We start from the raw sequence: 72089 nt of genomic DNA, 5'->3' as shown, positions 1-72089 counted from the left end.
TGATCCCATGTCTTCTTTCTCTACAGATTTCTCATGAGGTACCAGCTGCTGCAGAACATAATAAATTATATTCTCATATAACTACTGGACAGTAGTGGAAATTCTTTCAAATGCTACCAGTATTTATTGTGGCTTCCATGGCTATTTTGGGTGTCAGCACAGTAATGGCAGTTTTCACTAACTCACTTATCATTGCTGTGAACATCATAGACAAAATTCAAGGGAAGAGCCTTAGTCCTTCTGATCTAATCATGGTAACTCTATGTATATTTAACATATTATTTCAGTTAATCATGCTGGTTAATGACTACATAAGTTTTCTGGAGACAGATCTCTATTTCACTGATGAAGTCTATGTCATATTTACAGTCATGCTTATTCTTCCTGTTTATTCTAGCTTCTGGTTCACACTTTGCCTTTCCGTTAATTACTACTTGCAGATTATTATTTTCTCTCATCCATTGTTGATCCGACTTAAAATTGGGGTTTCTCAGCTTGTTCCTCAACTACTCATAGCTTCAGTATTTATTGCAATGGCAACTGGTGTACCTGCAGTCTGGAACTTCTACAGAGATCCTCCAGGATTAAACATGTCAAGTAATATGACCATTGAAATCTCTGTCCCAAAACTAAATATAATTTATCTACTGCCCAGTAATCTTATAAGTTGTTCTCTGCCACTTGTTGTGGTTGGAATTACTAATGGATTAATCATCAAGTCACTTGTGACCCACACTCATAAGTCAAAGAGCAACGCAAAGGGAGATTTCAGTGCCCGTGCTGACGCTCGAGTGCGGGCAGCGCGGACAATCAGTTGTCTGCTGATTTTATATTTGTCTTTCTATATATCTGAAATCTTAATGTTCATTGATGCTTTCCCTCCAAATAGTCCTGGATTCTGCACCTGCCTAATGGTCATATATAGTTATTCTCCTGCACAATCAATTGTTCTTATATTTGGTAGTCCTAAGCTGAAACAAGTGTCTCTTAGCTTACTGCATTGTTCAAATACTGCCAATAAAGAAAAGTCCAAGACACCAAAAGTTCTGTTTATAAAACTCAGGATCAAGAAGACAGTACCAGAAACATGAACGTGAGGTTGAAAATTAACCAAAGACCTGCAAATGATAGAAAATTCATATAAAAAAAAAATATAGCGCAAATGTGTAAAAGGTATCTTTGTGCTGACGTATTATTGATTTCAAATATGGTATAAAATTTACTGTGTTTTATAAAATCTAAATTCTTCTAAATTCACAAGATTGCATGTGTGTATTCTGTACTTTGTAGTTACTGAAGAAGCCTAAAGGCTGTTAATTCCAGATAATGAGAATGCTGTGAGAATGGGAGTCCTTTTTATCTCATCCTGAATAAAACCGCATAATTTTACTGAAGAAAATGAGGAGAAAATAATGTTTGTCTCCTTCGACTTCCCTTCCCTTTTTTTTTTCTTCTCGTTATTTTTTAATGTTCCTTTTTGGAAAATAGATTTAGAGCAGGGGTCATGACCTTGTTGGCCGAGAGAGCCATGAATGCCACATATTTTAAAATGTTACTCCGTAAGAGCCCTACAATATGCACATATCTCCCAGTAGATAGGTAGCCCCAGCACATACCCCCAGTAGATAGGTAGCCACAGCACATGCCTCCCAGTAGATAGCTAGCCACAGCACATGCCTCACAGTAGATAGGTAGCCCCAGCACATACCCACAGTAGAAAGGTAGCCAAAGTACATGCCTCCCAGTAGATAGGTAGTCCCAGCACATACCCCCTGTAGATAGCTAGCCACAGCACATGCCCCCAAGTAGATTGTTGGCCACAGCACATGCTCCCACGTAGATAGCTAGCCACAGCACATGCCCCCCCTAGTACATAGGTAGTTACAGCACATGCCCCCCAGTATATAGGAAGCCACAGCACATGCTTCCCAGTATATAGGAAGCCACAGCACATGCTTCCCAGAAGATAGGTAGTCACAGCAAAAAACAAATGAATAGTCACCTACCTGCGCTCCCTGCACGCAGCTTCTTATACGATGGCGGCGATGGCGCCTGTGTCCAGTGATCATTCTAAGACACCCACAGCAGCCATTAGAAATTGCTCTAAAGCATATATATTGTAGCAGGGTCAGTTTTAATGTGATAAAGTCCAGAGACACAGACAAGTTTGACAGCAGAAATGCAGTTTCCTTGCGGCTTTTATTGGCAGCCAAAACAAAGCAGCTTTACAGGCAAGTAAAACAAAACAAAGCGGAAAACAAAAACAGGCTTGTCTGAGCACTACCTGTACATCAGCAGGTCCCTCTCTAGCAAAGCAGCGTACTCACAGCGGCTAGTGACACACGGCTGGCAAGCCTTCCAGAGCAATGTCTCTCACACAGAGCTCCAGCCCAGTATGAAGCTCTGGGTTAAAACCCCTCTTCCCACCTGCCCTTGGTAATTAGGGCTGTGCAGCCTCTGGTCAGTGCATTAACCCTTTACCACAGGTAAGGAAGTAACCTTAAAGGAATATATACACCATCTATTACCTTTCCAGCCGCTGTCCTACAATATATATATATATATATATATATATATATGTGTGTGTGTGTATATATGTGTATATATATATGTATATATATATAATATAAACGATTTGCTAATATCTATCACTCTACTTATCCACTATTTATATACAACCTTTTTTGTAATCGTCACAGTATGTTGTCATGTCTTGTGCTGACAGTATGAGGCTGTGAGGCAAGTAGGGGTTAAAATCCATACTTCTGTAAGATACCTGTACTTTCTGAGTAAATAAATTCACCTTGTGACCTGACCCAGATGCTGGTTAATTTCCCATTGCATGGTTCCCTGGCTGTTAAGCTATCTGTGCACTGTTGTCAGGTGGTATAGGATAGGATAGTGGATATGGCCTAACTTTTGTTTGTGGGAAAACCCCTTTAAGTTTGTTGCTGTTTGGATTTATCTGTATTTGGATCATTGACTACTCTTGAGAATTCTCAGACTTCTGATTTAGACATTGGACAAGGCTTTTCCTCATCCACCTAACTTAGTATAGGCAACGTTACCTAATAAGGTGTTGAAATTTAGGATGGACGTCATGTAGGCAGGGATAGTTGGTTGGTGGTTTTAGTGCTAGGGCTCACTATCCCCTTCTCATCCTATCCTGGAATATGAAACATTTTTAGTTCTATAATTCAAAGTACAATATATATAGAAATGCGGTTGTTTTTTCTACCAATATATATGTTTATGCAACATCCTCCACCGGGGCCTAGCCTTTTCTTGGGGCCTGGAGGCAGCTGGGGCCCAGAATACCGGAGTGGCTGGCGGTTGTGGCTTAGGCACGCTGATGTCACGGTGCTTGGTATGGGGACCGGAGGGCTGTCCTGCAGCCTGGCAGGTCTCCAGCAGGTGGTGTGTGCAAGAAAATGTAGAGGGAGAGGCAGATGTACTGAATCTCCCTGGGGCAACCCCTTGGTGTCCGTAGTGTATGTCCCTGGGTACTCGATGGGGGAGCCCTTGATGGTACAGCCGTATTCAGGGACCAGATGGAGGCAACTTTGTGCAAAAGTAACTCACGGTTCTTTATTGGAACAACTGCAGGCAACAGGCTAAACGATTTCAGAACAGATGCTGGATTATTGGAGAATTCCAGATTACTGGAGTAGTCATGGAGTGTGATCCTCAGGAGTAGATTCACCAGCTTGGTTGTAGGTGCAGGCTGGGAGGTAGCTGTGTCCAATACTGGAAGCTGAAGCCTTGTCATGGGTGTCCTGTGTCTGTGCTAGTGGAAAACTGACACTCTGTCTCTGGTCACTCAGTGTGTGTTCTGAAAGATGAGCTGAGGCCTAGGAGGCCTGTAGCAAGGGTATGAGCTCTAAGATCTTTCTGAAACTCAAGAGCTGGATTCCAAAAGCTGCTCCTCAGTCGTGAGCTGGGCCTAAAGAGGACTTACCCCTCCCTGTCCGGGGGTTTTGTTGCTCCCTGGTCAGGTGGTGCTCACTCTCCATTCACACTCCAGTTTACAGATTGGAACATCATTGGATAACAATATTAAATAGTCTTAACCCTTGCCTGTCCAAGCAGAATCCACCGCTGCTAATTACCTCTAGATAGCTGTATAATCCCTGAAGTGAGTTGTGCAGGCTCAACTACTGGGGAGACACAAACAAGGGGGCTTATTCTCAAACACTTCACTGCCTGCACATTGGCAGGGATGTTGCATATCCCCGGGGCATTTGAAAGAGCCGCCCACGGCTTGGCTATGGACCGATGGGAGAGGGATAACCAACGCTGACCAGCAGCAGATGGCCTCCAGAGGATCCATGTACATTACAGCCAGTAGGGGTGTAGATGGTAAAGATTTCCCTTTCTATGAAGTGCTGGCTATATGCAGTGTAGGGCACAAATCGCCCATGGTCCTAGCTACAGGCACCTGGGTTGGTGTCGGACTGGGTACACAAAACACAATGAAGATTTGTGACAGTTGGTATCTAACGCCCTTAACCAACTGTTGTGAGGGAAAGGTGTGGTGTCATGTCCTGTAATCCATTCCTTGCACCAAGGCCTGACTATTTGTTCGAAAACTCTTCATCCCTGGCGACAAATATAATTTAGGTACATTTAGGTACATGCAATACATACAGTACAGTGTTACCTGCCATCTGATGGTCTTTCCCTGAGTGTATGGCGTCTAGGTGCTACTGGATGAACAACCCCGGTCCCCTAAGGACTCACAGTTTACAGATACCATACTGTACGGAGCATCAATTCTAGGTGTAAGCCTGCGGTCAGGATTTACATACAGAGACTATCCGACAGAGCCATTCTACAGACCTGCAAAGCCTATAAAATGGTTCAGTGCAAATTGACTGACAATAAATGACAGTTGTGCAAACATCATGTCAAACGCACATTGGCTTTAGCCAATGGGTAAGTTAATTAAACTTTTAACGTTACAATCGTTACATGGGAATGGCTACTCAGGATAGCAAAATAAATAATGTCTCTTTTCCTGTATAGAAAAAGACATAGGATATGCAAACAAAATGTCCATCCCTGAAAATGAAAGGCATTCAGTGCAAAACATTGGAATAGCAATTTTTCCTCTATGGCAGTTGGCTAAAAGTCTCACAGAAGGCTTTGAGGAAAAGTCCATCTTCTGGGCACAGCCCTTGATTCGGGGCAAAAGTGCAGGCAAAGGGTCTCCTCTTGATGTGGAGGGACAGAGTCCTTTATGAATTGTGGCTCTGCAGAGGTTGATGCTAACATAGCATATATAAATGGATGATAGTTCAAGGAAAGTCTCTTGTCATGTAATAAATAGGGGAAGAGTCTCAGGATAGTCTCTGGCTCTTTGAGGGATATGTGAGTGCAACCCAACTGGGAGTGAGCAAATAGCAGAAAAATATTTACAATAAGCAAATTACCTTTTAAGGGGTACAGTCCGTCAGGGGTTACTCTGTATTATCTTCAATTCCAGCAGGAGCAGGATCTGGGATCAAAGCAGGATCCCATGCAGAAGTAGAAACAGCCGGCTGGAGACACCTGCTGGCAGCATCAGGAACTGCATGCTCCTCAGCATCCGACTGGCAATCAGGGGGAGGGATGCTGTTCTCCAGGGTGTTGGCTGTTCCAGCCAGTGGCTCGATGGAGCTGGGGACCATAGAGGGGTCCGGAAACAAATAAATGGGAGCCTGCAGGACCGCCGCAGCCCCCTCCACCTCCATACCTTCTGGGGCCTGGCCATCACCCCACTGGTAGGCCGCAGCCCGGTGAAGGTCTTTCGATGGAGCCCCCAGATGGAACTCATCAGCCCGGCCTTCATCCACCACTGAGGACCCAGGATCTGGCTGCACTTGTGGCAGGAGAGGCGGTCGGGGTATTCCCTGGACCAGGCCTGGCCCATGGATGGCAATGGAACCTCTGCTGGCAATTACTGTTGAAGGGGCACTCACATGGGTCACTGCCTGGGGACTCACAGCCCGGGAAGGAGCAGAGGATTCTGGCCACACATCGTCCTCAAAGAGCTCTGCATAGGACTGAAAGTCCTCCTCCTCCGGATCCGGGATGCGGATGACTCCAGCCGTCCAAGGTCCACGGGGAGAACTCATCTTTATTCATATAGCACCAATATATTCAGTGACATTTAATTTTGTAGATGGTACAGGTACTGAAAAAAACTGAAAAGAAAAAAGACAATCCAAAAATTAATGCCTTTGCAACATAAGTATTTTTACTGTATAGTACCTTACAATTAAAAAGAATGGGTTGATACTTTACTTGATACTTTGAGTTGATAGTTTAACAGTACAATTAACACCTATGAAACCTGGAACCTCAGACTAATTTGCATAATTTTAAAAAGCCTTTTTTCCAAAAACCAGGGCATAAGAAGATAAATGAAGAGCAAATCCTGGCAGTGGAGGGGGGCACCCACCAGTATGTCAGTGTGCTTGGTTTACAAGCCTTGGTTAGATGTCCTTTACAGAGGAGATCACATCCCAGCAATCCATTAAACTAAATAGGGCACATGTACTATATAAAAAAATAATCGCTTAACTAGTTTCTATTTGCAATACCTCTAGTTAACGGAAATCTACTTATCTTGCTAGAACCACAGGGGTAGATCCCCAACGTCTGCCTCCAGCACACGCGCATAACCTCCTGGTCCTCTGCTGGCTTTACTGAGTTGCAATGTGCTTGTAAGAACTGTGCCTGCACAGACTGTGCCACCTAGCTTACAAGATGCATGGATGCTGAAGGAGACGGATCTGCAGGGCTCATCGGATTACCCTGGGAGCTCCCATGCCCTGATGCCCACAAATGGTGGCAACTGCACATGTCCAGTGCACTCTTCACCCACCAATGGCCAAATGACTTTAAAATTCTGCACTGGTTTGGGGTTAAAGGGGTATTCCCATCTGGGCATTTGCATTTAATTAAATTAATTTGCCTTATGTAAACATTTCTTCAATTGGATGTTAATTAAAAAAATGTTCCTGTGTGAAGATAATTTCTCATAAATGTAGTAATGTAGTAAAGCATAAAGAAGAGCAGACATATCCTACCATAGGGGGTACACACTAGTATGTCAGTGTGCTTGGTTTACAATCCTTTATCCTGGTGGTTGATATCCTTTAAGTACAGGCGGTCCCCTACTTAAGGACACCCGACTTACAGACAACTCATAGTTACAGACAGACCCCTCTGACCTCTGGTGAAGCTCTCTGGATGCTTTACTATAGTCCCAGATTGCAATAAACAGCTGTAAGGTGTCTGTAATGAAGCTTTATTGATAATACTTGGTCCCATTACAGCAAAAAATGTTTAAATTGCAATTGTCACTGGGGCCAAAATTTTTTTTGTCTGAATCTACAATTATAAAATATACAGTTTCGACTTACATACAAATTCAACTTAAGAACAAACCTCCAGACCCTATCTTGTACGTAACCCGGGGACTGCCTGTATTCTCTTCTCCATCATACCAGGCACCGGAGTGATAAAGCAAATTATGACACTTAACTTAGATACATTGTCCAGACAAATTTGAATCTGGTCATTTAAAAAAAATAAAATTGTAAAAGGGTAATGACCTATTACATCTTTATTCAGTTATAAGCTTTTGAATACATAAATTGCTTATGAAATTGGAATTTAAATCCCCCAATTATTAAGGGGATACAGTCATCTATCCAGATAAGAAAAGATCATATACCACTATCTAAGTCACTTGCAATTTGAATCTGCTAATCCTTCCACTGTACATAGCACTGTTACAATTTGCTTTATATTTAATTAAGTATAAAATAAAAGTGATGTTTTAGGCCACTCATGACTCTTTTCTGTTCAAAACCTAATTATAAAGTAGTATAACAGACCGACATAGGACAAAATAGACACAAAACAAATCCCAAAAACGTTCTTTAAATAACCTGTTTTTAACCACCATGGACTTTGTTGCTACAGGATCATTAGACTGCTACATGTCAGAGTAGTTACCAAGCCAGTGTCAACTGGTAGCCCAAGAGACATTGATGAAAGGCACTAGAGGGTCAAAAAAACCTCATAAACAGGTCAAGGTCTTGGAAGGTAAAAGTCAGTGGCAGAGTCCAAGTTGCAAGCTAGAGGTCAGGACAGGCAGGTATGGTATAGAGGCAGTTGAGTAGCCTTTAAGAATCAGAATACTTAATCATATGTTTGAGAGAGGGCTGTATAACAATGTTGAGGTCAAGAACATAGAATTAAAAGGCTGTCAACACCTTTCTGGGTAACATGTGCAACATCCCCCACCGGGGCCTATGCTTTTCTTGTGGCCTACCGGAGTGGCTAGCTGGTGTGGCTTTGAGCACGCTATAGTCATGGTGCTTGGTATGGGGAACGGAGGGCTGACCTACAGCCTGTCAAGTCTCCACCAGGTGCTGTGTGTAAGAAATATGGTGGGAGAGGCTGATGCAATGGTTTCTCCCTGGGGCACTACCTGAGGTGTCTGTAGGATGAATCCCTGTGGGGAAGCCTGTGGTGGTAAGCAGCCTGGATCCAGGGATTAGACGGAGGCAATGTTGTACAAATCAACTTGCAGTTCTTTATTCAACAGCAGGCAACGGACAAACGACAACAGCAGGTTTACAACCTGGAAAAGTCATGGAGAGCTGGTCCACAGGAAGGTTACACGCAGCCTGGAAGTAACTTGAAATGGAGCCGAGTCAGGGTGGTGGATCTCAGCTCTGGGGCTTAAGTCTCCAGACTTGCCCTGGGTGCTAGGCAGGGGCCTGAAGCACCAGTGGTTCCTGGTATTAGGACACTGGCTGATGCAGTACTGACATGATGCAGTGCTGGAGCTGACATGTGCTCCAAGATGGAGTCTCGCACTCAGACTAGACTGACTCAGACCATGTGTTCCCACCCACCATTGGTTTATATACACCCTTGGTCAGGTGGTAGCACCCTCCACCCAGCTTCCAGCTAGCTTTCCAAGAATATCATTGGAAAATGACATTTGGTATTGTTGACGCTTGAATTACCAGGCAATGGCTACAGCTGCAATTACTAAGTTCTCCGGTACTTAGAGACCTCCTAGAGAGGTGATCAGTCTCCCTAACAGCTCCTGACATGGAAAGGGCGCTATTTGCAACTACTACCTTTACTATGCGTTGGCAGCGGTGTTGCCCTGCTGACATTTGTAAATGCTAGGCACATTTTATGATTACTTTTTAGTAATCTACTCTTTTTTAGAGTGTCTATTGAGGTGCCTAAAATACCTAATAAAATGTTTGTACTATGGAAAGTATCTCTTTAAAGGAAATCTAACATGGAAACTTAGCCACCCAGACTAACTATCTATGATATAGATCATATCTACAGTTATAGGTATAGGAGAAGATATATAAAAAGTGTCTGAGATGCTTATGTCAATTAATCAGAGCGCAGCTTTCATTTCATAATCTCATGTGGGAAAATGAAATTTCAGCTGTGATTGATGGCCTTGAGTAAATAGAACAATTTTGCTCTCAGACACTTTTCATAAATCTCCCTGATAATGTTGTCCCCATTTGTTTTCACGTCAAAAATGAGTTTTTAAAAATATGTAAATGACTCCAAAGTGCTTTAGGGGGTTTGAACAGAGCGCCTCCAGTCTCCAGCTCCAGGGCATAATCAAGACCCTCCAAAACACTTCAGATCTGCCCATAACCTTTCCTGGACTGCCTTCGACTGTAAACATCAATCCTCTAATTGCAAGTCCAGTGCATCTATCCATCAATGCATTGCATTAATACTCTGTGAAAGCGCAGTACTTTTGATCAAGTACTTTTGAGTGACATGTACAGTAGAAGGCAGCGGTGGCTGGATCTGAAGAGCGTTGATTATGACCTGGAGGTAGAACCGAAGGGGTTCTGTTTATGTCCACCCGAAACATTTCAGAGTAATTTGCATGTTTTTAAAAATAGATTTTTGATGTGAAAACTAATGGGGACAACAATACAATGAACATGTTGTCAGGATTTTAACTTTTTGAACATGTTTGCCCTGGGTCTGTATATAGGTGATCTTGGGTCTGCTCTTGTTTTGTGAAGAAAGGGGTTTTATTACTTTTTTGTTCTGTGTTTATATTGGTTAATTTATTTGGGTTGCTATGAATGTACAGTACTTATGGATACAGTAGATGGCTATGTGATGGTAGAGTTAATTCAACTTCAATAAAACACTAGTGTATATATTATTCAAGCATAAATATGGTTGGGGCTAGTAGTGAATAATTTGTAAACTGATGAGCTTCCTCTAATATAATTCATCCACATCACAGGATGCAACCCAGAGAGAAACTTTGGTATGAAAATAGAAAAAAGACAAAATCAGCCCTGAATTCACCCTGACGCACATTTTATCGCGTCATGCATTCATCTTGGCCACATTAGTCTGGACTGGATGGAGAAGAAAATGAAAAAGTTCACTATTAGAGGAGCCAAAGCACACAAATGAATTGACTTACATAATAATTAATAATAATTCCCTTATTCATGTATCGCCAACAGATTCAGCAGCGCTGCACAGAGCTTGCCATATCAGTCAGCAGCTGTCTCTCTTTTCTAGCCCAGGCCTCAGACAACTGGGTGTTACCATTCCCCTTGTTGATAAGATCACAATGGTCAGTTGTCAGATGACATCGTCAGTAGAGATGAGCGAACATACTCGTCCGAGCTTGATGCTCGATCGAGCATTAGCGTACTCGTAACTGCTCGTTGCTCGGACGAATACTTCGCCCGCTCGAGAAAATGGCGGCCAGAAACAGAGCCAATCACAAGCCAGGAGACTCTGCACTCCACCCAGCATGACGTGGTACCCTTACACGTAGATAGCAGTGGTTGGCTGGCCAGATCAGGTGACCCTGGGATAGACTAGCCGCTGCCCGCGCTGCTCGGATCATTCTCTGTCTGGATGCCGCTAGGGAGAGAGCTGCTGCTGGTCAGGGAAAGCGTTAGGGTGTTCTATTAGCTTACTGTTAGGCAGGAGTGATTGTACAACAACCCAACAGCCCTTCTTAGGGCTACAATAACGTTATACTTTTTTTTTTTATTTGCTTGTGGCTGGGCTTGGTGGCAGCTAGTACCATATTGTGAGGAATTTGCAGGGGGACTTGCTACCGTTGTGTTTAGCTCTTAGTGACACACATATCCACCTCAAACACCAAAGTGGGAAAATTTATTAGGGGTTTGATTTCAATTAGGCACAGTCTGCCAGTTGTAGTGTGCTTTCATACTTGTCTGCATAGTAGTGTGCTTTCATACTTGGCTAGAAAATAGCCATAGGAGAATCCAAACGGCTTACTTACGCCTACAGTAGCGTTATATATATTTGATTTCTGGTTGATCTGCTGGTGGCTGTACTTGCTGCAGTGCATCTACTAGCAAATTGTGAGCAATTTGGAGTGAGACTTGCAACCGCTGTGTTTTGCGCTTAGTGACACACATATCCATCGCAAAGACCGAAGTGGGAAAATTTATTAGGGTCCGGGGTTGTATTTCAATTAGGCACAGTCTGCCATTTCCTTTTTTATTTTACGTTTATTTTTTTAATAACTCAGCGTTATCTCATCTGGCATAGTAGTGTGCTTTCATACTTGGCTAGAAAATAGCCATAGGAGAATCCAAACGGCTTACTTACGCCTACAGTAGCGTTATATATATTTGATTTCTGGTTGATCTGCTGGTGGCTGTACTTGCTGCAGTGCATCTACTAGCAAATTGTGAGCAATTTGGAGTGAGACTTGCGACCGCTGTGTTTTGCGCTTAGTGACGCACATATCCATCGCAAAGACCGAAGTGGGAAAATTTATTAGGGCCCGGGGTTGTATTTCAATTAGGCACAGTCTGCCATTTCCTTTTTTATTTTATGTTTATTTTTTTCATAACTCAGCGTCATCTCATCTGGCATAGCAGTGTGCTTTCATACTTGGCTAGAAAATAGCCATAGCAATAGGATAGCATCGTTTGGTTTTAAAAACTAAAAAACACAAAAAAAACCCAAAAAAACAAAAAAAAGTTAAAAAAAAAATTCAAGTTATAACTCTCATTTTCAAAATGTTTAACCCGAGGGTTAGGGGTAGAGGACGAGGGCGGGGACGTGGGCGTCCAACTACTGCAGGGGTCAGAGGCCGTGGTCCTGGGCGGGGTGAGACACCACCTGCTTATGAGGGAGCAGGGGAACGCCGCAGAGCTACACTCCCTAGGTTCATGTCTGAAGTTACTGGGACTCGTGGTAGAGCACTGTTGAGGCCAGAACAGTGCGAACAGGTGATGTCGTGGATTGCCGACAATGCTTCGAGCAATTTGTCCACCAGTCAGTCTTCCACGCAGTCCACCCATGTCACCGAAATCGGCACTCCTCCAGCTCCTGCACCTCAGCCTCCTCCCCCCCAGTCTGCCCCCTCCCAGGAAAATTTGGCATTTGAACCGGCATACTCTGAGGAACAGTTTTCTGGACCCTTCCCACAGTCACAAACCACTTGTCCGGTTGCTGCTGAGCAATTTTCCGATGCCCAGGTTTTCCACCATTCGCAGTCTGTGGGTGATGATGACCTTCTTGACGTAGTGGAAGAAGTGTGTAAAGAGGTGTCCGACGATGAGGAGACACGGTTGTCAGACAGTGGGGAAGTTGTTGTCAGGGCAGGAAGTCCGAGGGGGGAGCAGACTGAGGGATCGGAGGATGATGAGGTGACAGACCCAAGCTGGGTTGATAGGCCGGGTGAACACAGTGCTTCTGAGACGGAGGAGAGTCCTCGACCAGAACAGGTTGGAAGAGGCAGTGGTGGGGCCAGACGGAGAGGCAGGGCCAGAGCTGGTGCATCAGCTCCAAATGTGTCAACTAGTGAAGCTCCCGTGACGAGGGCTCCTGCGGCGAGGGCTAGATTTTCAGAAGTCTGGAGGTTCTTTAAGGAAACACCGGATGACCGACGGACTGTGGTGTGTAACATTTGCCAAACCAGGATCAGCAGGGGTTCCACCACTACTAGCTTAACTACCACCAGTATGCGCAGGCATATGAATGCTAAACACCCCACTCAGTGGCAACAAGCCCGTTCACCTCCGGCCGTGCACACCACTGCTCCTTCCCCTGTGTCAGCTGATAGTCAGCCCCCTGCCCAGGACCCTGCCACAAAAACCCCATCGTCGCCTCCACGATCCTCCACAGCATCCACCAGCGTTCAGCTCTCCATACCCCAGACGCTGGAGCGGAAACGCAAATATAGTGCAACCCACCCGCACGCCGAAGCCCTTAATGTCCACATCTCCAGATTGCTCAGCCTGGAGATGCTGCCCTATAGGCTAGTAGAGACCGAGGCCTTTCGCAACCTCATGGCGGCGGCCGCCCCTCGGTATTCGGTCCCCAGCCGCCACTACTTTTCCCGATGTGCCGTCCCAGCCCTGCACCAGCACGTGTCAGACAACATCATCCGTGCCCTGACCAACGCCGTTTCTGACAAGGTCCACCTGACCACGGACACGTGGACGAGTGCTGCCGGCCAGGGCCACTATATATCGCTGACGGCACATTGGGTTAACTTGGTGGAGGCTGGGACCGAGTCTGACCCTGCGGCTGGTCATATACTGCCGACGCCGAGGATTGCGGGGCCTACCTCGGTCCAGGTGTTTCAGGCCTACTATGCCTCCTCCTCCTCCCACCCCTCCTCCACCTCCTCCTCCGAACTACCATCCGTGGGCATGGCGCCATCAGTCGGTAGCTCTAGGCACAGCAGCAGTGCCGTCGCTAAGCGACAGCAGGCGGTGCTGAAACTGCTGAGCCTAGGCGATAAAAGGCACACCGCCCAAGAACTATTACAGGGCATCAGGGCGCAGACTGATCTGTGGCTGGCACCGCTGAACCTGAAGCCAGGCATGGTTGTGTGTGACAACGGCCGTAACCTGGTGGCGGCTCTGCAACTCGGCAGACTGACACATGTGCCATGCCTGGCCCATGTGTTAAATCTGATAGTTCAGCGTTTCCTCAAGACATACCCCAATCTGTCTGATTTGCTCACGAAGGTGCGCCGCATCTGTGCGCATTTCAGGAAGTCCAGCACAGATGCTGCCACTCTCAGGGCAGCGCAGCGCCGCCTCCAACTGCCCGCTCACCGACTGTTGTGCGACGTGCCCACGAGGTGGAATTCAACACTGACCATGTTATCCAGAGTTTACCAGCAGCGCCGAGCGATTGTAGACTGCCAGATGTCAACTTCCACCAGAACTGGTAGTCAGGTCAGTCAGCTTCCTCAAGTCTACAATGAGGAGTGGACGTGCATGTCTGATATCTGTCAGGTGCTGAGTAACTTTGAGGAGTCAACACAGATGGTCAGTGGCGATGCCGCCATCATCAGCCTCACCATCCCGCTGCTTGGCCTGTTGAAAAAATCTCTGATCAGCATGAAGTCGGAAGCTTTGCGCTCGTCACAAGAGACGGGGGAAGAAGATTCCCTTGTTGATAGCCAAAGCACCCTTAGGTCTGTTTCTCAGCGCATATCGGAGGAGGTGGAGGAGGATGAGGAGGAAGAGGAGGAGAATGTTGGCGAGACACAAGAGGGGACCATTGTTGAGTCTTTCACTGTTCAGCGTGTATGGGCAGAAGAAGAGGAGTTGGAGGAGTTGGAGGAGGAGGAAATGGACAGTCAGGCCAGTGAGGGGAGTGAATTCTTACGCGTTGGTACTCTGGCGCATATGGCAGATTTCATGATAGGCTGCCTATCCCGTGACCCTCGCGTTCAAAGAATTTATTCCAGAACCGATTACTGGGTGTTCACTCTCCTGGACCCACGGTACAAGCAAAATCTTTCCACTCTCATCCCTGGAGAGGAAAGGAGTGTGAGAATGCATGAATACCAGCAGGCCCTGGTGCACAAGCTGAAACAGTATTTCCCTTCTGACAGCGCTAGCGGCAGAGTGCGTAGTTCTGCGGGACAAGTAGCGAGGGAGAGTAGGCGAGCAGGCAGCTTGTCCAGCACTGGCAAGGGTACGCTTTACAAGGCTTTTGCCAGCTTTATGTCACCCCAGCAAGACACTGTCACCTGTCCCCAGTCTCGGCAGAGTAGGGCTGATCTTTACAGAAAGATGGTGAGGGAGTACGTAGCTGACCATACCATCGTCCTAAATGATCACACAGCTCCCTACAACTACTGGGTTTCAAAGCTGGACATGTGGCACGAACTGGCGCTGTACGCCTTGGAGGTTCTTGCCTGCCCTGCCGCTAGCGTCTTGTCCGAGCGGGTTTTCAGTGCAGCTGGTGGCATCATCACCGATAAGCGTACACGCCTGTCGACTGACAGCGCTGACGCTTATTAAGATGAATAAAGCCTGGATTTCTCATAATTTCCAATCTCCACCAGGTGAAGGAAGCTCAACCTGAATAATTTATCCACTCCTCCTCCTCCTCATTTTCCTCCTTCTCCTCCTCTTTGTACAGTAAAGCAGAGGAAACTGGCTATTTTTTGACAGGGCCCACTGGCTCTAGCTATAGTACTTTATGCATTTAATTTTTCTGGAGGGCCACCGACCCGGTCCTCTGTTTTAAACAATTTTTGGGAGTGCCACATACAGGCACTCAATCTATTCCATTTTTCTGGAGGGCCACCTACCTGCTCCTCTGGTTTGAAAACTTTTTTGGACTGCCACATACAGGCACTCAATCTATTTCATTTTTCTGGAGGGCCACCTACCTGCTCCTCTGGTTTGAAAACTTTTTTGGACTGCCACATACAGGCACTCAATCTATTCCATTTTTCTGGAGGGCCACCTACCTGCTCCTCTGGTTTGAAAACTTTTTTGGACTGCCACATACAGGCACTCAATCTATTCCATTTTTCTGGAGGGCCACCTACCTGCTCCTCTGGTTTGAAAACTTTTTTGGACTGCCACATACAGGCACTCAATCTATTCCATTTTTCTGGAGGGCCACCTACCTGCTCCTCTGGTTTGAAAACTTTTTTGGACTGCCACATACAGGCACTCAATCTATTTCATTTTTCTGGAGGGCCACCTACCTGCTCCTCTGGTTTGAAAACTTTTTTGGACTGCCACATACAGGCACTCAATCTATTCCATTTTTCTGGAGAGCCACCGACCCGGTCCTCTGTTTTAAACAATTTTTGGGAGTGCCACATACAGGCACTCAATCTATTTCATTTTTCTGGAGGGCCACCTACCTGCTCCTCTGGTTTGAAAACTTTTTTGGACTGCCACATACAGGCACTCAATCTATTCCATTTTTCTGGAGGGCCACCTACCTGCTCCTCTGGTTTGAAAACTTTTTTGGACTGCCACATACAGGCACTCAATCTATTTCATTTTTCTGGAGGGCCACCTACCTGCTCCTCTGGTTTGAAAACTTTTTTGGACTGCCACATACAGGCACTCAATCTATTCCATTTTTCTGGAGGGCCACCTACCTGCTCCTCTGGTTTGAAAACTTTTTTGGACTGCCACATACAGGCACTCAATCTATTCCATTTTTCTGGAGGGCCACCTACCTGCTCCTCTGGTTTGAAAACTTTTTTGGACTGCCACATACAGGCACTCAATCTATTCCATTTTTCTGGAGGGCCACCTACCTGCTCCTCTGGTTTGAAAACTTTTTTGGACTGCCACATACAGGCACTCAATCTATTTCATTTTTCTGGAGGGCCACCTACCTGCTCTTCTGGTTTGAAAACTTTTTTGGACTGGCACATACAGGCACTCAATCTATTTCATTTTTCTGGAGGGCCACCTACCTGCTCCTCTGGTTTGAAAACTTTTTTGGACTGCCACATACAGGCACTCAATCTATTTCATTTTTCTGGAGGGCCACCTACCTGCTCCTCTGGTTTGAAAACGTTTTTGGACTGCCACATACAGGCACTCAATCTATTTCATTTTTCTGGAGGGCCACCTACCTGCTCCTCTGGTTTGAAAACTTTTTTGGACTGCCACATACAGGCACTCAATCTATTTCATTTTTCTGGAGGGCCACCTACCTGCTCCTCTGGTTTGAAAACTTTTTTGGACTGCCACATACAGGCACTCAATCTATTTCATTTTTCTGGAGGGCCACCTACCTGCTCCTCTGGTTTGAAAACTTTTTTGGACTGCCACATACAGGCACTCAATCTATTTCATTTTTCTGGAGGGCCACCTACCTGCTCCTCTGGTTTGAAAACTTTTTTGGACTGCCACATACAGGCACTCAATCTATTTCATTTTTCTGGAGGGCCACCTACCTGCTCCTCTGGTTTGAAAACTTTTTTGGACTGCCACATACAGGCACTATCCAAATTAAATTGTCTCCATAGCAGCCTCCACACGTTGTCTCCATTGCTACCTCCAAAAGTCGTCCATATAGCTGCCTCCATACATCGTCCCCTTATCAAACGAGGTGTGTCAGGCCGAAATTTGGGTTGTTTTCATGGATTCCATGTTAACTTTGTCGCCACCCTGCTGTGTTATCCACAAAATATACTGGCAAACTTTTATCATTTACCAATATTATTTCAGCGCTTCTTGCGCATCTGTTTACATTCCCCTCACCCGCCATATCCTAAACTTATAAGAACGCTACTACACTTGATCTTATACAAAAGGTTCTTAGAAGTGCTGTTTGGGGAGTAGCCTAGAGACAGGGGCTTGGATTGGCGAAAGCTCACCTGGCAGCGGAGCCCCAGCTCCATGCCAAGATCCAACTAACATAGTTTTAACTGCAGCACCTTTAATCTACTACTAGTTCACTGCCTCCATACATGGTCCCCTTATCAAACGAGCTGTGTCAGGCAGAATTTTGGGTTGTTTTCATGGCTTCCATGTTAACTTTGTCGCCACCCTGCTGTGTAATCCACAAAATATACTGGCAAACTTTTATCATGTACCGATATTATTTGAGCGCTTCTTGCTCACCTCCTTTGGTTCCTCTCTGCCACCCATTGGTTTGAAGCCTGAGTCCATTTAGGGTATGTCACCATGCCACTCTCTAGCCTGCCACTGCTGCCGCTGCCTCTGCATGCCGTCCCCTATAGTGTCAGGGTCAATTATTGGATGTTTTACATGCTATCTAGCTTCATTCTGTCACTCTGTCATGGCCATGCTGTTGCCCATAAATTTGGCATAATGGTGCGATTAAGCAGCCTCAGAGGCATCCATGCATGCTGCCCCTGCTGTTTCCTGTCCATTTCCGTGGTGTTTCCATCCTTTTCTGAGGTTCCCAGGTGTTTGGCCAAGCTTCCCTGTGCAGAGCCTTGGTCCCCTTGAAAAATGCTCGAGTCTCCCATTGACTTCAATGGGGCTCGTTATTCGAGACGAGCACTCGAGCATCGGGAAAAGTTCGTTTCGAATAACGAGTACCCGAGCATTTTAGTGCTCGCTCATCTCTAATCATCAGTAACATCGGGCAGTAAAAGTGTGTAGGGGCACAGATATTTACCATGGGGGATTGTAACTTTTGCCTCAGTTCTCTATTAAACAGTAAGTTGTTGTGAGTAAAGTTTTTTCCAATAATTTGTGATAAAAGTTTCATTAAAGTTCATCTGATGCAAATTCTCAGTTCTTTGTCCTAGCCCTGTTTTGTATAAGGCATATTGACTTGGTATCCAGTACCCAGTGGACATGCCCCATGTATGCCCTTGCAGATATTTCTCTATATCATCAATTTCTCATAATTTTGATAACATACATCTGCATTTATGTTTTGTAATCCATAATACATGTTTATATGTAGTTATATGTATTTATGTTAGAATAAGTTTACATTCATGTCAAATATATATTTAATTGAAAAAATAACACTGTACACACCTGAGGCTATTACTAGCAGGACTAATGGGACTTAAGATGGAATCAAATTAGCAGGTACAAACATTCTCCATAATTATAGGGATGCTAACTATAAAAGAGTCCTGAATAGGGTGTATCTGTCTGCATGTGAAAATCAAATGCTTCCTGGTGACAGACTCAGAGATGGTGAGTTTAGACTGAAATAGACTGCATATAACAAAAACTGTGCTGAAAAGTATCAATAACATGATTGTATTTTACAGCAAGGATAAATACTTCAAAGCGTGAAGACATCTAGGACAAGTGTTTGTACAATACTCTCTGCAGTGAGAAACATGCAAATGGATCTATAAAAACCTAGCAAGTGTTTGTTTGCCAACATTGTTTTGCTATTTAAACTCTTTTAGCATAACATATAGCAACTTGTCAGCTATAAAGACACTGCTTATAAAGGAAAGAACAGAACAAGTGGTTCTCTTCAATATTTTTCTATGCACAACTTGTGTTTATCTGCCATTGTTTTAATATGTAATTTCATTGTCAAGACCCAGCCTCCTTTCTAATAGAGTTTAATTGGAATGTTTCCTGCAGTTCTGTTATTTTCTATGACTTTTTTGGGTGTCACCACAGTAATAGGGTCATTTGCCAATTCAATCATAATCTCAGTAAATATCACAGACAAAATAAAGGGTAAAACTCTTAGCCCATCAGATCAGATCTTGCTAATGATGGGAATATCCAATGTGTTATTTCAGGTCATAATGGCCATTAATGATTTTCTCAGCTTCCTTGAAAGTGATCTCTATTTCTCTAAAGAAGTTTATATTCTTTTTTCAGCTATTATCAATTTCCCAGTGTTTACTAGTTTCTGGCTAACAGCATGTCTATCCATCAGCTACTGTTTCCAGATTGTCATATTCACTCATCCATTCCTTGTGCGGCTCAAGTTTGCAGTGTTCAGATTTATTCCACAGCTCCTAATGACTTCGGTTCTTATAGCACTGTCTACAAGTATACCTGTACTCTGGAACACTATCATTTATGAGCAGGAATTCAACATGACAGGGAATCAGAGTATAGACACCCCCTCTCCTCAGTTGACTTTAGAGTATCTGATCATAAGTAACCTTATCAGTTGCTCTCTGCCACTAGTCTTAGCTGGAGTTGCCAATGGACTTATCATCAAGTCGCTTGTAACTCACACTCGGAAAGCAGTTAAAAATGCTAAGGGAGATCTAAGTACACGTACAGAAGGTCAAGTGCGGGCAGCCAGGACCATAAGTTGTCTTCTTTTCATCTATATTTGTTTCTACATATCAGAATTATTATTGTTTACTGAAATTTTTTTACCAAGCAGTCCAGGAATGTGTGTCTGTTTGGTGATTGTTTACAGTTATTCTCCTGCTCAGTCTATTGTCCTAATTTTTGGAAGCCCCAAACTGAAAGAAGCTTCTGCCAGTATAATTCACTGTTTTCAAGGCTTCGGTAATAATAAAGGGGCTGCTACACCAAATGTTGTATTTATCAAGCTCAACACAAATAAGAGAGAGTCACTAACAGAAAAAACGACAACTGATTCCAGGGAACATCTGAAACAAGGACATTTAAATTTGTCAGTAAATCCCTAAAAAACATTCTGTAAATTTGGTGCAATAAAACCTCTGCATTATATGTATGTCTGACACATCTTATAATGGAATGGCTGCTGCCCAACTTGTTTGAAATTGTGCTTGGACCATGGATTTCTAAGTCTTGATGTCTCTCTATTAACTATGCTCCGTAACAGTCTATATAGACTTAATTATTGAAAGAAATAATAAACATATTGATGTCTGTAGTAAATATGGCATAGTAAAAACTTTGAATTAGTAGTTTAACCCAGTGAAGAAATAATAATGTTCTGCTATAGAAATAAAATAATGAATTCAAATATTAATTGCATTTTCTCTTCAATTTAATAATAATTTTAAGTTTTTAATAATGAAATTTCCAATTTCTTTTTATTTTAGTTGCTGTTCTCTCTTAGTACACTCATGCACACACACATGTTAAAGATAGGCTAGCAGTTGGAATATGCTGGAATTAACTTATTAGGGGGCAGAGAGTTTCCCGCTTGTGAACGGTTGGATTGGCCGCTCTTTTGAGTTTGGATCTGGTGTTCGCCAGGGTTGTCCTTTGAGCCCACTGGAAGCCACTCTAAAGGTGATAGCATATGCCGATGATGTCACCGTTTTTTTGTGTCCTCGCGAGGAGAGGAGCAATGGGTGATGTTGGGGGTTGACCACTACTCTTCTGGGTCCAAGATCAATCAGAATAAGTGTGAGAGTCTCTGGCTGGGAGAGGGAGGTGCAGGCTTTGATCTCCCAGACACTGTTCCAGGGCCCCAAGGCTCTGCCAAAATTCACAGCATCAAATTTGGCCAAGGGGATTACCGAATGAAAAAACAGGGACAGGAGGCTAATGATTGCCGCTTAGAAGGTGGACCAGTGGCAGGGTTGGTTTTTAACCCTCAAAGAAAGGGTTAACCTGATTAAAACCTGCCTGCAGGACCGGCAGTTTAATTATTGTAAATATTTTGTATATATTGTATATTATGTTTGGTTTATGTTATATATTGTTATGTTTTATACTATATATTTTAATAAAAAATCTACAGAGTCTCAGATGGGTTGGCTAGCAATGTTTAAATGCCAGTGTGACTAATAAATGCTGAATCTTCCTACTTTTGATGGCTCCAGCTTCTGAAAATTTAGACCCACCTCCAGGGCCAACTTAATAGGAGCGATCAACAGTTTTTACGCTACCAATCTAACAGCACTCTCAGGTAGGAGATTTCAGGTATGAAAGATGATTTTTAACTTTATCTCCCTTTTATCAAAACCTCTCACTGCAGCAGTCAGTCGAACGTTGACCATCTGTGCCAGCATCGTCCTCTCTCTATGCAACTGAGGAAACGCTTACTTTATTTATGAATGTCACTTTACTGCCGTGTTAACACGGATTGGTTGCCTTGCTGTTTGAAGCATGTTAATTGAACCACACCTCTGCAGCTCTGCTCCAGCAATAGTTAACCTGCTGTCACCGGCAGAGCTCTGTTCCAGTCACCTGGGACAGAGGCTCTCCCACTACATATAAATTTTCTGCTCACATTCAGTGTGGTGCTGGTTAAAGTCTATCTTGACCCACGCCATTCCTTTTGAGAGATACTCCATTTATTGAATTTCTGCTAATCTGTTCCTGGCTTCCGTTCAGACTTATTCTTCTGTTTTGCATATTGGTTCTTTGTAGCTATCTCTGTTGTGACCCGGGTAGTCAACTATTTTTCTCTGTAAGTTTTATTTGTCTTGTTAAATGTTTGCACTTTGGCACAGGGAAGAACTGTCGCCCAGTTACTGGCCACCATTTAGTGTGGATTGACCAAGCAGGCAGGGATCAATGTCATGTCTTGCCCAATAAGGTAGAAGGCAAAGTTAAAAATTCTTCACTCTTTTATTACAAGTCTGTGACACACCCTCTTCATCCTAGCTACCAGGATGAAGAGTGTGCATCACTCAAAACATGTAGCTGTTTTGTATGGATACTACCACCTTGTATCAAGTGCTTCAATTTTAATATGGATTTACAATAAAAGAGTGAAGAGTTTTAAATCCTTCTATCTTATTGTGCAAAATTTGACTGCTTCAACTGGTATAGACTGATTGTTGCCCACATAGAATGCTGAGGATTGGGCTTTTTCTGCTATATGTAATTGTAATTCACGGCCTTCCCTGAACCCAGTCCCTTCATTACTCCATGCTTATGCAGCTCTCTTTCTCTCTTCATTTTTTTGGAGTCCGGGCAATAGCTGGGCAGCAAAAATTGATTTATAGAAAGACCACAGACTGGGTCATTAGGGAGAAAAGGGGGGGGGGGATTGTGACTCCTATCACAGATCTGGACAGTTTTACATGAAAAGGAGGGTCAGCAATCTCTTGCCTCACTGTTTTTGCTTCTGTGCTGCATACTGCCTTTGCCTCTCACAGAGCTGACAGAAGAAGCAGAGACTGGAGCCTAGCCAATTTTACAATCAAAAGGGGGCTCTGAAATCACAGTCACAGTTTACAAGGAAGCAGGAAACCGTATAAAGAGAGCAGCAAGAACTAGGGAAACAGGGAAGGAAACATTGTCCCTTAATCTGCCTCTTAGCTAGTCCCTGCCTGCGGGTAAAAGGGACTAAAGGATAGGGTTTAGTGTACTAAATTTGTGCCCCCTAATGAAACAATTGCAGCAAGTAAAAACTTGGTGAACCAGCAATCTTTGCATGCACACAAACACACAACCAAGATTACATGCAGCAAGAAGGGCAAAAGAGTGGACAGGAATAATGGGAAATGTCCAGAGAAGGTCCAAATACACTTGCTAGAAAATAAAGACAGACAACAGACAATAAAGACAAGGGAACAGACAGGAAAGTTGTGAGTGAATACAAGAGAAAAAGACAAACTTTACAGAACCTCTCACCACAGTCAAAGAAACAAGCTACATAGTTAGTGTAGCTATTCCTACAGAACACGGCCAGGGATTTGCTGCAGATACAACAATACCTAGCAAACACCGAATGACAAAACCAGCATTAAATGGAGCCCGATTACTCCTCATAGGATAATACAAAGTACCACAGCTGAGACTAAAAAACACCAGCAGGCAAAAATACCAGCAAAAAAAAGACAAGCAAAAACATTAAGGCTACATAGCACAGTGGTAGAAAACCGACTAGAAAAGCCATAGGACGCTGGTTTAAATCCTGACATATGTAGCGCTAATAGGATAATATGTCCCTCCATCAAAAAACTGCACATATAAATATATGCCTGAAATCTATATAACACAAATATTAACATAAATATATTACAGTAATGAGTATACCAAACACATAGAAACCAATTACTATGTTGCACATATAAATATTTACCAGCAATGAATAAACAGCACATAATAATATCTTCCACTTATAAATATAAACCAAAAATTAATATACTGCAGCAAAAATATATAACCACACATAAATATATACCAGCATTAAATGTTCTGCACATTTGGGCTGAACTTGGACACAGACATTACTTATTGTTTTTTTGGTTCATCCTGCTCTTCTTCCCATATTCTCCTCAGTGCTGGCAATCCATCTCCATCAGGTAGAGAATGTCAAGTAGACCCCACAAATTCCCAACAGTAAATAGGTAGCCCCAACACATACCAAGCAGTAGTTTACAGCAGCAAATTTCTCCTCAATTAGCCCCAGTTACTTGACTATATATTAAGCTATTCCTACTTCTGACATTAAAAAGTTAAAAAGGGAGGGCAGCTTTCATTTATAAATCTTAGTGTGCAGAGTAAGTTTTAATGTTTTAGGATACTCAAATTACTAGTTGTCAGAAGACAGTGGACAGTGGCTTTTGGTTTCCTGTCTTATAGACATCTTTAACTGTGACTAATCTCTGTGCACTCTTTAGTCATACCACTGAGACCGCACCAAGGATCTACAAAAGTATTATTCTCAGAAAAAAAAGTGTATACACTCCCCCACCATGACAGAAGTGTAAAGATGAGGCTTCACTCATTTCCCAAGTTTTATTTTATAAAAAATCAACCTTTTAAAAGCAATGTAGTCGAAATGTCGCTTTGAATAATGGATCATTTAGTGTTGCCTCATTTCTAGATTTGTTGGGTCCTTTAAATAAGGAATTTTTTAATTGTAGTAGTTTACGGACACATAAGAGGACAAAATGTATTTTCTGTTGGCATCATTCAATATTTTGTGCAACGTACTAGGAAGCTGAAAAAAAAGTTGGAATAAATAAGTACAGTACCTTGTTTCACAAGTTATCTCAGAGTGCTGCCATTTTTCTTCATCCTAAATCATAGAGGGACTGTTTGTTACTTTTTAGGAGTGCTGCTACTACCTTTCGTTACCTGCAGTCTCTTTCAGTGACTGTCTGTCTACTGACTGTCTCAGAGCTCAAGTTTCATTTTTGCACAGCTGTTTATAAAATTACAGCTGATCTCTGATTGGTTTCCATGGGCAACTAGAACAGTTTAACCTCAGATATTTCTGATAAATCTCACATTAGCTTCTTCTACTCATTGCCTATAGTAACCAACCACAGTTCAGAGCTCATATAAATGACCTGTAGCAGAACAGCAACCAATCACGGCTCAGCTTCCAGTGGCTACAGCAGTAGCAGCAGCACACAATGGCTTTTGTATATGGTGGGTAATAAGTGGGTTTTGGAAAGCAGGGGGTGAAAATTTCAGCTCAAAACCTAGTCTAAGACGTTCCTTGACTCACAAGCAACAAGTATACAAAATTAGGTAATTGTAAATGCGACATTACAGACTCCTTTAGTGGACATACATACATACTCAAACACACACATACATCCAGCTTTATTTCTTAGATAATAGCTGTAGCTCCAGGCATTTCTCGGGATAGTAAATAACTGCTCTTAGCTGTAACAAAATATAATGGGTTAACAAAAATATTTTAGATGTATCTATAGACTGTCTCTGACTGTCTCTGTCACTGACCGTCTTTGTCACTGACACTGTCTGTCTCTGGCAGTCCTTTTCAGTGACTATCTGTTTTGAGCACTCTCATTCCAGTGACTGTCTGTCTCAAGCACTCTCATTCCAGTGATTGTCTGTCTCGGGCACTCTCATTCCAGTGACTGTCTGTCTTGGGCACTCTCATTCCGGTGATTGCCTGTCTCGGCCACTCTCATTCCAGTGACTGTCTGTTTCGGGCACTATCATCCCAGTGACTGTCTGTCTCGGGCACTATCATTCCAGTGACTGTCTGTCTCGGGCACTCTCATTCCAGTGACTGTTGGTCTCGGGCACTCTTATTCCAGTGACTGTCCTCGTCTGGGACACTCTCATTCTAGCGACTGTCAGTCATGGGCACTCTAATTACAGCAACTGTGGGCCTCAGGCGCTCTCATTTCAGTGACTGTCTGTGTCTGGGATACTCTCATCCAGTGACTGTCAGTCTTGGGCACTCTCATTACAGCAACTGTTGGTCTCGGTCACTCTCATTCCAGTGACTGTCAGTCTTGGGCATTCTCATTCTAGTGACTGACGGTCTCAGACACTCTCATTTCAGAGACTGTCTATGTCTCCGACTGTCACTTTGTCTATGGAGAGATTTATTGGGTGTGTCTGAGAGCAGAACAGCTCTAGGTGCTCATGGCAACTCGTCAGAGCTCAAGTTTAATTTTTGCACAGCTGTTTATAAAATTATAGCTGATCTGTGATAGGTTTTCATGGGCAACTGGAACAGTTTTACCTCAGACACTTCTGATAAATCTCCCCCATCTCTGTATCCGTATCCAGCTTATCTCATACATTAATGTTGTATACTCATTGACTATAGTAGCCAAAAAAAAGCTCAGAGCTCATATTAATGACCTGTGGCAGAACAGCAACCAATCATGGCTCAGTTTCCAACTGTCATTGCAGCAGCAGACAATTGCTCCTGTATATGGTGGGTAATAAGTGGATTTTGGAAAGTGCAGGGTGAAAATTTCGGCTCAAAACATGGTTTAAAACGTTCCCTGAGTCACAGGCAACAACTGTGCAAAAATTGGTGATTGTAGATGTGACGGTACAGATTCTTTTAGCAGACATACATACATACATACACACACACATAGACTATATATACAGTATATATATATATATATTGTAGGACAACAGCTGGAAAGCTAATAGATGGTGTATGTGTTCCCTTCAGATTACTTCCTTACCTGCGGTAAAGGGTTAATAAACTGACCAGAGACTGCACAGCCCTAATTACCAAGTGCAGCTGGGAGAAGGGGTTTTAACCCAGAGCTGCATATTGCTCTGGAAGGCTACCCAACCATGTATCACTAGCCACTGTGAATACACTGTTTCTCTAGTGAGTCAATCACTACTGTACAGGTAGTGCTCAGATAATCCAGCTTTTTTTTCTATTTTGTTTTATTTTACTTGCCTGTAAAGTTGCATTGTTTTGGCTGACAATAAAAAAATGCAAGGAAACCGCATTTCCGCTGTCAGGTCTGTCTGTGTCTCTGGAATTTTTTACCCTAAAAACTGACCATTCTACCATATATATTCACTGTACAATGTGTGTATGTACTGAAATTAGACACATGAAATGCATACTTTTGCATCCTGAAGGTCAGCTAATGCCCTGAATTAACACAATAAGATTATCCCCTAGATAGTGAGATAATGATACTCCTGCTAATTACAGAGGGGATGGTGTCAATATAAATCACATCAGAACACAGTGAAGACTAATTATTCGTATGATCTGAGATAACACAGACAACATGATGGTAAGTCACCTCACTCTTTATAAAAAGGTAACTGATTTTTTTAGGAATCAGATCTTGTTTTCTTTGTGTTTCCTTCCATGTATTTTTATGCATAATATTGTAGGAAAGTTAAAACCTGCAATTTAAAAATTTGAATACTTGCAATTCTTGATATTTGTAACTTTTGAAAAAGTCACAAAGAATGTTGTACTTATATTCCAGCATGGATGGAACAACATCTGAGGACAGACAAGGTACAGTTAATAAGGCAAAATCTATGTCAAACTGAATTTGGTGCAGCTTGGGGTATTGCAGACAATTTATAAATTGGATTTTCATACTACCTCGCTTCCATTCTGTGGCGAAACACATGTCGGGGTTGTGTCTTTACCTTGGGTCCGTGGTTTGTATGTATGGTTACACTGATTTCTCCTGTTTAACTTGTTCAATGCTGACCGATCCAGGTCTTATTTACTAAGCACTTTAGTTATATACAGGAATGTTCTCATATATTTCTACTATGGTTACTGTAATTATCTTCTTGTCTGTTTGTTACCTTTCTTGTTTGCCTACTTTTTTAACCATTGATATTATCACTTATACTTAATAAAGTTTCTACCATTTTATACCTCATTCTGTTACTCTTTATTCCTTTCTAATGGGTTTTTCTAAAATCTTACATTATATCAAATGAGCAACGGATTGAAAAGGTTTTATTAAATAAATTGCCTTAACAACTTAGTGTTATAATTCATTTTGTCAAAGGGGTGTGTACCCACATAATCTGACACTCTCAGTTTAATGTGTCTATTTTTTTAAACATTTTTGAGAAAAACAGCAAAACATGTGATAAACAGGTAATAAAATTATTTTTTATTACAGACTCCTTTCTTTTTTAGTGCATCCCCATACCGTGTGCCACAAAAAAATGCCTTTCAATGCCCAACTAACCATATAAGACCATATGACCTTACATGTGTATGTATGTATCAGTACCACTGTATGTATGTATGTGTGTATGTTTGCTAAAGAAATCTGCACTGTCACGTTTAAAAATCACCACATTTTGCACAGTCGATCCCTGTGACTCTGGAAATGTCATAGACTAGTTTTTGAGTAAAACTTTTCACCCTGCACTTTCCAAAATACACGTATTAACCCCAATCTACAGGAGCCACTGTCTGCTGCTGCTGCTGTGGCATTAAGCAACCAATAATCAGTTTCTACCAATGAATCACAGCTCAGTTTCTATTTTGCCACCGGTCATTAATATGAACTCTGAGATATTTGTTACTTTAAGCAACAAGACAGCTATATGTGAGTTAATATGCCAGGTGATATCTGAGGTAATATGTGAAACATACATGAGGTGATATAAGGTGATATGATAGATAGATAGATAGATAGATAGATAGATAGATAGATAGAAACCGAAAATTCAGAGCAGCACAGCAATCCTGGTGGGTGCAAAGTCCATATGCTCTCTGGGTCGAGAGCCCCAATGTATAATTTCAAAAACAGGCAGCAGTCCAAAGTAGTGTCCAAAGTGACGGGGTGTCTTTATTCCATGTGCGACGTTTCAGCTCACAAGGAGCCTTTCTCAAGCATGCTTGAATAAGACACATGGAATAAAGACACCCCATCACTTTGGACACTACTTTGGAGTGCTGCCTGTTTTTGAAATTATAGATAGATAGACAGCTAGTAAATTATATATATTGTACCTTCTAACTTAAAGGACATCTACCAGCAGGATTAAGGATTGTAAACCAAGCACACTGACATACTGGTATGTGCCACCTCTTCTTATGCTCAGTTTTTTTTTTTGTAGATTGTACTTTTTCCATTTGTCTTGTATGTACCTATTAAGTATTGTTTTATTTCATTATATACAGAATTTTGTGTTGACCACCAAACAAGATATTACGCAGAACTAATAAGAGACCTCTGAGTACTCTCTGGTTATTACTGATGCTCCCCACATTCATTTTGGTTTCAATGACAATATTAGGTGTCAGCACCATAGTGGGGGTATTTACCAATTCACTGATAATCGTTGTCAATGTCATTGACAAATTAAAAGGTAAACCTCTCAGTCCATCTGACCTCATCCTGATTACAATGGGGGCATCCAATGTTTTATTTCAGCTCATTATGTTGGCAAATGATTTTCTGAGCTTCCTTGATAGCGAACTCTATTTTTCAGATGAAATTTATGCTTTATTCACTGTGATATTAAACCTACCCATCTACTCCAGCTTCTGGTTCACTGTTTGCCTCTCATTTAACTACTGCTTGCAAATTGTCATATTTACAAATCCATTTCTCATCCGAATCAAGTTTGCAGTCTCCAGATTAATACCACAACTTCTTTTGGCATCAGTTTTTATTGCAATAGCTACTGGTGTACCTGCCGCATGGAACTTGTACAGAGATCCTGAAAATGTAAACATGTCCATTAATCAAAGCGTGGAGATTTCTGTTCCTAAACAGAATATTGCATATCTGTTACCTTGTAATGTTATGAGCTGCTCTCTTCCCTTAATCTTGGTAGCCATTGCCAATGGAATGATCATAAAGTCGCTTGTGAATCACAATTCAGATAGAAATACCAATAGAGATACCAGTCCAAGAGCACAAGGTAGAGTCCGAGCAGCTAGAACCATAAGTTGTCTACTCATTCTCTACATATGCTTCTATGTATCAGAAATCCTAATGTTTGTGGATGCATTTTCTCCCAGCAGCCCTGGGTTTTGTATCTGTTTAATTGTTATCTACAGCTATTCTCCAGCACAGTCCATTGTCCTTATTTTTGGAAGCCCTAAGCTTAAACAATTTTCTTCAGATTTAATCAGAGGAATCCATGGCTTTAAAGGTCCAAAGCAAAGGACATCCTCTGTCATGTTCATCGGATTGATACAAAAGAAAAACATTCACTAAGCAGTTTAATAACTTCCCAGAATATAAAATGTAACATTTGAGAAAAAACACAATGGAAAAGATTTATTATGCCATCTCTTACAGTTTTTTTTTGGCAGATAAGGGACGTCAATCTCCCCATCACAGCCAGTTCTGCATCTTTTCTGTTCAGCACACCACTTTGGGTGTGACATGGTAGTATGGGCAGAGGAAATAAAAAACATTGCATTTACTAGCCAATAACTAAAATCTCTGGCAGATAAGACCTGGCATAGACCAGGTTCGACCTGGGGAAGATTGCGTCCAGATCTAATAAAACACTTAAACCTCTAAGTAGATCCAGGACACTGGGGGAATATTAAGGATGACATTTAAATCACCAGTCTTGATAAATTGCCCTCAATATAATTTATAGGAAGTCATTTTAATAAACAATCATTTATTCCGTAATGTCAATAAAATATTGTATATAATAACTAGATTTAATTGCAACTGGGCTTTCAAATATGTGGCATATGGTTTTTTGTACTTATGTGAGTTTTTCACCTTTAGAATCATAGAAACCAGCTGTCAGAGAGTCATCAAAAGCAATGTGGGTAGCTGCACTATTCTTCATGTGACACAAATTTCTGCACTGAGAGGGGCGTTCCCTTGCTCAGTCGGACCGCGCCAGATTTAACATGCAAAGTCTGACAGAATTGTGTTGCACGGCCCATGTTAAAGGTGAACCAAAAAAAAAAGTGGTGCACTCTGTCGGAGAAGTGCAGGGGGCACCAGATTCATGAAGAATAGACACCAGAAATCATTATCTGGCGTACCCTGTACACTACACAGGCAAATTGTTGCACTGTTTTAGTAAATGTGCCCCATTGTGTCGAATTTTTTATTTTTTTTTACAAAATTGTGGCATTTTTCATAACTGTGTTATACTGTCCAGTGGCCCAAATATTTCCTATAATTGACACCAAACACATATCATAAAATCCTAAATTGTTTAAGGATGATATCCATATATCAGTCTGGGAACAATACATATGTGTTTCCATACTTGATAGCAACAAACATTATTTCAGGCATTTTATTGATGTGTTAAAATATGTAATGTTTTCCTTTCAACAAATTATATATTACATATTTTTTAAATAGAGACATGAATACAGAGAGTCCTCAGGTTAGGTACAAGATAGGTTCCATAGGTTTGTTCTTAAGTTGAATTTGTATGTAAGTCAGAACTGTACATTTTATAATTGTAGATCCAGACAAAATTGTTTTTTGCCCCAGTAACAATTGGATTTTCAAAAATTTTTGCTGTAGTGGGAACAAGGATTATCTATAAAGCTCCATTACAGACACTTTACAGCTGATCATTGCAGTCTGGGAGTAAAGTAAAGCATCCAGAGAGCTTCACTCGGGGTCACAGTGGGAAGGGGGTCCATCTGTAACTAGGGGACTGCCTGTACATAGTACTCGCATGGTGAATTGTGAAATAGACACATGAATAGACATAGTTCATTACTCTGACTGATGGTAAATTGTGTCTTAAAGAGTCCATGTCACTAGAAATTTACCTTTTTTAAAAGCAAGTTTGTATGGTAAGCATTTATTTTTTTAACAAATCGTGATCTTTTTACAATAAATAATCCATGTTGCTATCTATATATAATTAAAAACACTTTATCCTGCAATTTTCTTTCTGGTCACTAAGCCTTTTAGTAGACACTAACTCTGAAGGGATTTTTGCAGCAGACACTTCATTTACTCCACAGGCAGGATTACAATATTAGAAAACATCTGAAAACATTATCATTACATAAATATTGACAGAGGATGTCTACTATACATCTACTTTCGTAAAGCATGATTATAAGACACACATCCATCAAGTTCAACCAAGGGAGGCAAATTTGATACAGTTTCACAATCATCATCAACCATGTTATTTAGCTTCAAATTACTTTTGCCTTTTTGAAGATTTGGCAAGGCTAAATAAATTCTACATAACCCTTATCATTTTTGTTGTTATTCTTTGTACCAACTCCAACTCAAGGGCATCCTTTTTATAAACTGGTGGCCAGAATTTAAATACATATTCCAGATGTTGCCGAACAACTGCTTGGAAAAGTGGCAATATTACACTGCTATCAAGAGAGCCCATAACTCTTTTAAGCAAGATCCTGCTGGCTTTAGAGACAGCTTCTTGACAATGCATTCTGTTTTTAAGTTTATGATCTACAAGTACACCTAGACTTTACAAATACAGACCCTCCCAGTATAAGACCTTGAACACTGAACTCCATGTGTTTTCCTCAAAGGTTTTTCTTCTTTTCCACAAGCACAAAACTTCTGACCCTCCGATACAAATAGGTCAGCATACAGACTAATGCCCTTGCGATTTTAATATCTTCCTTTTATTAACACTGTCCATCACAGCGAATTCACTAGAAGAAATATGCAATAGGCATAGCGTAGTACTTCTTTGGTAGTTAAAATTTTTTTAATAAAAATTATACTCACAAACAATTAATTAAAATGTGCATAGCAAAAACAACTCGGGACGCCAGTTCCACATGTCCGCCCTTCCAAGCTTGAGTCATGTCCCATATTTGGGACCATTACTAAATTCTTTGCCTGGTAATGATGTTGGAGTGGACTTTGCAGTCTGATCAACAGGCTGTGATCTAGAGAGAGTATAATCTGGTTTTCCCTATGTAATCTCTAGATTTCCTCCTATTTAGGCTGAATGTATGTCACAACAGCACAACCTAGTGAGTAATGTGGGTATATTGTATGTAATGCCACTTATTTGCATATTTTAAAGGCTGTCCAATTTGTTGATCTCCTGGAACTTTCTAGAGAGTTCTAAACTCTATAAACATAGGTTCAGCTTTGGGTTCTGGATCTTTGATTCTAGATTTTACAGACAAGACACACCCCAAATTTGTTCTATCAATGCGTTGCCGTAGCTGACATTGTCAAAATGAGTATATTAGCAGCACTACCTTCTGTGAAAATTGCTGTAAGTATGTTTTAAAAATAAATATTTGGACATGTGTGGCATCCAAGTGAGTTTTCTTTGATGTTCCTGTCATCCCGAAGCCTCAGGACTTCCTGTGTACTAATGGAAAGCTGCACCATCAAGGAGTCGTGAGCGAGCGTTATAATTTATTACTATGCTGCAACAGAGCTGTTAGGGTTTCAAGAAGATGTAGCTAGCACTGCAGACCACTGCTAGAGTGCCAAAGGTCAGTCCCTCCCTGCCCCTGGACCACAGGGAAGATTATTCTGCACTTCAAACAGCCATTAGACACATCAATTGCATGCCACTAGTGTGGAAATTTGCTAAGTCTGTTACTATTGCTGACCCTCTGTTCTGCAATTAAGGATCATCTTCATTGATGGAAGTGAGTCCCTGGCTTTAGCCACAAGTGTAACAGGCCTGACCTTTTCCATCAGCTGGGACCCATCACATACACATTGCCCATGGGGAATCAGCCTGGACAAGCACTGTGCTACCGTGACACTTGTGGCTAGGCCACAACACAGCCACTCATCTGCTGGTTTCTCAACTGCCCCATATACTGTTTGGCTGTCCATTCAGCTTGCGGACTACAATACATTCAGCTTGCTACTTACAATACAATACTTCATTGACTGCACTGTACCATGAAGCTTGGTGTTATCATTAAATTTAGACACTGGGCAATAATTCTCTCTTCTTTATCGTTATTAAGCATGTTGAATAGTAGTAGGACCCAGGCTTTTGCTGCTTAATGCTGTTAACAGATTGCAGCCTTTGTAAAAAGGAGATCATTGGGGTGCATTCTGTGCCATTGGATGTGATAAGGGAGGACATGGAGGCAACGGCTGCATGAAAAGGAAGCGAGGGGGAAATGGGAATTCAATGCACGTAGAAGGAGGATAGGGGGTGAGGGCCCATGTCATATTCATTAATTATAGAGGATCCCTATATTCAACTCCCCCCCACCAGAGGCCAATAAAATATAAACAACACACCCCAAATTAATTGCAACAAACTCCATGCCGATAAAATCTATTAAATATGGTACATCCGAATGTATTCCAGTGTATGTAGCATCATTTTCAATTCAATTCCTTGAATTCATTTCAGCAAATTCAGTGATTCCAACGCGCATTAAAATATGTAAAATGCCCCTGAAATTATTACAAAGTGCTGGAGATGAATTATTTTAATAGCACAGAACATGAGAGCCAAACTCAGTACAAACAGTGGGTACGTAAAGTAGTCAGAACTCTCTGTTTTATTGCAGTCAATTATTGCAGTTTCCTCAACATTGGTGGAAGCCATTTTCAAGTGTCTCCAGAAATGATCAGTTGGGTTTAGGTCATGGCTCTGGCTGGGCCAATCAAGATGATCTCAGAGTTGTTCTGAAGCCACTGCTTTGTTATTTTAGTGTGTGCTTAGGGTAGTGTCTTGCGGAAAGGTTAACCTTAAGCCCAGTCTGAGGTCCAGAGCACTCAGGAGGTTTTTATCCAGGATTTCTCTGTACTTGGCCACATTCATCTTTCCATCAATTGCAACCAGTCATCATGTCTCTGCATCTGAAAAAAGTGAAAAATTATAGGGGATGTAAATACTTTCTGTGCCCACCGTAAGCACAGAACCAAAACTAAGCTTGATATATAAATACTCCACCACAACGAAGCTCAAATAAAAAGATACCAAAGCTGAGCATATACAGTACCCTAATTTTCATTAAAACATGTATTGTCCCTCAAATTATTATATAATGCTAGAATTAAACATACTACTTTTTGGTAGAGTTGGTCTCCCTGACTTTAAGAGCTATCAGATAGCAGCCCATTTAGCTATGGTTCTACTTATGGTACGACTTGGGTAACTATACCCTGAAACCTTGAATCTGCTTGGAGCAGTCTTTCACCCATCTACATCTACCAGTAGCGCCATGGTTAGAATATTTGAACTCTGTCATGGCATATCCACAAAAGATCCACAAAACCAGGCAGCCTTGGATTGTCTTTCAACAATGCCCTGACTAATCACTGAAACCTTTGTGGCTGAGAGAGCCATAAGCGCCACATATTTTTAAATATAATTCTGTGAGAGCCGTACAATATGTTTATACAGTATATAGCCAGCCAGCTAGCTTCCCAGTATATAGCCAGCCACCCCCCCTAGTATATACCCAGCCATCTCCCCCGTATATACCCAGCCAGTCCCCCTAGTATATAGCTAGCCCCGCAGTATACAGCCAGCCATCCCCCCCAGTATATAGCCAGCCCCCCAGTATACAGCCAGCAAGCCCCTCCAGTATACAGCCAGCCTCCTGTACATATCCAGCTAGTTCCCCAGTATATAGCCAGCCCCCCAGTATACGGCCAGCCAGTTTCCCTAGTATACAGCCATCCCCCCTGTACATTTCCAGCCAGTCCTTCCCCAGTATGAAGATAGCCTGACCACCCTGTATGTAGCCAGACAGCTCCCCTGTATATAGCCAGACAGCTCCCCAGTATACAATCAGCCAGTCCCCCTAGTATACAGCCAGTCCCCCCAGTATATAGCCAGCCAGCTCACCCAGTATATAGCCAGCATGCTCCCCCTGTATATATCCAGCATGCCCCTCCCCAGTATATAGCCAGCCACCCCACCCAGTATATAGTAGAATAGTATATAGTCAGCCATCCCCCCCCCAGTATACAGCCTGCAGCCCCCTGTATATATCCAGCTAGCTTCCCAGTATATAGCCAGCCCCCCAGGTATATACCCAGCCATCTGCCCCGTATATAGCCAGCCAGTCCCCCTAGTATATAGCTAGCCCTGCAGTATACAGCCAGCCATTCCCCCAGTATATAGCCAGCCCCCCAGTATACAGCCAGCAAGCCCCCCAGTATACAGCCAGCTTCCTGTTTATATCCAGCTAGTTCTCCAGTATATAGCTAGCTCCCCCAGGTATATAGCCGGCCAACACCCCAGTATGTAGCCAGCCCCCCAGTATACAGCCAGCCAGTTTCCCTAGTATACAGCCAGCCCCCCAGTACATTGCCAGCCAGTCCCTCCCCAGTATGAAGATAGCCTGACCACCCTGCATATAGCCAGATAGCTCCCCTGTATATAGCCAGACTGCTCCCCAGGATACAGCCAGTCCCCCTAGTATACAGTCAGTCCCTCCAGTGTATAGCCAGCCAGCTCACCCTATATATAGCCAGCCAGCCCCCCAGTATATAGCCAGAATGCTCCCCCGGTATATAGCCAGCATGCCCCTCCCCAGTATATAGCCAGCCATCCCACCCAGTATATAGTAGAATAGTAGTGGGGGGCATGAGTTGGTAATATATTACAGCAGGGTAAAGGCCTTTATAGTCCATAAGTACATGCAGTATTATCTACAGCATCACAATTGATGAATATCAATAAGAGATAATAAGAGAATAGAATTGTATAATTGTAATGAAATAGAAACTAGTAATTAATGAGAGTAGTTAAAAAAATAAATGTCATTTGCAACTTTGTATTCCTCTATTTTAGTTGTTTCACTGGCTGTAGGTTGGGTAAATAGATGCAGAGACACATTTCACAGATTTTTGATAGTTTCTTTTACAGGACTCTAAGAATGGAGAGTTTGAAGTTAACCTGTCACCAGGAATGTCATTTTTAGCTTGTGACAGGTTCCAATAGCCATATGCAATTGTGATTTAAAAATGCCTTTGTCAGCATTATGAATCATTTCTGTACTTTATATAAGTTTAATACACATTACCTAGCTCCCTGGCAGCATTGTGTGGCGAGGCCTGTGGAGGAAGGGGGGTGTCAGCTCCAGCCTGTGTCTCCTCATGCACACCATCTCTCCTTTGCATGCTGCAAGTGGGAAGGGGTAAAGGAGCTGCATGAGTGTGGTGGATAGAAGACTGACACAGACACACACAGGTTACAGCTACCCCTCCCCTGGGACTCACCACATGCAGCTGACAGGGAGCCAGGTAATGTGAATTCGAGATATATAAAAATATTGAGCCGAAGAAACACATTGGGGGAGATGTATTAATGTGTCGGAGACCAATGCAGAGTAGAACCAAACAGTTCTCTTCTGCGTCAGATTAGGCTGTGATCAGATGTAGCGTTTGTCTTGCATTTAGAAATGCAAGGCAAAGTCCTGTGGGCAATGCTCAATAATCGGTAATAAAGAGGTAATAAGTGGAAAAGTTGCACATTTTGATGCAAATATGCAAATGTACCAAATATGTACAAATATAAGAGAAGAAAAAGGAAAAGCCTAAGATAAAATACCCCCAATGTGTCACAGTAGGTGGTTCTGTCACTGTTTATAGTATATGCACTTATCTATGTTTTCTTTTTTTTCAGTGCAACGGGCTTGGTTCTGAAATCTTTTATTTAACTGCACCACCATCATGTATGAACTTGGACTAACCAAATAAAGCATGCATACAAAAATAACCTAGTTAAGCATGAATAAATGACTTTGTGGTACTTTGGGAATATAGGTTTAATGAAACATACAATTAGCCCTGTAGCAGTAATTCCTCCCCTCTCTATTAACATGTGAACAGACATATATATTCACCTGGTATTCAGATCCTGAGAATTGAAAGAGATATCCAAGAGTATGAATATGACATATCAATGTGTATTTTAAAGCCTATTTCGAAATCATCAGCTATAGAACTGAGGTTTTATGATGACATCATGTTTTGCACTTTTAAACATTTTCAAAAGGTAAGACACCAAGTAGACATAATCTATATACATGTCATGCTTTCTGTTATTAATATTCAATTATTAACTATAATTATTATTTAGCATCAGTACATAAAGAGAGCAAATGTACTTCCTTTTTGCAACATAAAATATTGAATAATTTTCTTCAGTCTGAAATTAAATGATCTTTCCACTGTTTCTTTTTAATAGTAAATGTAAAGCTGTGGATCTTGTTGATGAATCCTGATGGAATCTAATACATGTTTACATGGCAAAAAGTCTAAATAGCTGGGCCACAATACAAACTTTGTACCCAACTTCCAGACTGTAATGTACTATTTATTTTACTAGTCTCCTCTTATAGGGAAGAGACCCTTTATGGGTCCCCAAAGGCCTGTACTCAGGGGCAACAATTGCTCAAGTTTTGCCCAAGATTATTTAGTCATGCTATATCTTAAATGTTGGCAAAAATACCAGATCCCTGTAGGAAACTGCCCAAAGAAGAACCTATCAAATCAAAATGGAATTGTAACGACATATAGTAATAATTCTGAAACATTAGATTTAGAGTTGTATAACAAAGCAAGGAATGTTATGGGCTATTGTTAAAAGAGAATTCTAAAATAAAGCCAATGGTCCTAATGAAATATGTTTCCATTCATTTAAAAACTTGACAGAGAGTAGTCTTTTTAGTTTATATTGAGACTTTAGATGCCCCATTAATGACACACACAGTACATTATAGTTTTAAATAAATCTGAGGTCCTATAAAAAGGGGGTCACATTACTTCTAAAACATATGATCTCAAAGATGTTGATCGTAAATATTTGGGCACCTTTGTAAAACTTGGTCTAAAAATCTAAAATAATCTGAAATGTATCTGTATATATTTTGTCCTGTATCAGTAAGGGAAAAAAGTCTTTTGGAACACGTTGACTTGCTTTGATGTGATGTCAATTTCCATAGGTCGGCAATGACGCTAAAATCTATTTTTTGGTAAGCACCAAATCATGGATACTGTGGTCTAAAATAAAGCAGAAAAAAACAGATCTGTCTTTCTATTAAAGAACCTTTATAATCTTTTTAGTATGTACATTATATAAAAGTTTACATGGATAAGTGAAATACACCCCCTTATATGATTACTTCCTATTTATAATTTAGCTTCCTTATGCAGCTTAGTCAACTACAGTCCACCAAAGATTAGTGGTCCTGTTGCTCTCTTAACTTAACTAGAAATGTGTCTATATAAAGTATGTTTAATTTTATGTTTATCTCCTTTTCTTAATTTTATAGAAGCAAAGACATTTCTTATGTCTCAGTGATGATTGTTTTGCTACATTCTGCTAATTTATCACAAGTCATTGAGGATCGGACAATACCAGACTATTGTGAATGAAAGACAGATGCCACCTACTTTTATTGTAGCCTCCATGTGTATATTAGGAGTTAGCACGGTATTTGGAGTATTCACTAACTTACTGATTGTCACTGTGAATGTTTTTGATAAAGTTAGAGGCAGAAAACTCAACCCATCAGACCTCATCATGGTGACACTGGGTGCATTTAATGTATTTTTCCAGCTTATTATGCTAATTAATGACTATGTGAGCTTCTTGGACTGTGATCTCTATAGTTCTGAACAAATCTATACATTTTTTACAGTTTTACTTGTTCTGCCTATATTTTCAAGCTTCTGGTTTACAGTTTGTCTCTCCATCTACTACTACTTACAGATTGTCATGTTCACATACCCATTTCTGATCCGTCTTAAACTTGGAGTTTCACAGCTGATACCCAAATTACTCATGGCTTCAGTTTTTACCTCAGTGGCTAATGGCATACCAGCTGCCTGGTACCGATACAAAGACCACCTCAGCTTTGATATAGCCAATAATCAGAGTTTAATAGCTGCGCCCAAAGTAAATGTTGTCTATATGCTTCCCAGCACTATCATAAGCTGTTCCCTTCCATTGACTTTCATTGGGATTGCCAATGGTATCATCATTAAATCACTGCTTTCACACAGCCACAAGGAGGATAGGAATGCAAATGGAGACCTTACTCCTAAAGCAGAAGCTCGAATACGTGCAGCAAGAACCATTGGCGGCCTACTCCTCCTTTATATTACATTTTATGTTTCTGAGGTTCTCCTCTTTATAGATACTTTCCCTAGGAATAGTCCTGGATTCTGTGCCTGTCTAATAGTAATTTATATCTATCCTCCAGCGCAGTCCGTGGTACTGATACTGGGAAGCCCTAAGTTGAAACAAATCTCACTTGCTTTACTGCATTGTTTATTTCGTAAAAAACAACCAAAAACAATAGAAATTGTATTTGTAAAACTTTGACTTTATTGCTCGTTATATTGGATCCATAGTTGTTGTTAAATTTCCTTTGTGAATGCATTAAATAAAAGCACCAAAAGTGTTTAGTATTAACTGGTTTGAACTGGAATCGAATAGTGATCTGAAGAGCGTCTACGGCTCTTTCACATCGGTGTTGGTGTTTAGCTTCAGTTGCGCATCCGTTGGTTTTGTCTCCATTGTGTCTCCGTTTTTCTTCCGTTTTTTTTTCTCAGTGATGCCTCTATTTTGTGTCTGTGTCCGCAAAAAAAAAACTGAAGGTTTAACATTGCTTTGCAAACATGACACCTGGTTGTTCAGTCTTATTAGTGAAAAAAAATATATTTTTTTTGCGGATCCATAGACTTCTATTGCCTTTCGTGATCCGTGACATGTTTCATAATTTTTTCCATGGAGAACAGATCAGTGAAAATACAAGCCAATGTAAAAACACCTATAGGAATCAGTGGATTTGTGAGGCATCCATGGGAATCACTTAACCACAGACATGAAAAACAAAGCCAATGTGAAAAAGCCCTTATAGTGCTGATATACCAATTATCATTGCATTATATTCTCCCTACATTGGAGCTCTGAGTAGATTCATGGCTCCCTGCTCTGTTTTATTTCACAAGTTTGGATATTGGGACTTGTTTTCAATAGGAAGCTTCACTCAGATGGGACTACAGCTAATCACCTTACTTAAAACTATTTTCTTTCAAAATTTACTGTATATTGTGTAATGAGATAACATTTGCTTGTTGGGACAACACTCTCAAAATTGTTGTTGGAAATTGCAAAAAAATGCAAATATATGAATTGAATTTCATCAAATGCATGTTTGATGCATGTTTATCAATAAACATTGTAAAAAAGAAAATAGGTTTTTATTGGAATCTGTCTTGCTGCAATGTGCACCAAATCTGTCAAACACTAATACAATAGGGGGAATTTATCATGCTTTGTTTTCTATATTCTGATGCAGACAAATTTGTCTAATGTTACTTTCTCCCAAAGTTTACCCATGTGTACAGGGTAGGTATAAATATCTTATTTTAGGATGCCAGACTGCTCGGAACTGTACCAACCACAAGAACCAAATCCCTTTTCCCCTAATTGATGGAGTAGCAGGTGAGCTTTCATCTTCACAATCCAATGTCTGTACTTGTGTCAGAAATAGCCTAGCTCAGTTCTCTCCTGCTTCAGATTCCAGGCCTAGAATCAGCTCATATCACAGAAAAAACACAAATCAATACAATCCTACATGCAAAAATGGATGGTGGGTAGCCGGTTTAATATTTTGTTTTGGCCACTATATGATTACAAAGTTCAATGCTTTTTGGAATAAATGAATTGTGAAATCTTGTAGTTCAGAAACACATCTGGGGGAATTGGTTACTTATGAGGCTCTGCTGTTGGTGTGTAATGGGTGTGTATTGCTTATGGCAAAGGTCTTAAATTAGTTGTGCCATTAGTTGTGCCAAACCACCTCAAAAAGATGCAACATTTCGCCTATTGTGCCCTGAGCTCCCCGAATAATTTTATTCACCCTATTCTCTTCCTTTCCATTGATGACTTCTCCGCAGCAGGTGACAGAACATTATAGTCACAATTGTTTGTTTGTTTCGTAGAACATTTTCATGATTTTGCTGCATACTTGAAGCAGTTACCATTAGTTGATCTCTATTAGTTCTATGGCCATTTTGTTCCTCCACAAAACTATTACACTCTCCTTGGTCTTTTCAACATTAAGAAACACCTTGTTTCTTTTGCTCCAGTCCAAAGAGCTGCTAATAACTTCCTTATATTTCTTGTCAATGTTGTTGCCAATGCAGCCAAAAATTACAAGTAGTCCAAGTTGTGTCTAAAATCTGAATTACACCTCCCATATTTGATCAGACTAATAGACCAGCACTTTTCATCCATAAAATTCAATTTGTTTTATTCAGTGTACTTAGCACGCACATAGGGAAGATACAGAGAGTTTTATGTTTCTGAGGAATTTCCAAACATAAGGTCCATATTCATAGCATGTTGTTGTGAACACAGCCCTAGCTTCAAAACCCTTGTGGTAGGATGTAGCACTGAAAGGAACTGATGATTCAACTTATGTCGGCTGAGTTTACCGCAAATTAGCATAAACCATAATGATAAGACATAAAACTTGTTTTATCAGGCTTGTCCATGTAGTTTGGTACGCATTATCTAATTTGTCTGTGTGCCAGTTGTGTGGCTTGTCCATGTAGTTTGGTGCGTATTATCTAATTTTTCTGTGTGATGGCTGTGCAATTTGTCCGTGTACTGTGGTGCACATTATCCAATTTTTCCATGTGCCAGCTGTGCAGCTTGTCGGTGAAGTTTGGTGTGATTAACTAATTTGTCTATGTGTCAGTTGTGTGGCTTGTCCGTGTAGTTTGGTGCACATTATATAATTTCTCTATTTGCCGGCTGTGCGGTTTGTCCGTATAGTTTGGTGCACATTATCTAATTTTTCTGTGTGCCGGCTGTGCAGCTTGTCCGTGTAGTTTGATGCACGTTATCTCATTTTTCTGGTGCACATTATCTTATTTTTCTTTGTGCCAATGTCTTAAGAGACATACACCGTGTTGGAGGCATGCAACATGCAGGCCTCTGACACAAAGTCAGCTAGTGGGGATGATGTTCCATTTTACTTTTACTCATCTTTCAGTGACCTGGAAGAACCCCCGAGAAGGTGCTGGGGCACAGCGTTTACACTGGAGAAGTGCCTGAGACCTCTAGGAGAGTAGTGTTTGGGACTTCTACGGGAGAAGTGCCTGGGACCTCCACCAACTCCTACATGGATAGCCCCAGATAATTATGCCTCTCAGGTACCAGACTTTATGGGTCAACCTGGAATTCAATTTGACACACAGCTGTAGACTTTTTTAAATATTTTTTTGATGAGGCAACAACTTATTGCCCAAAACCCCACATCATTTTACTCACAACACCACAGGTGGACCTGTGTCACTGTAGCACAGATAGAGATATATTGGGGTATAATACTTCTTATGGGAATAGTAAAAAAGCCATCAATCAGGGACTACTGGAGCACAGACATATTGGGGCAGATTTACTTACCCGGTCCTGTCGCGATCCAGCGGCGGGTTTTCCGACGCTGATTCGGGTCTTCCGGCGATTCACTAAGGTAGTGCGCCCGATGTCCACCAGGTGTCGCTGCTGCGTGAAGTCCATCGGAGTTCACTGGAGTTCACCATCCGTAGCTGGGTGCAGGTAAGCGCGTGTCAAGCTTCCCCTTTTTTTTTTTTAAATTCTGTTGTTTTTCCGAATCCGTCGGGTTTTGCGACGGCCACGCCCCATGATTTCCGTCACGTGCATGCCGACGCCGATGTGCCACAATCCGATCGCATGCGCCAAAAACCCGGGGCAATTCGCCGCAAATCGGAAAAATTTGGGAAACCCGACGAAAAAAAGTGATTCGGGCCCTTAGTAAATGACCCCCATTGTACCACATCCCGATGTTCTGCATTTCGATGAGTAGGATGCGATTTAAAGCAATGCATACATTTTTGTATTACACGGACAACACACAATGCCCACGCAGAGATGACCCCAGTTATGATTGTTTGTTTAAGGTCAGGCCCATATTAGACAATTTTAGTGCCAAGTTTGCCCAGGCACATACCCCCACAAACATGTGTCCATAGACGAGTCCCTGGCACAATTTAGAGGGAGACTTCAATTACGCCAGTACCTTCGCACTAAGAGGTCAAGGTATGGTGTGAAGATGTATAAGCTGTGTGAAAGTACAGGGTATACATACAAGTTCAAGGTATATGAAGGGAAGTGCCCCCAGAATGCCCCCCTCCTGGGTATTACTTCGAATATAGTATAGGATTTGGTGCACCCACTGCTGGACCAGGGCTACCACCTCTACCTGGACAATTTCTACACTAGCACTACACTATTCAAGTGCCTCACTTCCAGAAATACTGCGGCATGCGGTACTCTACGCAGAAATCTGAGAGGTCTCCCTAAGTTGTTGCTTGGGCAAAAAATTAGAAGGCACAAGAGCCAAGCACTTTGCAGCAACTCAGTATTGTATGTACAAAAACGAGAGAGAGGTCCTTGTATTAACAGCAATACATGGGCACATCAGCACCCCTGTCCCAGTACAAGGTACCAGTACAGAAACCTGACTGCATTTTGGACTACAATAGGTATATGGGAAGGGTTGACTTGTCAGACCAGGTGCTTCAGCCTTATAACGCCACGCGAAAAAAAAAAAGAAGCTTGTTGTGCACATCATGCAGATGGCACTGTATAATGCTGTGTTATATGTGTTATATCGATGTGCAGGCCAGAGAGGAACTTTCCTGGAATTTCAAGAGGTGGTTAATAAGTATTTTCTTTTTGGAGACCTGGAAGGGAGGAGTGACAGCACTTCTGGAAGCGAGGCCACAACATGTACTGAATTGTACCTAGGCAGCACTTTCCAGGAGAAGTTCCCCAAAGAAGGGAAGGACACAGAGGAGGTGCAGGGTGTGCTCCAAAAAAGGTAATCGGAAGGACACCATTTATCAATGTGAAACATGCCCAGAAAAACCCAGACTATGTATGAAAGATTGCTTCTGAATTCATCACGCATAGCTGGACCTTTAGATGTAGATTTTACACTGATGTACTATGCACAGCTTACACATCATGCTGCATGCCGCACCTTCCTTTCTAAGCCCTGCTGTGTGCCCAGTCTGTAGATTATTGCCCCATATGGGGTATAAACGTACCCGGGAGAACACGAATCATAATTTTTGGGGTGTTTGTCTCCCGTGACTGAAGCTGGGCACAATATGACATAATTTATATTTTTTACTATGCACTATTCATTTTCTTTGTGGTCCACCTGTGGGGTTAAAATGTTAACTATACCCCTGGATTAATTTACAGAGGGTTGTACTTTCCAAAATAGGGTCAGTTCTCAGGTTTCTACTGTACTGATCCCTATTGGCACCTACAAATGCTTCATGATGCCAAAAAGAAAGTATGTAAAATGTCTGTGCTCCAAATGCAAATTATTCCCTTTTGAGCCCTACCTAGATACCAATTAGCATTTTTCTTCCCTTTATTTACAACGGACTGCTGCACACGTCACTCCTAACGTGCCCCCTCCTTTTACCAATGCTGGTGTGCTCGGTCACTGATGACATCACAAAGGGCATTCCCATCAGTACAACAATTGGATGGGCCCAGACTGCTGTATGAGAGGCTATCGTTTCTTGCTTCAATAGCCACACCCCCGTATTATGCCCAAGGTGGAGCTAGTCACCAGGGCATGACAACGCTCTGTCCTCCTGTCATTAGAGGGCACGGTCAAAGCCAGACCCATGGCCAAAGGCCACCACACACAGAGTCGGGGTGGGGGCCAAACATGGGCATCCACAAGGGCTTCTCCTCTCATAATATGCAACAGACCATGGAATGCCACGGAGTATTCTTTTAATTCATCTTATTGAATATGGTGTAGGACTAAATAGGTGTTTTCTGCCAAATGTCCAGTTATTAACATACAATAGTGGGGATTTTTGCTACCATTACGTTTATCACGGTTCTTTAGTCATTAATCAATGAATGTAGAAAGAACACAACAAACAAACAAGGATTCCTATAATTCACAGAATAGAATAATTTTTATCTGGGTTAGATGATTCCGAATATGATTATATAATATCATAGTATACATGCTGTCATGTATGTCTTGACAGAACATCAATGCATAGGAGGTATATATTTTCTCCAAATAGAAGGGACCGACTCCCACAAAATTCTTCTACTCATCACTCATCACAAAATAGGCATAGGCAATGGTTTAACTGTATTCAGTTAAAACATCCATTGCACTTCTTTCCTCAATATCATCTTGTCCTAGTTTCCTCCTCTTCCTGGTGGTCTGTCAACTTCTATGCCCCTGAAATCCTTAAGAAGTTAAAACATTTACAAATTGAACCGTGCCATTACCTGGCCAGCCTGGACGTCGAGGCCCTTTATTCCTTGATTCCTCAAAGCCACAGCACATGCTCTCCAGTAGATAGACAGGTAGCCACAGCAAATGCCACTCCCCAGTAGATAGATAGGTAGCCGCAGCACATGCCACTCCCCAATAGATAGATAGGTAGCCACAGCACATGCCACTCCCCAAAAGTTAGTTAGCCCCAGCACATGCTTCCCAAGTAGATAGATTGGTAGCCACAGCACATAGCCCTCAAATAGATAGATTGGTAGCCACAGCACATGCCCCCCAGTAGATAGATAGTTAGCCCCAGCATATGCCCACCAGTTGATAGATAGGTAGCCAAAGTATATTTGCCCCAGTAGATAGATAGATAGGTAGCCACAGCACATTCCTCCTAGTAGATAGATAGGTAGCCACAGCATACGCCCCCAGTAGATAGATAGGTAGCCACAGTATATTTCCCCAAGTAGATAGATAGGTAGCCACAGCACATGCCACTCCCCAATAGATAGATATGAAGTCACAGCACATGCGCCCCAGTAGATAGATAGGTAACCACATCACATAGCCCTCAAGTATATAGATAGGTAGCCACAGCACATGCCCCCAGTAGATAGATAGGTAGCCACGACACATGCCACTCCCCAATAGATAAATAGTTAGCCACAGCACATGCTCCCCAACAGATAGATAGGAAGTCACAGCACATGCTCCCCAGTAGATAGATAGGTAACCACAGCACACAGCCCTCAAATAGATAGATAGGTAGCCACGGCACATGCCACTCCACAACAGATAGATAGTAAGTCACAGTACATGCTCTCCAGTAGATAGATAGGTAACCACAGCACATAGCCCTCAAGTATATAGATAGGTAGCCACAGAACATGCCCCTAGTAGATAGATAAGTAGCCACAGCACATGCCACTCCCCAATAGATAAATAGGTGGTCACAGCATATGACCCCCAAATAGATAGATAGGTGGCCACAGCACATGACCCCCAAATAGATAGATAGGTAGCCACAGCACATGCCACTTCTCAGTAGATAGATAGGTAGCCACAGCAAATGCCTTCCCCTTTAGATAGAAAGGTAGCCACAGTATATTTCCCCAAGTAGATAGAAAGGTAGCCACAGCACATGCCATTCCCCAATAGATAGATATGAAGTCACAGCACATGCGCCCCAGTAGATAGATAGGTAACCACATCACATAGCCCTCAAGTATATAGATAGGTAGCCACAGCACATGCCCCCAGTAGATAGATAGGTAGCCATGACACATGCCACTCCCCAATAGATAAATAGTTAGCCACAGCACATGCTCCCCAACAGATAGATAGGAAGTCACAGCACATGCTCCCCAGTAGATAGATAGGTAACCACAGCACATAGCCCTCAAATAGATAGATAGGTAGCCACGGCACATGCCACTCCACAACAGATAGATAGTAAGTCACAGTACATGCTCTCCAGTAGATAGATAGATAGGTAACCACAGCACATAGCCCTCAAGTATATAGATAGGTAGCCACAGAACATGCCCCTAGTAGATAGATAAGTAGCCACAGCACATGCCACTCCCCAATAGATAGATAGGTGGTCACAGCATATGACCCCCAAATAGATAGATAGGTGGCCACAGCACATGACCCCCAAATAGATAGATAGGTAGCCACAGCACATGCCACTTCTCAGTAGATAGATAGGTAACACCAGCAAATGCCCCCCAGTAGATAGATAGGTAGCCACAGCACATGCCCCCCAGTAGATAGATAGGTAGCCACAGCAAATGCCTTTCCCTTTAGATAGATAGGTAGCTACAGCACATGTTCCCCCTGTATATAGAAAGGTTGCCACAGCAAATGTCACTCCCCAGTAGATTGATAGGTAGCTATAGCACATACCCCCCAGTGATAGATAGGTAGCTACAGCACATACCCCCCCCCCCAGTGGATAGATAGGTAGCAACAGCACATACCCCCCTCAGTAGATACATAAGTACCCACAGAACATACCCTCTTCCCAGTAGATAGGTAGTCACAGCAAAAAACTAAATTAATACTCCCCTCCTCATCGCTCCCATGTCTCTATGACCCAGGCGCTGTTGCCTAAGCAAAGACAATGGAGGTAACGGCACCAGGGTCACACAAAGGGTGCAGGCATTAATATCTTAGACACACACAGCGCTGATGGCTATTTATTAAAGAGCCTATGGCTCGTGAGCAAGATGCAGCCATCAAAAGAGCCACATCTGTCTCGCGAGCCATAGGTTCCTGACCCCTAGGAAAGATACTCATGTCATCTCCTAAAATGTTTTTCAAATTATCAAATGAAAAGAGTCACAACAATTCCTTTAAGAGATTTTTTTAGAGGATGATTTTGACAACTTCATATGTGAGGGAGATTCATCTCCATGGCCAGATTAAGAGTTGTTGAGGCCCCTAGATGCAAACTGGTGGGGGCACTCCCCACAATTTTAAATAAAGTAAATGTTGCTTGTAATAAATATATACCACCCCCCAATAATAAACATAGACAGACCCGCATTAACTAATTTATATACAGCTTCCCCAGTATTGAATATATATCCAGCTCCTTTTCTTTGCTCTTGGTCAGTGTTGAGCGAACCCAATGTTCGGGTTCGATGAGTTTGGCTGAGCCTCATACAAGATTCGGTTTTGGTATCCAAATTTGACCTTAACCTGAACCCTTATTGAATTAATAGAAACCCAAAGTGTGTGCCCCAAAAATGACTGTAAAATATGTGAAGTAATGGCTAGAGGGCTTCAAATTGAGGGTAATATCAGCACAATTGCACTGCAAAAAATGGGCTAAGGAAAGTACCTAAAATCATAACATAAAAAATTAAATACAGAAATAAATAAAAATGAATGGATGCCAAATAAAATTCTGTTAATGTCAGAGTGGACCCAAACTGAACTATTTGTTGGAGAGAAAACTGCTGGTAGCACAGTGATGGACATCTAGAAATGTTAAATTATTGCCCTTTTCAGGGCATTGACAGTAACTGCATATTTATTTTCATACCATCTTATAGCACAATGACAAAAACAGCCAGTGTGTTAAAATGAAGAAAACTAAAAATAAGGGATAGGGGTGTAGCGGTGGTGATGGAGCTGGTTCTGAAAGTAGAAGATGTATTATTTATGTGCCTGTTACAATTTTATCTGGTGAAAGCTAGTACCAAGGTTTGCAGCATAGTATTGTAGGTCACAATGCTGTCAGTATGACCATGCTGATGCCAATTGGTCCAAAGCAGGAGAAAATCCCTTCTGACCCCTAATATGACTTGTTTCATTTATCTTAAAGGTTGAAATATCAGACAGTTGAGTTTGTGGGGTTTTTACGACTTTTTATTAAAAAGTTGCACAAAAGTTGATAACCACATCTGGATTTTAAAGATATATATATCAAACGCAACACTGAAACATTTTTGCACAGCTAACTTTGCTAGGTAAGTGAAGTCTCAAATGTTGGTAGAAATATGCAAATGCACCAAAAATAGTTCCAAATATAAGAGAAAAAAAGAAAAGCTTTAAAAGTTGACTTTAAAGAGCCAGTAGGGCTCTGTCGGTGTAACCTGAGCCACTCCATGCTGCAGTTTCACAGGTTGTTACACTGTGCAGGAGCACTTCCGTCTCCTACTATGTGCTGACACTTCCTCTACTGCCATGAGATCACATAAGGCATCACTGCCGTGAGATTACATTTGGAGGGGGAAGCAATGAAGGAGCGGCTGGAGGTAATAGTGTGAATTTAAAATGCTACTATTCAGATCAAATGCTTATGGCAATTCCACAATACACTACTTTTCTGAGTGCCCATGGGTTAATGAAGTGGCGGCTCTGCACGAGGCAGTATGCACTTTTGGGTATATACTTCCACCACTGGAAGAGGGTTCACTGGCAGCATGAGGCAGAGGAAGAAATGGAGTGATTTGCAGACAATTCAATGAAACTTAAGGCACTGTTTGCAATGTAATCTACCAATGCCTCAAGTTCATCTGGCCCCTCCAATCTGACTGCTATTGGGGCCTTCAAGATATTACATGTTCTCTCCATGGAGCAATGGGTGTATCACCACCAGTAGCAACACCATAGCCACATCCCTATCCCTTATTTTCTGCTTCTTCATTTTAACAGACGTGTAGTTCTTGTCACTACACCTTAAGATATTATGAGTATACACACGCAGTTACTGTCACTGCTTTATAGAACAGTAGAAGTATACAAATTAGTTCCGGTCACTGCACTGTAGGACTGTATGAGTATCTAGATGCTGTTACTGTCCCTGCACTAAACTACAGTATAAATATACTGACACAGTTACTGTCACTGCTATTTAGGACAGTATGATTATATGGATGCAGTTACTGTCACTGCATTATAGGTTGGTATGAGTATACTATAGTATAGCAGTTCTTCACACTGCCCTGAAAAGGGCAATTATGTAAAAATTTTAACTTTCCGGCACGGTCTCCTACAGACTTACCTACCTGCACTGACAATGATTAAACTTAATAAACTACTGCATAAATAAACTTATATAGCAGGGTCACATGTCCCATCTGGTCAATCACAGCCATGGCCATACTGGGCATGGCTATGGTACCTTGGGGCTAAAAGCTGGGTGATGGGCTGCTGGTTGATGGGCTGCCTTTCCGGCCAAGGTTTGGGTCTTCTAAACCCTAAGCAACCATTGAAAGGTTTTCTTTAATTACTTGGTATCTTTATTTCTTGATTAAATATAGATACTATTAAATTTTTTCCCTCAATCAATATTATCCAGAATATTTTCACAACTCTGCAGAGAACAATATAGATTCTACGGTCTCAGTTAATTAATACAATATAAAAATCTACCTAGGGATACATTCAAATTAATACAATGGAAAAATAAAATTCATCTGGGAATCTTCCCTTCACCTTAAATAAGGGATCAATGCCCTTAATATTCCAAAGCTATCATTTGTAACAGTTATGGGAATTAAGAGGGAATAATGTATAATTGTTACCAAGTGTAGGTAAATGCACTGCCTAGTAAACAGTGGGGGTTTCTCTATGCCCAGGTATATATAGATTAACATGAATGTGCATATGTACAAAGACTTCTAAATGGAGAACAGGAACAGAACTTCACAGGAGCTTCAGAAAAAGGTGAGAATCACATTTTACCACTAAAAATAACCAAAAAACCTTGGATAATAATGTTATTACTTGTGTTTATGAATGAAATCCACCTGTCACCTTTCCATATACAATGTTCTCCCTCTATATAGATCTTCTGAATTCTTCCTTAATGTGATCTTCAATTTGTTACATATCGTAAATGGGGGATCAAAGCTACTTCTGTCATATTGAGGATACAATTTTATTCTAGATGAACAAAGGGAGAAGTTTACTTTATTTCAGTTTTTCATCTTAATTGCATTCTCTCCCTCATCAACAGTTGAAATGGGTAATTTCTGAGGTACATAGAAAAGCCTATTTTGCAGCCTATTTTTTGGGGTTTGGACTTCAATTCTCAGGATAAGCAACAGTTTTAGCGCAAATGCAGTGCAAACAAGGAGACAGGTACTAGTCTCAACTCAGTGCTTATACTGTATCTCACGGCTGTCGAGGGAATTTCAATAAAATATCTGTTAGGCCCCAGTCACATGATCATATGGGGGCCCTTCATCTGGTAGCATAATTTGCGGCCAGATCACAGCTCCCATAGGGGTATATTACGCCTGGTCACAATGCAGTGAGCACACAGTGTCTCACCACACCATGACCGGAAATGTCCTATATTTCGCTGGATTTGAAGTGAGGCCACTCGGCCTCCAGTGGAGATGGAAGGGGTGAGGATGGCTAAATCCCCCTCCCTTTTCCAGCCAGCCACGTGCTATGCCTGAGATACAGTCCAGCAAGCACACGGCCATGTTAACCAGGCCTGTCTTTTATATGGTGTTTGGTATTGATTTATGTCAGGTGAGTTGTTGTTGGGGCTAAAATTCTATCTGGTCACTAAATTGTAGAGTCTTTAAAAGTGTTCAACCAAATTTTTACACAAAATCTGTGCAAAAGTAATAGAGGTTATATTTGGCTAGAACTAGTACCTGTAGTTTTGTATACTTTATTTTTTGTATACTTTTTTTACTGTGTATAACCATGGCTTTCAAGTAAAATACATTTTTAGTCCATTGATATTATTTTTATTTATCTTTTACTTTTTACTCTTTATTTTATTTCACAGTATGTTTTTGCCACTGTGCAGATCTATGTTCTTCTAGCATTCCTCAGTTTACAAATTGCAGAGAATAGTGATCTAATGCCTAATGGCCATTAGATAACTGATAGTAGTTATCTGTATAAAGGGTGTTACTTGGCACACAAAGATTCTGTCCTCCGAGCATGTCTGTCCCCCCCTTTTCTGCTTTTGGGTCTAATTGCTGAACGCATCACTGAATTAATGTTTTTAGGCTAAAGCACCATGTGTCGCTTCATGATATTGAACAGACACAGTGTCAACCCAATTACTATATTGGTTAAGCAATTTGCAGCACAGTCTGTCTGGTTGCCCATCACCTTCCCTACTCAATTCAAATTTATTACCCTCATGCACACGGCTCTGCCCAGTGCTGCACCTCCCTACCTTTCTGCCCTCATCTCAGTCTATTGCCCTGCCTGTGCTCTTTGATCCTCTAGTGATCTAAGACTACTTACTTACTCCTCCTTAATTTGAACCTCCAACTCTTGTCTCTAGGACTTCCCCTAAGCTGCACCTATTCTCTGGAATGCACACCTTGGTCTATCAGGCTACTACTTAACTACCCCACTTTCAAACTTGTGCTAAAAACTCATCTTTTTAGACTGGCCTAGCACATTCCCTAACTGCATGGAACTTTCAGTTTATTTTTTTCTAATGCTCCACTGGTTTCTCTATGTAAATACAGATTTATTATTATTACTAAAGTAAAGTAGTTAATGGTAAAAAAAAACCCACCTAGATAAGTGACATATAGGAGTCAATTCACCATTATTATGTGTTCCACATAAAACTTTTTCAAAATGGCAGAAGTCAATAGGAGAACACTTTTTATACACTATATTTGCACCCAGGGTCTGTACACAATAAGAGTTTGAGTACCTCGAGCAGTCTTTAACATTAAAAAGTAGTATAAGTTACTGTATAAACAATTTTAACTGACAATAACTACACAGCTTGCTGATGTCTGAAGTTTTATAAAATGTAAATTATAGCTGTGTATAATATATATGAACAGAAGCTTATTCAACAAATGCATTGAAATTTCCCAATATTTCTTTTCAGTTATTCTCAGATTTGCCCTTCCTTGAAGGACATCATCTGTTATAACATAAAGAATGGTATCTGCTTTCATCCTCACATCCATGGCAATCTTGGGATTTACCACCATTTTGGGGACCTTCACAAACTGTGTCATTGTTTCAGTTAATCTTGTGGAAAAAGTAAAAGGAAAGAACCTTGGCTCTTCTGACCTTATTCTGGTGACTCTTGGTCTGTCCAACATCACTTTTCAATTTGTCATGGTGGCAAATGACTTTCTGAGCCTTCTGTGGAGTGACCTGTACTATTCAGATGAAGTGTATGCCACTTTTAATGCCCTATTATTTCTTCCAGTCTATGCCAGCTTCTGGTTTACAGTCTGCCTTTGTGTTTACTACTGTTTACAAATAGTCATATTCACCAACCCTTTTTTAGTACGTCTCAAATCACAGATCTCCAAGTTAGTCCCATGTCTTCTTGTGACTACAGTTCTTATTTCTGTAGCTATTAGTGTTCCAGCTATATGGAGCACATACAGAGAATTTTCAACTGAAAGTATACTTGTCAACCAGAGTTTCGAAAGCAATGTACCCAAACTGAAAATTAGCTACTTGTTGCCCTCCAACATTATAGGCTGCTCAATCCCTTTATTCCTTGTGGGTATTGCCAATGGCCTCATTATTAAATCTCTTGCAACTAATAAAAGGAATCTTGAGAATATTACAAGCAAAACTATTAATCCACGAGCAGAGGCTAGAGAAAGAGCTGCCAGGACTGTTGGTTGGCTCCTAGTGCTCTATTTATTATTCTACACCTCAGAAATCATGATGTTTGTGGACCTCTTTCCTCCAGGCAGCATTGGATTCTGCATTTGTTTGATGGTCATCTACATCTACTCCCCAGCACAGTCTGTTATTCTCATTCTGGGAAGTCCTAAACTTAAGAAAGCAATGTACGTTTTTTTCCAACTTTTCCAACATTGGAACAATAAGAAAATTGATAATCCAAAGATTCTTTTCATCAAGCTACAAATTGCAAATTTTAATTGTAAATAAAGAGGAAATATTCCGGCTACATCGAGATATATTTTTCGGTTCTTTTGTACTTTAAACCTTTACAATTTTTTTTAGAAGGTCTTTGGCGATGCTTATGGCAGGGATTAAAATTTTTTCCCTACTTTGCAAGCGAGAAGTTCGTTGCACAACACAGTGTATGAAAAAAATACATACTCTTATAAACAATAACAATATTTCAAATGATCTTTACATTAATATAATATTTAAGTTAACCTTTTTGTATCTATAATTTGCATTATTCAATTTTATAGTCTGTTCACATTCCTTCCTGCACAGCCTCTTTAGTTATAGTTTTATACGGACAACTGTGAAGATCCAGAACCAAAAAAAACAGAACTGAGTTTTTTCTCAAATTCTGTACATAAATACAGGTTCAAAACCAAGTTTTGCATGTAAAACCAGCACCGAAACAATTCACTGTACAGGCGGTCCCCTACTTAAGGACACCCGACTTACAGACAACCCATAGTTACAGACGGACCCCTCTGCCCACTGTGACCTCTGGTGAAGCTCTCTGGATGCTTTAAAATAGTCCCAGATTGCAATAATCAGCTTAAAATTGTCTGCAATGAAGCTTTATTGATAATTCTTGGTCCTATTACAGCAAAAAAATTTGAAACTCCAATTGTCACTGGGGCAAAAAAAAAAAATTGTCGGGAACTACAATGATAAAATATACAGTTCCGACTTACATACAAATTCAACTTAAGAACAAACCTACAGTCCCTATCTTGTATGTAACCCGGGGACTGCCTGTATATAGATACAGCAGCAGAGCAATCCTTATCAGACAAGTACAAAAATGCAGAACCAGAACTTTCTCAGTAGATATACGCAGCAACATAGCTGAACTGTGCTGCGCTAAAAGTAGCCAATATAGTACCAGGGTCCCCACAGTAGACGATATAATCATGGCCCCCCATAGTAGCCAATATAAACACGACCCCCAAAGTAGAAAGTATACTAACCAATGAAGTGACAGGACCCCCACAGAAGCCAATATATTCACAAGGTCCCACTATCGACAATATAGTCACAAGGACCCATATAAGCCAAAATAGTCAGAAGACCCCACATAAACCAATAGTGTAATAGGGCCCCCATAAAAGCCAATATATTCACAGGTCCCCCACATTAGCCAATATAATATTGGTGCTCCCGACAATACACAATAAAGTAACAATAAAGTGTTCCCATGGTAGCAAATATAGTAATGGTACTCCCAAATTAGCCAATAGAGTAATGGTGCTCCCACGATAACCAATATAGTCACAAGCCCCACTGAAGTCAATACAGGCAGTCCCCGGGTTACATACAAGATAGGGTCTGTAGGTTTGTTCTTAAGTTGAGTTTGTATGTAAGTCTGAACTGTATATTTTATCATTGTAATCCCAGCCAGAACTTTTTTGGTCTCTGTGACAATTGCATTTTAAAAATGTTGGGTTGTCATAAGAATCAATTTTAACACTAAAGCTTTATTACAGACACATTTGATAACTGTTACAGCTGATCATTGTAGTCTAGGACTAAAGTACAATAAATTACCAATATCCAGAGGTCCGTTTGTAACTAGGGGTCGTATGTAAGTTGAGTGTTCTTAAGTAGGGGACCGCCTGTATAGTCGAATGGTTCCAGCAAACCCAATATAGTCACAGGGCCCTATAAATGCCAGTATGGCCAAAGGGCCCCCACAGTAGCCAATTTAGCAACAGTGTCCCCGCAGTAGCCAAAATAGTCACAGACTAGTGCCCCAAAGTAGCCAATAGTCAGTGCCCTGAGTTTAACAGTTCCCCCAGTAGCCAGAACAATTAGTACCCCCATAGTAGGCAGAAAAAAACAATAAACTACATATATAAGCAGTAATCCAAAGACAAAAAAATGTGAAAAAATCTGTGGTCTTTATTCCATATGCTGCAATGTTTTTATTTGTCTCAGCCTTTCTTAAGCATAAAGCAAACACTGCATTGTATGAAATAAAGACAACCATTTTTTCGATCCCACCACTGCTTAAAGGTCACATACGCAATTTGATCAGATGTTCTTTCAATTAAATCCCAAGATTTCTTTCTGGCCTTTGGCACCTCTAATATTTACAATAATAGGTAGGCCACAAACCTTCACAAGGTTTAGAATTGGTGTTGCTCAGATTCCCACCTGCCATGGCAGGTAGAGATTTTTCCCTCAAGCGGCACCCCCTGCTGGTTGACAAGGAAAATTCAGGCTTCCTACTGAAGTTAAAGCAGCCAGAACGTGTCTGTTAAATGAACCTGATCCTGGCATGTCTTGGCTGCTTGGGACCGTAGGAGTCGGGCACAGGGATAGATCTACACGAGAAGACCTTTACCATCCTTCCTTGCTTCTCCCATACCCCTCCTAGCATACTCCAGTGTGTCGGCCTTCACAGGAGGGAGATGACACTGAAGAGAGAGGGAGGAAAATCTATGTGACTCCAGGCCTTTAGCCTACACTGCTTATAATCAGAGCGGGAGACCTCAGAAGCAAAGACGAAATATGCTCAGCTGGTACCTGAGGAGGAGCAGTGGCCTTCGTTAGTAGCAGATGAATAGTAGATAGATGACACTTTAGTGTGTTGTGTCCTCCCATCCCCCGAATGTTTGCTTCCTGCATTGCTACTCCAAAACGTTGCTGTGTGTAAATGAAGCCTGGAAGAGGGAGGATTGGATGCTCTGATTGATTATTTGCACTCAACATAATATATAACTATTAAACTGTGAATGGGGGTGGGGGGTATTTTTCTATGGTTCGCCATAGGCAGCAGATAGGCTAAATGCACCTGGTGGTACTATGTCGACACATTAACAAATTAAATACCAACTTCCTACACTTTAACTCTTTAACGGACATCTACCACCAGATTACTGGTGGTAGAGTATCCTAAATAGGCTGCTTGCTATGTCTAGGGGATGGGGGGACAGTGTTTTATGTGTAATTCAGCATTTTTATTGCTGAAATAATAACTTTCTCGGCCTCCTCCTGCCACCGGCCAGGGAGCTACGAACTGTCTGGAGACGTCAGAGGACTGGGGCGTAGAGAGAGCAGGGCTGTTCTCTCTCCTAGTTCCCCAGTCAGGAGCAGGAAGAGGCTTGCAGCGTGTGGGAGTGAATATGTTAAAGTCCAGGGAAACTGAGAGGGGCTCAGGCACTTTTACAAAGTTATTATTTTGGCAATAAAAATGCTGAATTACATGTAAAACACAGTCCCCCCATCCCCTAGACATAACAAGCAGCCTATTTAGGACACTCTACCAACAGTAATCTGGTGGTAGATATCCTTTAAAAGGAACCTGTTACCACAATTTTCACAAATACAGCTAGTGGCAGGTTCCCATATAGCCATAATAAGTAACTGACGACCTTTTAGCTAAAAATTGTTTCCCTCAGATTCCCATTTATTCAATTTTATAATTTTACCTGGTATCCAAGGATGTCTATAGAGAGTCGAGCTGGGCATGGCTTCCACGGGCTGAATCCAGCAGCTCATCCCCATGCTTTCTCTGCATGCTGCAGTAATGTCATTTGACCAGGGTGACATAATTGCAGGTCCTTTAGCCTTCTAACACTAGCAAACTGTATACCAAGCATTTATTTCATTAAATCACAACAGTCTGCATTGAGAGGAGCAGAAGTCCATGCAGGCATATTGTAATTTTCTATGTGGTCAGATATGTGCATGGGGTGAAGTTTGGTAATGTTAAGAGGTTAAATGACCTGTGATGATGTCACCCTAGTCACATGACATTAGGCCGTACCCCTCTGCTCGCTCTATAGATCCCTAGATACTAGGCAAGTTTATTATTCTGATTTTATGTGGATATGAGGAAAACAATATTTAGTTAAAAGAAGGGGGTCAGATAGTTACTAGGGCTCTTTTGCCACCTGCCACTAGCTGTGAAAAATGTGCATGATGCTGCTACCATCATGTTTCTCAGTTGTATTGTATTTGGCAGATGATGAGCAGTTCCTGGTTTTCATCACACATACTGCTTACAATTAACACTAGATGTTTAATCATTGTCTCATCAGACAGGAGGATCTTATTTCTCATAGTCTGGGAGTCCTTCATTAGTTTTTTTGCAAACTGTATCCAAGTTTTCATATGTCTTGCACTGAGGAGAGGCTTCCGGCAGCACCCTCTGCCACAAAGCCCGACTGGTGGAGGGCTGCAGTTATAGTTGACTTTTTTGGAACTTTTTCCCATCTCCCTACTGCATCTCTGGAGCTCAGCCACAGTGATCTTGTGGTTCTTCTTTACAACACTCACCAAGCATCTTCTCCCATGATTGCTTAGTTTGGCCGGGTCGAGGAGGGTTGTGGTTGTGCATCTCCAAAGTAGCATTTTAATTCTACATTATAGTGTATGTCCGCAAAACTTTTCTGCTAAAGGGAGCAATATTTAAAATAACAAATAATTACATAATGGCTTACATTTTAATGAACCATTTGAATATGAATTACCATATTTTCCTTGAGTATAAGCTGAGAATTTTTTTGATGAAAAAGCACCACTCCGCTTATACTTGGGTGTGATAATAATATTACTCCTCCACAGTTTGTTTGTTTTATATTTTTTATTTTTCTTTCTTGTGTGTTGTTTCATTCTGTCCTGTTATGAGTCATTAGGCTCCATTTGCTTTTTACAGCCAGCCAGGAAGAGTCACTGGGCAGTTCCTTTTGATCAGTGCTCTTCCTTAAGTGTGGAAATTGACACTTAGGCTAGAGTGCAGTTTAGAATGGGGAGTGAAAGTAGGAGCAGACTGTAGTTTTTCAATCCAAATTTAGACAAAGGGAATATCATAGCTGTCCATAACTGGGGCATAATTCATAATTATGGGTCCCCAGTTACACAGGACAGTTATGCGGTCTAGACACACTCCTGGAGCGAAAATCAGAATGTTAGCACCAGGGGAAGGCAGCCAATAGCAGAACACCCCTGATATTAGGCTAAGACACCCCAAGTTTGGTATGTGGTTGATGGGAATAATGTACCCATTTGGTTGGAAGCCATGGCACAATCGTGCCATCTTCCAATCAAAAGTTAGGGGTTTTGATAAAAACCCAGACCCAAAAAGTACCTCACTAATGGGAGGGGGGTAGAAAAAACTCCCCCTCACAGTGACATCACAGCCAGAGGTGGGGGTCAAAATACCCCTGGGTTTAAATTAGTGAAGCAGCCACATAATAGTGTTCAGTCTGGGGATTCTCTGACAGTAGAAGGCTGGATCGATGTCTATGCCCTGTCCTCGGGCCAAAGAATTTCTTCCTATTCCACTAGCAAGAATTTTTTGTTTCTCTCTTCCCTAACTTTTTGTAAGTATTGTATGTGTTTTGTTTTAATCTTTTTTTTTTCATTTTATCTGACAATTTAATTCTTTGAGTGTACTGCATTTTTATGTAAATTAAAACTTTTGAATTAGTCTCTGCTTGTAGCCTTAAAGAATCTGAGTCTCTGAAGGGAATCACGTTACCAGAGGTCATTGTAAGCATAGTCCATTGTAAGCGATTGCATGTTCTGTGTGAATTTATAATTGTAATATTGTGTAAGTAGTGAGTGCATGTGCTGAGTTATCATCACGGTGCATTGGCTGTGTGGTTGAGGTGCCTACGGCCTTCTTTGCATAAGTAACTCGTGGGTGGTGGCAGTGGATTGACGGAGTGCTGAGATTGCGTGGAGTAAATTTAGTGCTAGGACGCCATTTTGTGGAAGTGGGCAGAGTTTAAGGGCTAAATTCTGTGACTTCATAGAGTAGGTATCCCTGTGTGTGAACCCCGGTGAGTCGGGTTTGTGACATTGGGTATATAAAAAAATAAACTCTTTACTCACCTTTCTGACAAAACTCCCCACCCCACTTATCCCCCCGCACCTCCCCCCACCCCCGCAGTCCGCAGATACAGTTCGGCCAGCAGTGAGAACTTTGTGCACTCTGGTGGCGCACAGACTATGATGTCAGCCGCTTGCTAACATCATAGTCTGTGGGCCGCAGGAGGGCAGGGATCAAGAAGTTAAGTGAGGTGTACAGAGTTTAGAATTTTTATGTGCTGGGCATGGGGCTGGCTATATACAAGGGCTGACTGGCTGAATACTGGGGACTGGCTGACTATATAGAGGGCACTGGCTACTATATACAGGGGCTTCCTAGCTGTATACATGGGCTGACAATATATAAGGGACTGGCTGGCTATATACTAGGGGCTGGCTAGTTATATACTGGAGGCTGGCTGGCTATAAACTGGGGCCGATTGGCTATATACAGGGGACTGGTTGGCTATATACAGGGGACTGGCTGGCTATCTACGGGGGCTGGCTGGTTATATACTGTGGACATGGGGCTGGGTATATATTGGGTGCAGGTGGTTGGCTATATCCTGGGGCAGGGGGCTTGCTCTATACAGGGGACTGGCTGGCTGGGTAGATACTGGGGCTGGCTGGCTATTTACTGTGGGGTGGCTACATACTGGGGCTGGCTGGCTATATACTGGGGGGCAGGGAAATGGCTAGCTATGTACTGGGGGGGAGGTGGTGCACTTCACGGGTCGGCCGCAGGTGCATGGAGAGGGCTCACAGGCTAAGCCCTCTCCATAGCCGGTAAGCCTTTGCTGCATATTGCAGCAAAGACTTACTGGTAACACTAGCACCGATCCAGGGTGTTTACCCGCACATTGCCACCAGCTAAGCTGCCAACGGCTTCGAAATAGGCGCCGCCAACTTGCAGAGGATCGTCACTCCCCGTGACGTCATTGGGAAGCGGCGATCCATCACCATGACAGCCTTGGGTCTTCGGAAGACCCGAGGCTATCTCAATGTGATAGCACATTGTAATGAATGAGGAGGAAAATATACTGATAGGACTAGAGATGAGCGAGCACTAAAATACTCGAGTGCTCGTTATTCGAGTCAAACTTTTTCCAATGCTCGAGTGCTCGTTTCGAATAACGAACCCCATTGAAGTCAATGGGAGACTCAAGCATTTTTCAAGGGGACCAAGGCTCTGCACAGGGAAGCTTGGCTAAAAACCTGGAAACCTCAGAAAAGGATGGAAACACCATGGAAATGGACAGGAAACAGCAGGGGCAGCATGCATGGATGCCTCTGAGGCTGCCTAATCGCACCATTATGCCAAAATTATGGGCAACAGCATGGCGATGACAGAGTGACTGAGTGAGGCGAGATAGCATCTAAAACACACAATAATTGACCCTGACACTAAAGGGGACGGCATACAGAGGCAGCGGCAGGCTAGAGAGTGGCATGGCGACATACCCCAAATGGACTCAGGCTTCAAACCAATTAAAAAAATTCCTTTTGGTGAGGATAACATGTAGCACTGTACGTATCAGTATTTGGTCTGGTTATGGTGGCAGAGAGGAACCAAAGGAGGTCAGCAAGAAGCGCTGAAATGATTTCCTATGTGAACAAAAGGTTGACAGTATATTTAGTCGATAACACAGCATGGCGGCGACAGAGTGATCAAGTTCCATAACGTATCTGGTGAAACACCCGAAAAATGAGCCTGACACAGCTCGTTTGCTAAGGGGACGACATGTGGAGGCAGCTATGGAGACAACATGTGGTGGCAGCTATGGAGACAACGTGTGGAGGCAGCTATGGAGACGACATGTGGAGGCTGCTATGGATACAACGTGTGGAGGCAGCTATGGAGACGGCGTGTGGAGACGGCGTGTGGAGGCTGCTATGGAAACGGCGTCTGGAGGCTGCTATGGAGACGACGTGTGGAGGCAGCTATGGAGATGTCGTGTGGGGGCAGCTATGGAGATGACGTGTGGAGGCTGCTATGGAGACGACGTGTGGAGGCATGTGGGGGAGGGGACGCGCACTTACAGCTTTGCATCCATTGAGAATGTGGATTGGGATTTCTGGAGACTAGCTTGCTAAACAGTAGCAGGCACAACCGTTCAACTACAGTAGACAAAATTTGATTGCTATAACGGAGATTTCCCACCCAAAAAAAAAAAATTAAAAGAGAAAATGTATTTATTTACATTTTTTTATTTTTTTATAACTTTTTTTAGTTTTTTTTTTATTTCTTTATGAACGAAAGACGCAGAAGAAATCAGAAAGCAAACTGAAATGCGGATTGCTGAATGTCCCGGTACTAATGTGAACAAAAAAACGTATTAGATTACACCACACGTGACGTACAGTACGCTTCACCGGCAGAGAGAATGTGGATTGGGATTTTTGGAGACTAGCTTGCTAAACAGTAGCAGGCAGACTAAGCTAGATAAAATTGCATTTGCACCACTGACAGCTCACAAAAGGATTTTTTGCTGTGACTTTCACTATCACTTATGAAAAAAATAAAATCGTCAGACTGTGCCTAATTCAATCAAACCCCCAATAAATTGTCCCACTTAGCTGTTTGAAATGGATATGTGTGTCACTAAGCCAAAAATAACATTCGCAAGTCTCCCTGCAAATTCGTCACAATATGGTAGCAGCTGCATTACTAGTGCCAGCAAGCCCAACTATAAGCAAATAAAAAAATAACGCTATTGTAGCCCTAACAAGGGCTGTTGGGTTCTTGTAGAATCATTCCTGTCTAACACTAATCTAATAGAACATCTTAACGCTATCCCTGACCAGCAGCAGCTCTATCCCTAACGGCATTCAGACAGAGTAAAGATCCGAGCAGCGCGGGCAGGGGCTAGTTTATTCCAGGGTCACCAGGCCAGCCAACCACTGCTATTGACATTTAAATGTACCACGTGATGCTGGGTGTACTGCAGAGTCTCCTGGCTTGTGATTGGCTCTGTTTCTGGCCGCCAAAAATCAAAACGGCGGGAGATGCCATTTTTTCGAGCTGGCAAAATATTAATCCGAGCAACGAGCAGTTGCGAGTACGCTGATGCTCGAACGAGCATCAAGCTCGGACGAGTATGTTCGCTCATTTCTAGAAAGGACCAATCAGACAACCTAGGTTTAAAGTACCCTAGGGAGTATGAAAAATAGTAAAAGTAAAGATTTTCTGCTGATTTTACATGTGTCTTCCAAGTTCTCTTTTTTGCCTGGCTGGATGTTTTATAAATTAAAAGTGAAGATGATATTTTAATGGAGTCAGTCTGCAGCGGGATCTTTTTCTGTTTTGTGTAAAAATGAAAATTTAAAAAATTCATCATAAAAAAACTAAAAATTCAAATCACCCCCCTAGAACTATATACAAAAAAGTGCAAATTTGATACAAGATATGTAATGCAATAAATCATGCAGCCAGCACACCATATAGAAGATATGATCAAAACAAAGAACAAGTTGGTGTGTAAAGGCTAAGTAGTGTATAAATTTTATTTCATTTCAATATATAGAAAACACACACAAATGATGCCATGCATCACATTTCATAAAAAGTGTACAAAATACACATGGACAAAAGACAAGTGGATCGGAGTCAGTCCAACCGATCTACACACGGCCACCAATCAACAAAATAAGAGAAATCTCCCCCATGCACTAACAATCAATATAGAGATCAATGTTAGCAACAATGTACAAAAATTACCGGCACATACACTCACCGGCCACTTTATTAGGTACACCTGTCCAACTGCTCGTTAACACTTAATTTCTAATCAGCCAATGGCGGCAACTCAGTGCATTTAGGCATGTAGACATGGTCAAGACAATCTCCTGCAGTTCAAACCGAGCATCAGTATGGGGAAGAAAGGTGATTTGAGTGCCTTTGAACGTTGCATGGTTGTTGGTGCCAGAAGGGCTGGTCTGAGTATTTCAGAAACTGCTGATCTACTGGGATTTTCACGCACAACCATCTCTAGGGTTTACAGAGAATGGTCCGAAAAAGAAAAAACATCCAGTGAGCGGCAGTTCTGTGGGCGGAAATGCCTTGTTGAGGCCAGAGGAGAATGGGCAGACTGGTTCGAGCTGATAGTGACAGTGACTCAAATCGCCACCCGTTACAACCAAGGTAGGCAGAAGAGCATCTCTGAATGCACAGTACGTCAAACTTTGAGGCAGTTGGGCTACAGCAGCAGAAGACCACACCGGGTGCCATTCCTTTCAGCTAAGAACAGGAAACTGAGGCTACAATTTGCGCAACCTCATCGAAATTGGACAGTAGAAGATTGGAAAAACGTTGCCTGGTCTGATGAGTCTCGATTTCTGCTGCGACATTCGGATGGTGGGGTCAGAATTTGGCGTCAACAACATGAAAGCATGGATCTATCCTGCCTTGTATCAACGGTTCAGGCTGGTGGTGGTGGTGTCATGGTGTGGGGAATATTTTCTTGGCACTCTTTGGGCCCCTTGGTACCAATTGAGCATCGTTGCAACGCCACAGCCTACCTGAGTATTGTTGCTGATCATGTCCATCCCTTTATGACCACAATTTACCCAAGATCTGATGGCTACTTTCAGCAGGATAATGCGCCATGTCATAAAGCTGGAATAATCTCAGACTGGTTTCTTGAACTTGACAATGAGTTCACTTTACTCAAATGGCCTCCACAGTCACCAGATCTCAATCCAATAGAGCATCTTTGGGATGTGGTGGAACGGGAGATTCGCATCATGGATGTGCAGCTGACAAATCTGCGGCAACTGTGTGATGCCATCATGTCAATATGGACCAAAATCTCTGAGGAATGCTTCCAACACCTTGTTGAATCTACGCCATAAAGAATTGAGGCAGTTCTGAAGGCAAAAGGGGGTTCAACCCGTTACTAGCATGGTGTACCTAATAAAGTGGCCGGTGAGTGTATATATCTACCAAGTGATAGAGGTTTTGGCAGACTCCTGAATGACAAGGTAAACAAATGGTCAAACCCAGGTATCAATGAAAGGAGTTGACCAGTAGAGAGGTCAAAGAGCCGGCATTATGTGAGTAGCTGGAAAAATAAAGGGTAAGCCAAGGGGTGGAAAGTGGTAATGGGAAGAGGGACGAGTGGCCGGAGGCACCCCACGCGTTACGTTGCGAGCCTGCGACTTCCTCAGTGGTCCGTGTGAGTGCGAGTTCTCGTCCGGTCTCGCGTTGTTGGAAGTAGTTAACGCATGCGCAGGACAGAGATTGAATCGGCTGACGCATGCGCAATAACAGACACCTCTGCTCAGTCTGCAATACTGAATGCGCTTGCGCCATTACAAAGAATGTAGTATAGTATGTGAATGCGTCAATACGAGAACGGCAAGATACAATGTGTCGACGACAGATAGGGTTAGACAATTGGACGGAAATCACAAATATGTAATACCCATGTGTTTAAGTGATATATTGCAGTGATTAGATTGGGAATGCTCAAAGACTGAGCAAAAGCCCAAATAGTAAACATGTACAGAGGGACCCCATTCAGGAAACCCCAAACATTTAAAAAAAAATAAAAAATAAACATCTAAAAGTATAGAGTGCATAATGACTAACCATGTTCGTCCTAAAAGATTCGTGAACTAACCAATTAGGTACTAAGAATCCCAACAACAGAACAAAGACTGTGTACACAGCAAAAAATATTTTTTTTTTAAGGTACCAATTATAAATATACCCTAATCAGTTGCATAGAACACCTAAAGGAGTTTCAACTCAAAACATATAGATATAAAGTAAAGTACAAGCACCAGGTAAGTCAAGAAGCAGCCAGCGCTTGGCGAGATATGGAGGTGAGTGGTCCACCGTGGGACCCACCAAAGGGAAAGGGAGACCTCGGAGGTAGATATTAGTGCATAAGGAATATTATTAATGATTTAAAACTTAATGCATGGCACAGGTACGAGACTGGTATTAGATATGGGTGTATCTCAAACTATATTAGCGTAATGAAATATAATAAAGTCCAAAGGCCAGGTTCATAAAATGGAGTCCCACAATGGTCGAAAAGCAGAAAGACAACCAACGGAGTCCTTGATGGTGAAATCCATAGAGGTATAACGCAGAGTCCACGGTTGGATCACATCCAACCCGAGGTCAACATGGAAACAACTTTGTTTGTGTAGAGACAAGATATGCCCAAACATAGGGTCTAAAATTCAAAGAAAGCAACCATACGAGGTTGACAGACATTCAAGAGGGTCCATACTGAAACGGGCTCCAGAACAATCCAACACAATTGAGGCAGTTGGTGGTTGGATAGGGCTCGATTCCATAACGGGCAGCAGGATGTAGAATGCAAGGGAGACGACCTGGAGGAGACGTTGTAATGTTCCAAAGGGTCCACAGACCCAGTGCTCTGTGTCAATTCAAGCAGTAAGGGAACTAGAAAAAAACAGTCATATAAGAACAATATGTAAATAAAAGGGGGATGTAGAAAAAAAAAAGTGTGATGGATAAGTAAGTGTGTGAGGACCAATGAGAAGGGAAAGAGGGAAAACCCAATATGATGTGTGAACGTGCAAAACAAAAAAAGGTGTGCATAAGGGGACTAGAAGGGTCCCAAGGCTACGAGGGGATGGAATATCCCATGGGTGAGTGGAAAAAAAAATTAATATTTATATATATATATATATATATATATATATATATATATATATATATAGGTGTACCTTACCAATTGGATTCAAGGGTCTGGAAACACCCCGAGCATATACCCCCATTACTTCTGTTTATAGTAACCTGAGAAAAGGAGGTCTTCGTTAATCCCCCGAGGTGTCAGGCTCTTCAAATTATATATCCATCGAGCCTCCCTCCTCAGCAGTTCTGGGGTAAGATTGCCGCCCCTGATGGTGGATCGTACCAAGTCCAGGCCCACCACCCTGATGCCCCAGGTCTTACCTGCATATTCCCTTCGAAAATGGTTCGCCACAGTCGAAAGTATCTTGCCCTGGCTGAAGTGTGAGCTGGCATTGGTGATACTGGAGAGATGCTGCTGAATCCTCCTCCTCAGTTGTTGTGTCATCTGGCCAACATAGATCATCTGGCAGGGACAAATTAAAGCGTACACTACATTTTTCGACTTACAGTTGATATACTCACATAATGTAAATGCTTTGTGACCTAAAGAGTCACTGATCTCCTTACATGTTCCCATCAAAGGGCAGATGGAGCAATCCCCGCATGCATGTGAGCCATTCAGTTTAACTCCACATCCCAGGGAGCTTCTTGGTCTCTGATAGTGGCTATAAGACGAGGTTTTTCAGTAATCAAATTGTGTAGTCTTGGTTCAGCCAGTAGTATATTCCAGTTGTTGTTGAGTATGGCACGTACATCATTCCATTGATTATTGAAAGGAGTGATGATTTCACCTTTGAATCCGGATACACTGCTCCTGTGTCTCAGGAGATCTTCTCTCTGGGTGCCACGTGCCCTCATATAGGCTCTTGAGATTGTTCTTTTGGGGTATCCCCGTTCTTTAAAGCGTTGAGTTAGATCTTTAGCATTCCGCCTGAAGTCTCCCAGCGTGGAGCAGTTCCTCCGAATCCTGGTGAACTGCCCAATAGGAATTCTTGAGGTGTTCACCTCTTGAGGTGATCCGGGTGAAAACTGGAGTGATGCATTTGTTGCAGTGCTCCTCTGATAGAGATCAGTATGAAGATGGTGATCCTGAATGTTCAACTTTAAATCCAGAAACTCTGCTGTGACCTGCGAGACATTGTAGGTGAGAACGATGTTGTAAGGGTTATTGTTCAAGTGAGCTATTAATTTTTCACAGGCCTCCAATGGCCCATCCCAAATCAGCAAGATTTATGTCGTCTATAAAGCGGAGCCATCCTATAGCGTGTTTACAAAAGAGGGGTGATGGGTACACGTGTGCGCCCTCCCACCAACCCAAAAATAGGTTGGCATAGGAGGGCGCACACCGTGCACCCATCTCCGTACCGGAGGCCTGCCTATAAGAAACCCCATCAAAAACAATGTAACTCTGTCTCAACACAAAATCCAAGAGGTCAACCAAAAAGGAGTCATGGCGTCGGTCACCCGTAGAACGTAAATCCAGGAAGCTCGATATGGCATGAATGCCATCATCGTGCGCAATGTTAGTATACAAGGATTCTACGTCTAGATTCACAAGCCAAACATTCTCCGGTAAGATGAGTTTGCGGGTTTTTGGAATCAAATCTGTAGAATCTCGGATGTACAATTTGAGGTCAAGCACCAATGGTTGCAAAAAATAGTCTATGTACATACATGCCTTCTCACAAAGCCCACCAATCCCTGACACTATAGGCCTCCCAGGAGGACAGGTCAGGGATTTGTGGACCTTGGGAAGCATTCCTAGAACTGATATAAATATAAATAAACAGTGAAAACACATTAGCTATTGCCGCATCCGAAAATACCCGATCTATCAAAATATAATAACGTTTTTTCACTGCATGAAAACATTCTAAAACCTATACAAATTTGGTATCCCCGTGATCGCACCGACCCAAAGGATAAAGTAGTCATGTCATTTTGGGCGCACAGTAAAAGCTGTAAAATCCAAGCCCACAAGAAAATGGCATACATGCGTTTTTTCACCATTTTCACAGTATTTTGAATTTTTTTCCCGCTTCCCAGTACATGGCATGGAAGAATAAATATTACCACTATGTGGTGCAATTTGTTATGCAGAAAACAAGCCATCACACAGCTCTGTACGTGTAAAAATAAAAAAGTTATAGATTTTTGATTGTAGGGAGTGAAAAATGGAAATGAAAAAACAAAAAAGGGCCAGATCCTTAACTCCTTCCTGCACCTTGACGTGATACTACGTCATAGGATGCGGGTTGTTCCCGCACCTTGACGTAGTATCACGTCATGGCGATCACCCGGGCTCAGAAGCTGGTAGGCGGTAGCCGGGATCCCACAGTAACAGCCAGGATCGTGACTATCGCGATCCCGGCTGTTTAACCCTATAGACGCCGCGGTCATTGTGACCGCAGCATCTATGGTGAATCGCCGCGACGATCGGCACCCTCCGTGCAAGGCACGGAGGTGCCGATCGTTGCCATGGCAACCCTGAAGCCCGATAAGGACCCCAGGGTTGCCTTCACTAGAAGCCTGTTAGGATCGTGCTTACAGCACGATCTAACAGTGCTGATGTCAGCCTATGCAGAATGCATAGGCTGACTATGTAATATGCTGCAATACATTAGTATTGCAGTATATTACAATGAACAAGTGATCAAATGATCACTTGTTCTTGTCCCACCCTGGGACAAAATAAAACAGTAAAAAAAAGTTTTAAAAAAAAAGTGCAATTAAAAAAAATTATTAAAAAAGAATAAAAGTCCCATCCCATACAATTACCCAATAAAACATAAAAAAGTGAAAATCACCAAAAAAACACAACATATTGGGCATCACAACATCTGTTACAACCCATACAATAAAATAAAATCGACACTGAACCCGTACGGTGAACGGCGTAAAAAAAAAAACACAAAAAAACTTGCAAAAATTATGAAATTTTCACATCTGACCTCATAAAAAGCGCATAAAAAGTAATCAAAAAGTAACATTTACCCCGACATGATACCAAGAATAAGTACAGCTTGTCCCGCAAAAATTAAGCTATATACCAGCTCTGTAAACAAAAAAATATAAATGTTCTGCCCATTGTTACATGGCGATACAAAAACAAGCAAATTTCTCACAAAATGAGTTGTATATTCTGCAAAACAAGTTAACCATAAAAAAGCCATATAAATGGGGTATCACTGTAATCGTGATGACCCATAGAATAAAGGTAACACATAAATTTTTATGGTATAGTGAACATCCGGCGAAAAAAATGCTAAAAACCATAAACAAGAATTAATTATTTTTTAACCACCACCAAGAAAGAGTTAATAAAATCTGATTATTAGCTATTGAGCCCCCCTGTAAATGATGCACCTGAAAAGTGGATCTCATCCACAAAAAAATAATCTCCCATATGTCCAAATTACAAAAAAATAAACATTTTATAGCCTGTAAAATGCGACATTGCAGATCTGCTCTGAATGGCACTGCTTCCCTTCTATGCCCGGCCGTGCGCCCATACAGCAGTCACCACCACATATGGGGCATCCTTATACTCGGGAGAAATTGGGTATCAAACTTTGTGGAGTTTTTTGTCATTTAATACTTTGTAACGGTTTAATTTTTGGCCAAAATTAATATATTGTCTAAAAAAATTACAGCTTGTAAATTACACCCTCATATTGTTTTAACCCATGTGAAGCATCTAAAGGGTTAAAGGGTTTTTTACACATAGAGGGGTGTAGGTTCTAAAATGGCGTGATATATGGGGTTTTACTGCTGTTTAGGCCTCTCAAAGTCAGTTAAAGCTGAGCAGCTGCCTCTAAATAAGGGTTTTGGCGATTTTCATAAAAATGAGAAAAATTGCACCCGAAATTCTGAACCTCCTAACAACCTAGAAAAGAGAGAGGATGCATAAAACCCTATGCCGATATAAAGCAGACATTCGGGAAATGTTAGTTATAAAGTTACTTGGGTGCTATGACTATCTGCCTGAAAAGCAGAAAATTTTGAACTTTGAAAATGAATAATTTTAAGAAATTTTTGCCAAATTTAAATTTTTTTCATAACTAAACACAAAAGATATCATGAAAATTTTTCTATTACTTTGAAGTACAATGTGTGACGGTAAAACAATCTCAAAATCCCCTGTTTAAGTTAAAGCGCCACAAAGTTATAACCTCCTATAATGACACAGGGCAAATTTTAAAAATCAGGCCTGGTCCTAAAGGTCTAAAATGGCATAGACACGAAGGGGTTAAGGGGTTAAAATGGCATCCACACAGAAAACTAAATTTAACTATGCTTCAGGCATGAATAATTATTGTACATGATTCCCCCTGCTTTGCACAATGGGGTGGTGTACGGTTTCAGCATGGCAGTAGGGGAGTTTTTGTGGCTTATAGGTAGTTTTCCCTGCAGTAGTAAATGGTCATTTTAGCAGAGACCTTATGAGGGAGATGACTGGAAATCACCAGGTATGTTGGCTTTTTCTGTCTAACATACAATTAAATTTAGTTTTCTTGGTGCAGGATCATTTTCAGATGACCAGCAGAATTTATTAACGAAAAGATACAAATCGCTGTCCCAAATATTGTGTAATATTATTGTCTCAGGTAAAATACCTAGAGAATAGTCATTGTGCTGATAAATTTTATATCCCTAAAGATTTGTAATAACTACATGTTTCCTCTCCGAAGGCTACATGGTAATTTGTCAGGCACAAGTGTTAATTAGATTCACACCTGAAACATCCTTTTAATTAGAGTGGACATGATGAAACAGGGGTATATATTGGAATATAATTTTGCAAAAAGTTCATACATGTTCAATAAATCCTAAGGAAAAAAAAGAGTCAAAGCTATCATCCTGAGTAAGTAATTCCACGCCACTTGATTGATGGGATTGCAAACATTTAGTTACAAGTGACTCAACAGTAATTGTTAACTGACTTGATTTATCTGCTACATGTCACATTTTTGGGAGAAGAATAGCCTCTAAGATCATTAGGGTTTTATGGTATTTCAGTATTCAGATGAGATCATCAATGGAATAAATGTATGCAATGTCTAAAGATCTTTATATAATTTAATTCATTTATATATTAATATTGCTTTTTGTTTTATATTGTCTTACTCTTTCTCTGTTTTACTGTAACTTTTCAGTGTGTTCCCTT

The 72089-nt window shown here is 41.7% G+C and overlaps 5 protein-coding genes across 5 annotated transcripts; all 5 read left to right on the top strand.

The window, feature by feature from the left end:
• The first annotated feature begins 102 nt into the window (after positions 1 to 102).
• On the top strand, positions 103 to 1112 carry LOC140079079 (taste receptor type 2 member 40-like). The gene has a single exon (XM_072126062.1). It carries the CDS (start codon positions 111 to 113, stop codon positions 1089 to 1091), a length of 981 nt encoding a protein of 326 aa, XP_071982163.1. The 5' UTR covers positions 103 to 110; the 3' UTR covers positions 1092 to 1112.
• A 17947-nt stretch (positions 1113 to 19059) lies between these two features.
• Positions 19060 to 20419, top strand: LOC140117268 (taste receptor type 2 member 40-like). The gene has a single exon (XM_072133828.1). It carries the CDS (start codon positions 19370 to 19372, stop codon positions 20417 to 20419), a length of 1050 nt encoding a protein of 349 aa, XP_071989929.1. The 5' UTR covers positions 19060 to 19369.
• Positions 20420 to 29101: 8682 nt separating this feature from the next.
• LOC140117177 (taste receptor type 2 member 40-like) lies at positions 29102 to 30070 on the top strand. Its single transcript, XM_072133703.1, has one exon. It carries the CDS (start codon positions 29102 to 29104, stop codon positions 30068 to 30070), a length of 969 nt encoding a protein of 322 aa, XP_071989804.1.
• A 9100-nt stretch (positions 30071 to 39170) lies between these two features.
• On the top strand, positions 39171 to 40115 carry LOC140078925 (taste receptor type 2 member 40-like). Its single transcript, XM_072126048.1, has one exon. It carries the CDS (start codon positions 39171 to 39173, stop codon positions 40113 to 40115), a length of 945 nt encoding a protein of 314 aa, XP_071982149.1.
• Positions 40116 to 53493: 13378 nt separating this feature from the next.
• Positions 53494 to 54471, top strand: LOC140117105 (taste receptor type 2 member 40-like). The gene has a single exon (XM_072133577.1). It carries the CDS (start codon positions 53494 to 53496, stop codon positions 54469 to 54471), a length of 978 nt encoding a protein of 325 aa, XP_071989678.1.
• The last annotated feature ends 17618 nt before the right edge of the window (positions 54472 to 72089 follow it).

Source organism: Engystomops pustulosus, chromosome 1 (genome assembly GCF_040894005.1).
Source record: "Engystomops pustulosus chromosome 1, aEngPut4.maternal, whole genome shotgun sequence".
NCBI lineage: Eukaryota > Metazoa > Chordata > Amphibia > Anura > Leptodactylidae > Engystomops > Engystomops pustulosus.
Note: the sequence above shows the minus strand (reverse complement) of the source record. Positions and strands in the feature narration are given on the sequence as shown.

Bases quoted from the DNA above. Each gene is read 5' to 3' on its own strand.
- LOC140079079 (XM_072126062.1), top strand. From the start codon at position 111: ATGCTACCAGTATTTATTGTGGCTTCCATGGCTATTTTGGGTGTCAGC.
- LOC140117268 (XM_072133828.1), top strand. From the start codon at position 19,370: ATGTTTCCTGCAGTTCTGTTATTTTCTATGACTTTTTTGGGTGTCACC.
- LOC140117177 (XM_072133703.1), top strand. From the start codon at position 29,102: ATGCTCCCCACATTCATTTTGGTTTCAATGACAATATTAGGTGTCAGC.
- LOC140078925 (XM_072126048.1), top strand. From the start codon at position 39,171: ATGCCACCTACTTTTATTGTAGCCTCCATGTGTATATTAGGAGTTAGC.
- LOC140117105 (XM_072133577.1), top strand. From the start codon at position 53,494: ATGGTATCTGCTTTCATCCTCACATCCATGGCAATCTTGGGATTTACC.